We start from the raw sequence: 71,757 nt of genomic DNA on the forward strand, positions 1-71,757 counted from the left end.
TCAACAAAACTAGGAGCTGGTTCTTTGAAAAAATAAACAAAATCGACAAGCCTTTAACCAGGCTCATCAAGAAAAAAAGAGAGAGGATAAAAATGAGCAAAATCAGAAATGAAAAAGGAGAAATCACAACTGATACCACAGAAATACAAAGGATTGTAAAAAATTACTATAAACAACTGTATGGCAAGAAATTTGACAACCTAAAAGAAATAGACAAATTTCTAGAAACATATAACCTTCCAAAACTGAATCAAGAAGAAGTAGAAAGTCTCAACAGACCAATAACAAAGAAGGAAATTGAAACAGTAATCAAAAATCTCCCTGCACACAAAAGCCCTGGACCGAATGGCTTCACAGGCAAATTTTACAAAACATTTAGGGAAGAACTAACTCCTACCCTCCTCAAACTATTCCAAAAAATCTAAGAAGAGGGAAAAATCCCAAACTCTTTCTATGAAGCCAGTATTACCCTAATTCCAAAACCAGGTCAAGATACAACAAAGAAAGAAAACTACAGGCCAATATCACTGATGAACATAGATGCTAAAATCCTCAACAAAACATTGGCAAACAAGATCCAGCAATACATCAAAAAGATCATACACCACGATCAAGTGGGATTCATCCCAGGGATGCAAGGATGGTTTAATATTTGCAAATCAATAAATATAATATATCACCTAAACAAAATAAAAGACAAAAATCACATGATCATATCAATAGATGCAGAAAAAGCATTTGATAAAGTACAACACCTATTAATGATGAAAACACTCAGCAAAATGGGACTAGAGGGAGCATACCTTAACATAATTAAGGCTATATATGAGAAGCCTGAAGCCAACATCATACTCAATGGACAAAAACTGAAAGCATTCCCTCTGAAATCAGGAACAAGACAAGGCTGTCCAGTCTCTCCACTCCTATTCAACATGGTGTTGGAAGTCCTAGCCACAGCAATCAGACAAGAAAAAGAAATAAAAGGCATCCAAATTGGGAAAGAAGAAGAAAAAAGAATATGCAGATGACATGATAGTATACCTAGAAAACCCTATAAACTCCACTAAAAGACTACTCGAATAAATAAGTGAATTTGGCAAAATAGCAGGACACAAAATAAATATACAGAAATCCAAGGCATTTCTGTACACCAACAATAAAATATCAGAGACAGAGGCAAAAAAGAAAATACCATTTACTATAGCAACAAGAAAAATAAAGTACCTAGGAATAAACTTAACCAAAGAGATAAAAGACCTGTACTCTGAAAATTATATAACATTGAAGAAAGAAATTAAGGAAGATACAAATAAATGAAAGCAAATACCGTGTTCTTGGATGGGAAGAATCAACATCATCAAAATGGCCATACTACCCAAAGCAATTTACAGATTCAATGCAATCCCTATTAAAATACCAATGACATATTTCACAGACCTAGAGCAAATACTCCAAAAATTCACATGGAATCGAAAAAGACCCCAAATAGCAAAAGCAATCTTGAAACAGAAGAACACAGCAGGAGGAATCACAATACCAAACTTCAAACTATACTACAAAGCCACTGTGATCAAAACAGTCTGGTACTAGCATAAGAACAGACATATAGATCAGTGGAACAGAATAGAGAGTCCAGAAATAAACCCAGGCCTCTATGGTCAACTAATATTTGATAAAGGAGGAAGGAACATAAAATGGAGTGAGAAGAGCCTCTTCTACAAATGGTGCTGGGAGAACTGGACAGAGACTTGCAAAAAAATGAAACCAGACCACCAACTTGCACCACACACGAGAATAAACTCAAGATGGATCAAAGACTTAAATGTAAGCTGTGACACCGTAAAAGTCATAGAGGAAAACATAGGCAGGAAAACTTCAGATATCCCACGTAACAATATCTTCACAGATACATCTCCTAAGGCAAGAGAAATAAAGGAAAAAAATAAACAAATGGGACTACATCAAACTAAAGAGTTTCTGCTCAGCAAAAGAAAACATCAGCAAGATGAAAAGAAAACCAACCATATGGAAAACCATATTTGCCAATGACATCACAGACAGGGGACTGATCTCCAAAATATATAAAGAGCTTATATGACTCAACATCAAGAAAACAAACAACCCAATTAAAAAATGGGCAAAGGACCTGAACAAACACTTCTCCGAAGAGGACATACAGAAGGTCCATGGACACATGAAAAATGCTCAACATCATTAGCCATCAGGGAGATGCAAATAAAAACCACAATGAGACACCATTTTACACCAGTCAGAATGGCCGTCATCAACAAATCAACAAACAACAAGTGCTGGCGAGGATGTGGAGAAATGGGAACCCTGGTGCACTGTGGTGGGAATGCAGAGTGGTGCAGCCACTATGGAAAACAGTACGGAATTCCCTCAAAATACTAAAAATGGATCTGCCTTTTGAACCAGAGATTCCACTGCTAGGATTATACCCGAAAAATCCTAAAACCCTAATTCAAAAGAACTTATGCACCCCTATGTTCATAGCAGCCCTGTTTACAATAGCTAAGTACTGGAAACAGCCTAAGTGCCCATCTGTAGATGAGTGGATCAAAAAACTGGTACATTTACACAATGGAATACTATGCAGCAGAAAGAAAGAAGGAACTCCTGCCATTTGCAACAACATGGATGGAACTAGAGAGAATTATGCTTAGTGAAATAAGCCAGGCAAAGAAAGCAAAATACCATATGATATCACCTAATACAGGAAACTAAAGAACACCATAAACAAACAAACTAAATAGGACAAAGAGCAGAATAGCAGTCAATAGGGGGGAGGGGGGAGGGAGAGAAGGGGGATAAGTAAGGGAAGAATTTAGTAAAGGAACATGTATAAATGACTCATGGACATGGACAACGGGGAGGGATATGATTGTGGGAGAAGGGGTGGGCTGGGTGGAGTGAGAAATGGGGGGAAAATGGGACAACTGTAATTGAAAAACCAAAAAAATAAAAAATAATAAAAATAAAAAATAAAAAATAAATAAAATAAATTCACCTGGCTTCTAACACGGTCCTTGGGGATCAGAGAATCATTAGGAAAAAATTTCTTCCTGTTTATTCCAAGGCCTAAGGGGAAATCATGTACTTAGATGCTGAAACAACACTAGGGAAATGTATCTGATGAGCAGATAGATGTAGAGAAAACTGTAAATATCTCCCTGTGCAGCCCTTCAGCTTGTGCAGTGTTGGTGGACAGGACGTGGTTGTTGTTGTTGAATCCTAAGTCTGTCTCAGGAACTGATGCTTCAGTCCTTCCTACTGTCTCATGTGGGACAGAGCTTCAGTCTCCATTATCTACCATCTACTTCCACACAGAGACCTTCCTTTCAGAAAACTCATCCAGGTGAGTCTGAGAGCCTTGAAGGTACATAGATAGGGAAAGGGTAAGAGAGGCTGGAACCTGAGAACTTTTACCTGAGATGCTGCATCCCTATCAGCCTAGCGCAGAGACCAGATATATCTGTTTGTAGTCTTGATTAGGTAATTAATTTATACTTAATTTATTTAATGTGTTGATAAGGCTGTGTCTGTTGCAATCTGCACTCCAGGGCCATAGCTGACCATTAAGTGACGGGGCTGGGAGTCCAGTGGGTTGACGCTGTACAATGAGTGAGGTGCATGAAATGGTTGGAGGAAAATGAAAACACACCTGAGGAGTTTTGCTGTTCGGCGAGAAGGAAACAAAGTATTAGGTGTGGAGAACCGTGCAGTGAAGTGAGAGTGTTTGTATTAAACTTCAGAGATGGGATGTATTTGAGCACGTTTGTGTTCTCACTGAAAGATCCAGACCAGTGAGGTAGACAGCACGTTGCAGCAGCAGTTAGTGACGCAGACATTGCAGTACCTTCTCTCGTGCTGGGTGCTCACATGAGAACATATTTAATAAGTCTAAAAAGGACTACTAACCAGTCTTACCTCATTACTGGTGAGGCTGCATGTATTTTGGGGGTTGTGCCCTTTACTTTCTATATTTAACTGTTAGTAGAAATTCCTACCCCACAACAGTCTTTTTCCACAGGTTTCATTTTTCTATGCCTTAAATGAGAAATGCTGTCACGCTCTTGGGGAATATAAATTGAGGACTGACCAACTTCTAGCCAAAGAGTACAGTGTGCTGAGCAACAAGATTCGACACTTCAGTGCTGAAAAAGTTAAAGTCACACATTGTACCTTAAAATTTAATGACGCCAAGGCATCCTAGTTCACAATGTTTACATTTATGCGGTGAAGACTTCACTGTCCCAGCCGTGGGTGAAATATCTCCAAATTGTATTAAAATTTCTTTTCTACTTCCTGTGGGTTTTCAAAGTACAATGCCCTTACCCAAGAAAGCCAATGAATGGACAGACTTAACTCAGTTCCCTCCAAAAAATGTCACTGAACCAATGACTATTATATTGTCATTGCTGCTGTAAAGTGTTCCTACGTTTGTTGGTTGCAGGGAGCACGTATATGCGCTTGCAGTTCTAGGTGTGAGAAGCCTGGAATGAGTCTCACTGCTTGATAGCAAGGTGTCTGAGGGTACAATTCCTTTGAGAAGCTCAGCGGATAATCTGTTTTCTTCCCAATTCCACTTTGAATTGCTGTCCACTTGCACACCTTGGCTCAGGGACCTTCCTCCTTCATCAAAGCCAGTGGGGTAGCATTTTCTTCTGCTCTCCCTCTTCTGCATCTAGGGAGCATTGTGCTTGCTTACCTTAGTGCGCCTGGACGATCCTGCTCATTTTCTGCCTTAGAGTCAGCTGATTAGCAGCCCTGCTCCACCTGCTACCCTAATCTTCTCCTTGCTGTAAAAAATAACATATTCAAAGGTAGTGGGGATTAGGACATGGACATCTTATAGAGGTCCTTATTCTACCTGCTACAAATTGTTTTTCAGAAGTGCATTACTCTGTGTCACTCAGGGCCCTTATATAAAGGAAACTGAGATTTAATCATACATAGCCTCTGGAATGAGTGAACACACTATTCCTTCAAAAGTCCATGCAAAGATCTTATTGGATCATAGGAACTAAAATTACTGTAACTCATTCTAACACAGAACCACAGCCTCTCTTCTCAGTGAGCTGTCCACAGACCAGGACCTGCAGCATCAAAACCACCTGGGCGCCTGTTCGAAACACAGCTTTCTGAGCCTAAAGGACCTGCTGAATCAATTCTGCATTTGAACTAGAATCCTGAGGATTTTATTTGCACATTGATACTGGAGAAGTACTGGTCTAAACTAGGTTCTAATTACTTTCACCATAGATATTTGGGAAAAGATAATGATATGGGGGGGTGATTTGTGTGTGTGTAAATTTAGGGTGTTTAGTGGTATCTCTCCAGGCATTGTTAGGGGCAAAATTATTTCTGGTTGAGACCCAGTGACTAGAAGCAACCTGGAAACATTATAATGAAGGGCCCATATATGCTCTCATATTAACTTTGAGCAAATCACTAAACCCTTTCAGCTCCACCCTAAAGCCTTGGTACTGGCCATTCCCGCTGCTGGGTACACACTTGTTCTCATGACCCTGATCTCTCCCTTCTTCCCTTGACTTCTGTGCTCAAATGCCACCTTGTTTCCAGGTCTTACAAAAATACCTATGGAAAATAGAACAGCCTACTCACTTTCTCCTTTAGATCTGCATTCATTTTCTTTTTAGGATTTTCACTGTCTATAATGTTATATTTATTTCTATTATCTGCTTCTCTATTTTTTCCCCAATATTGGCTTGTAGAGACTTGTGTTTTCAGCACCCTCTACTCACAGCTTAGAGAGTGCCAAAAACACGGTCAGCACTCAATTTATATTCCTGAAATACATGAACAATTTCTCATTAAAACTGTAGTATACCTGAAACCTTAGGAAAAAGCAGATTGGGATAAATTCCTTTTGTAAGATGACACAGAAAACTCATAGAAGGGAACAGGTTCATTCCAAAATACTAAAATTAGTTTCTTGACTTCAAAATATAAACTGTAGCATTAGAGCTATGTGAGTAATACCAATTTGTATGAAAACTACTCCTGTTCTCTTTCTCCTTGAAGGTCACCTCCAGCTCATGGAAGCAAGGAACCTGACAAGAGTGTCAGAATTTCTTCTCCTGGGACTATCAGAGGAACCAGACCTGCAGCCCCTCCAATTCGGGCTGTTCCTCTCCATGTACCTGATCACTGTGTTTGGAAACCTGCTCATCATCCTAGCCGTCAGCTCAGACTCCCACCTCCACATACCCATGTACTTCTTCCTCTCCAACCTGTCCTTGGCTGACATCTGTTTCACCTCCACCACAGTCCCGAAAATGCTGGTGAACATCCAGACACAGAGCAAAGTCATCACCTATGCAGGCTGCATCACACAGATATATTTTTTCATACTCTTTGCGGTATTGGACAACTTCCTCCTTACTGTGATGGCCTATGACTGGTATGTGGCCATCTGTCACCCCCTGTACTACACAGTCATCATGAACCCCCAGCTCTGTGGACTGTTGGTTCTAATGTCCTGGATCATAAGTGCCCTAGATTCCTTGCTACAATGCCTAATGGTGTGGCGACTGTCTTTCTGTCCTGACTTGGAAATCCCCCACTTTTTCTGTGAACTCAATCAGATGACCCAACTTGCATGTTCTGACAGCTTTCTTAATAGCATTGTGATTTATTCTGCAACTGTGCTACTAGGTGGTGGTCCCCTGACTGGGATCCTTTACTCTTATTCTAAGATAGTGACCTCTATACGTAGAATCCCATCAGCTCAGGGGAAGTATAAAGCATTTTCCACCTGTGCCTCTCACTTCTCGGTTGTCTCCTTATTTTATGGTATGAGCCTAGGAGTGTATCTCAGCTCTGCTGGTACCCACAGCTCACAGTCAAGTACAACAGCCTCGGTGATGTACGCTGTGGTCACACCCATGCTGAACCCCTTCATCTACAGTCTCAGGAACAAAGACATAAAGGGGGCCCTCAAAATGTTCTTTGGGGTGGCAGATAAAAACAGGACAACTATCCTGAGTCTGAAAATGTGACCTTGATTTCTTGGCCCCAAGACTGAAAACCAGAAATTGTTTCTTTAATCAGATTATAGTTTTGGAACTTTTTAGTTCTGTCCTGAAATTGCCATTTCTTTGAGTTCAGCTTCTCTCTACAATTTAAGTTATCATTTTAAAGCTTTATGCCAGACGGTTTTTTCCTTTCTTCTTTTTTCTAATCTCAATGTAGTTTTTCCCAACCTTGATCAGAAATATATGTAAATTTCAGTTTATTTCAGGGCAACATGGATTTCTTAAGAATCATTTCTTCTCAAATGACATATATTATTGTAAGTAAGTTGTTCTTTTTTTATAGAGAGAATGGTTATAAGTTGTATTATCATGTGGAAAAAGTTTCACGTGTTTACTCACACCATTTATATAATTTCATTACAGGAAAATCAGAAACCTCAATTTAAACTTTTGTGTCCCTCATTCTTTGTACATCAGTGCCTTAACTGCTCTTCCTGATGTTGTAGACTTGATCATTGCTCCCTGTAAGTCTCAGCCTGTTGATAGTGATGCTATAGGATAGGAAGGTCTGGGCACTGGCATTGGGCCCTGCTACCTGTTCCTCAGACCACGCTCAATGTTGTGGCTGGACGGCCTCTTGTGGTCCTTGTTATAATTGCAACAACCATCACAGAACTGTGAAAACATAAGGTTTATTACTCACTGGTTCTGAAGTGTCAGAGCATCCTGAGGGTCACCAGGATGTCCCAGAATGGGAGATGAGGTGGAGAAGGGAGAGAGAGAGAACAGATTGAGTTGGGTAGGGGGGCTTAGGTGCTTCTCTAGCAGCCTTATCACACAGCTGGCAGTAGGATTATTTGAGATAGATGTCTTTGAAACAGATGCCTTGTACATCAAAAGTGTAAAGCCTGGCATTCACACTAGTAACATGCTACTGGGTCTTATAACAGATCTCCTAGTTTTATAGTTTTACTCAGTTCAGTGTCTAGAATACTTAACACAGTACCTGGAAAAATTTGATTATCAAGTATACCAGAAGGTATTCAGCCATGTAATGTAAAAAATAGAGACATTTATTGAAGAAGATATAAGAAACATTGTACATAGGATATGGAGCCTCAGTCCTTTCAAACTTGGCACCTTGGGACATCACATAGTTCTCCAAATCACCATCAACTGCCTGTGGTATTTTCCTGAATCTCAATGATGGTCTGAAATCTCTTTTGTTTCAAAGGTGATTTTAAGTTTTGAGAAAAACCAGAAGTCACAGGGCACCAAATCTGGGCTGTAGGGGGACTGAGTCACCTGAGTGATTTGTTGTTTTGCCAAAGATGTCTGCACCAGTTGTGATGCACGCGTGGATGTGTTGTCGTGACGAAGCTACCAATCACCAGTTGCCCATAGCTGTGGTCTTCTGAATCATCCCTGTAGTGTCTGTGGAGGAATGTTCAAGCTTAACACAAAATTTGAATCAGATTCGTTGCTCCTCTTGCTCAGTCACTTTGAATGCAATGGCCACACAGTACATACTTTCACTCAATGGCATCTACCACCGCTATTGACTAGTACAGTGAAGTTGTCATTGTTCACACATGCACATTTCAGTCTACTCTGCTTGGTTGCCAGGTTACATTGATATGAGCAAACCCTCCTCATTATATTAACAATGACTGGACATTTTCCAGACAGACCTCGTATATCTCCCAGTGGTTTCTATATGGATATGAGGCAGGATGGAAAGGAGTAAGGGAAAATCCCAACATGTGGAATGAAGAAGTAGGAGCAGACATCCTCTCACCAGAGGCTCTCTCCCCCCACTCAGTCATGATCAGAGAGAAAACATTTTATGGCAGGAAAACCTCTCTGGTGAGTGTGGAAGTCAACAACAACAAGCACTGGCTAGTCCAGATCATTCCAAAATGGAGGAAAAATTGACTGGAGACACACATCAAAGCTCATTATAACATCATTATAATGAAAATTGACATCATAGTAGAAGGGGACCTAGGGGTACTAAGGCCATGATTCTTCCAGAGACCAAGTTAGGAACAAGGCCCTCTCCCAGCCAGATGGCAGAGTCAGAATTTGGTGACCCAAAGCTTGGCAAAACCCCTCCCCCCACCTTGGACGCACATAAAATCTCAAGAACTAACTGAATGTATGAACATCTCACTTGGATGCATGCTCTTCTCTTCTTTCCCCAGGGGTGCCGGTGCTTGGGGCTCTTTCTTTTTCTCTACCTGAATAAAACTTGCTTTATTGTCACCCTGATTTGTCCTTGAAACCTTTCCCAGGCAAGTCAAGGCCCTGGAGGTCACCTGACATGAGGAAGTTCATGGATGCACTGGGTCAGGGCCAGCCTCTGGTGCTGAGGCTGTCTGGTAACAGATACATACATGAGAGGGGCAGAGACAAAGGGACAATGAGGTATATATGACATTCAGAACTAAAGATGAGGTAAGGCACCTGGAGCTTCAGAGGGGAGAAGGGTCATTATCAGGACAGTAAGGTGAGCAGATGTTCAGTAATTATAAGTTCATCCTGTCCTATACTTTGGTCATAAAGAGTTAACTCTGATGATAACATTTATTATGGGCAAGCCCAAAATTTAAAATTGCTTTAATGTTGTAGTGTTGTTTATTTATTAAATGTTTTATTGTTTATGCTTTCACAGTTGTCCCAATTTATCCCTGTCTCCTCCCTACACCCAGCCCATCCCCGACTTCCATAGTCAATCCCCACACCATTGTCCACATTCATGGGCCCTTCATATATGTCCTTTGACTAATGCTTTCACTTTCTTTCAACCAATCTTCACCTCCCCTCTCCCTTCTTACAGCTGTCAGTCCATTCCATGATGTGATGCTTCTGGTTCTATTTTACTCATTATTTTATTTTGTTCATTATATTTCTCTTGTAAGTGAGATCATATGATATTTGTCTTTCACTGATTGGCTTATTTCACTTAACATAAGAATCTCTAGTTCCATCCCTGCTGTCCCAAAAGGTAGAAAATCCTTTTTTTCTCTGCACAGTATTCCATTGTGTAAATGTACCACAGTTTTAAAATCCAGTCATCTACTGATGGACAGGTAGGCTGTGTCCTCCCTTGGCTATTGTAAATAGTGTTGCTTGAACATAGGGGTGCATAAATTCTTTTGAATTGGTGTCTCAGATTTTTAAGGTTTATACCAGCAGTGGAATTGCTGGGTCAAAAGGCAGTTCCATTTTTAATTTTTTGAGGAAATCCATACTGTTTTCCATAGTGGCTCCACCAGTCTGCATTCCCACCAACACTGCACTAGGGTTCCCGTTCTCCATATCCTTGCCAGCACTTGTTATTTGTTGATTCATTAATGCCAGCCATTCTGACCAGTGTAAGGAGGTTATCTCATTGTGGTTTTAATTTGCATCTCTTTGATAGCTGGTGGTGGTGAGCATTCTTTCATATGCCTATGAAACCTCTGTATGTCCTCCATGGAGAACTGCCTATTCAATTTTTTGCCCATTTTTTAATTGGATTGTTTGTTTTCCTGGTGTTGAGTTGTATGAGTTCTTTATATATTTTGGAGATTAAAACCTTGTCCAGAATATATTATTGGCAAATATATCTCCCATTCAGTCGGTGCTCTTTTCATTTTGCTGATGTTTTCTTTAGCCATGCAAAATCTTTTAAATTTGATGTAGACCCATTTATTTATTTTTCCTTTATTTCCCTTGCCTTAGGTGATATATCAGCAACAGTATTGTTACATGAGCTATCTTAAATTTTACTGCCTATGTTTTCCACTAGGATTTTTATGGTGTCCTGACTTATATTTATCATTTATCCATTTTGAGTTTACTCTGACATACGGTGTAAGTAGGTGGTCTAGTTTTTTTTTTTTTCCATGTACCAGTCCAGTTCTCCCAACACCATTTATTGAAGAGACTATCTTTATTCCATTGTGGGTTTGTGCCCCTTTGTCAAATATTAACCATAAATGCATGGTTTTATTTCTGGGATCTCTATTCTGTTCCATTGATCTACGTGTCTGTTCTTATGTCAGCACCAGACTGTTTTGACTACAGTGGCCTTGTAGTACAGTTTTTTATTAGGTATTGTGGTCCCTCTAACTTTGTTCTTCTTTCTCAAGATTGCTGAGGCTCTTTGGGGTATTTTTTGCATCCATATATAATTTTGCAATATTTGTTGTAGATCTGTAAAATATATCACTGGTATTTTTAATAAGAATTGTGTTGAATCTATAGTTTGCTTTGGATAATTGGACATTTAATGATGTTAATTCTTCCAATCCTTGAACACGGTATATGTTTCCACTTACTTGTATCTTCCTTGATTTCTTTCTTCAGTGTTCTATAGTTTTTTTTCTGAGTACATGTCTTTTTCCTCCTTCATTAAATTTATTACTAAGTACTTTTTATATGGCCGTTGCTATGGAAAGTGGGATTATTTTTCTTAGTTTGTCTTTCTGATAGTTCATCGCTGGTGTACAAAAATGCTATTGATTTCTGAATATTGACTTTGTATTCTGCTACTTTGCTGAATCACTTATTAGTTTGAGTAGTTTTTTTCATGGAGCCTATAGTTTTCTATGTACACTATCATGTCATCTGCAAATAATGACATTTTTACTTGTTCCTTTCCAATTTGGATACCTTTCATTTCTTCTTCTTGGCCGATCACTGTGCCTTGAATTTGCAGAACTATGTTGAATAAGGGTGGTGAAAGCTGATACCCTTGTCTTGTCTTGTTCCTGATCCTAAGGAAAACATTTGTAGTTTTTGTACATTGAGTATGATATTGGCTGTCGGTTTTTTGTATATGGCTTTTATCATATTTAGATATGCTCCCTCTATTCCCATTTTACTGTGTGTTTTTATCATAAAAAAGTGCTGAATTTTATCAAATGCTTTTTCTGCATTTATTGATATATCACATAATTTTTATCTTTTATTTTGTTAATGTGATGAGTCATGTCCAAATTTAAAATTTTTAAGAGAGACATAAAGATTTCTATTTGGCTTCCAGAGTCTCCATTGCTTTCAGCAAAAAATAATCTACATACACATCTGTGGCTTTTTGTTCCGAAACCCTACATTAGTGACCATGTTACATTCTTTAGCATGTATCTGTCCAATTTCCCAATTATCATTTATTGGAGACACTATCCTTTTCCCCATTGTATATTCTTGGCTCCGTTCTCTTAAATTAATGACCATATTGTGTGGGTTTATTTATGGGCTCTCTATTCTGTTTCATTGATCTACAGTCTGTTTTTTTTTTTTTTGCCAGTACTGTACTCCTTTAATTACAATAGCTCTGTAATATAGTTTGATATTTGTGAGCATGGTTCCTCCAGCTTTCTTTTACTTTATCAAGATTGCTTTGGCTATTCATGGTCTTTTGTGGTTCCATACAAGTTTAAGGATCGCTATATTTCTGTGAAAAATGCCACTGGAATTTTGATAGAGATGACATTAAACCTGTAGATTGTTTTGAGTATGTTAAAAAAAAATTTAACATAGAAAATTTGAAGATCTAATTGATTTTATTAAGTAATTCATCAACCAGGCAGTATCTCATCTAGCAACTAAGAGGGAGCTCTGAAGGGCTGTACAAAATGTAAGGTTTGTATAGAAAGGAGAGTGGGGCAAGGGAGCTATTAACAACAGAAAGAAAGGATTCTTTGGGGGCTTTGGCATATTTATATGAGGGATGAAAACAAGAAGGTTTTTAAAAAAAATTGTGTTCTTTCAGGCTTATAGCCCTGATTTTTTATGTATTTTTTTATTTGAAGATTTTTTTTATTATGCAAATTTCTTTTTTATTTCTATGAGGGATGGAGAGGACCCATGTGACAGATTACCTTACTGGTTGGTGCTTGACCAGAAAACTCCAACCTGGTTGATTTAATTGAGGTTTTTGTGAGATGTTAAAAATGTGATTAGATCCAGTATTAAATCTTGATTTGGCATCATAGGCTTTTAGCATGAGTGATCCCATTTTGAGCCTGGAGTGTGAATATTTTAACAATACTAATTCTTCCAATCAGTGTGCACAGTATATTTCTCCAATTATTTGTGTCTCTTTCCATGACCTTCAGCAGTATCTTATAGTTTTAACTTCCTAGGTTATGTTTACTCCCGTTTTTATTCTTTCTGATGCAATTGTAAATGAATTGTTTCTTAATTTCTCTCTCTGATAATTTGTTTTTAAGACACTATAGATTCCTGTAAATTGATTTGGTATCCCACATGTTATTGATTCATTTATTAGTTCTAGTAAATATTGATATTTAAAAAAATTTATTGGAGTTAATGAATTAAATAAGCTGAACATATTTAAAATTCAAATTTTGTTGAATTAAAGGAACCATACAGAACTTATGGGTTGCATGGACTTCCAGCCAAGATGGAGGCCTAGACAGACACGCTGTGTCTCCCTGCACACTAAGAAGGAATACAACAACCTCAAAATTATAGACAACCAGAAGTTCCAGAAAATGGAGCTGCATGGAAGTCCAACAAACAAAGATATAAAAAAGAGATACTCATCCAGGCAGGTAGCAGGGGCGGAGCTGGGGTAGAGAGGATGTGGTGTGGTGGTGGCAAAAGCAGCAGCAGTGGGACGCTGGTGGAGAGTACAGTAGGGGGGGACACCTGGGGAGCAATCCCAGCACCAGACCAGACAACACAGCTCACGGTTCCATCACAAGGGAAAATTAAGCTTCATTGTTTCTGACTATGCAAAGCAGTGGGGGGTGGGGTGGAGGAAGAAACTGCCAGACTCTCAGTAGAGGCCACTTGTTTAAAGGGCCTCCACAGTCCTAGAGTGTCTGCAGACCCACCTACTCTGGGAACGACAGCCAGGGCAACAGCTAGAGAGGCACCAGTTCCATATGTAAGTGGGAGAAGTGCCTGGAAAAGGGATGAGTGCTGAGGAATTGGCATTGTTGCCTCTCAGATCCCTCCCCACATACAGTGCCAAAATGTGGTGAATCAGGTCGCCCATTCTGATGAATACCTAAGGTTTTGCCTCTTATAACATAACAGGTGTGACAGCTCTACCTAAGACAGAGGCAAACAAACACAGAAGCCTGTCAAGATGAGGAGACAGAGAAGTATGGCCCAAAAGAGGGAATGGATCAAGGCTCCACTGGGAGAACTAAGCGACAAGGAGATAGCCAGCCTAATAGATGAGGAGAAAGCCAACCTAACAGACGTAGAATTCAAGACACTGGTAAGAAAGATGCTCACAGGCTTGACAGATATGCCTAAGTATGGCAAATGCATAAGGGAAGAAGTGAAGTCTATGCCAAATGAAAAAAAGGAAAATCCACATAAAACTGATGGTGAAGGAAAGGAAACAAGGGTTCAAATCAATGATTTAGAACATAAGGAAGAAAAAAATCAACCAGTACAGAATGAGAAAACAAGAATTGAAAAAAAAGAGAAAAGGCTTAGGATCCTCTTGGACAACTTTAAACGTGCCAAAATCTAAATCATAGGAGTGCCAGAAGGAGAAGAGGAAGAGCAAGAATTTGAAAGCTTATGTGAAAAAATAACGAAGGAAAAATCCCCAAATTTGGTGAAGGAAATAGACATACAAGCCCAGGAAGCACAGAGAGTCCCAAACAAGCTATATCCAAAGAGGACCACACCAAAACATGCCATAATTAAAATGCCAAAGGTCAAGATAAAGAGAGAATCTTACAAGCAGCAAGAGAAAAGCAGAGAGTTACCTACAAAGGGGTGCCTATAAGACTATCAGCTAATTTCTCAAAAGAAACTTTTCAGGCAAGAAGGGACTGGCAAGAAGTATTCAATGTGATGAAAAGCAAGGACCTACAACCAAGACTACTCTATCCAGCAAAGCTATCACTTAGAATGGAACGGCCAATGAAGTGCTTCCCAGATAAGGTAAAGCTAAAGGAGTGCATCATCACCAGCCATTATTATATGAAATGTCAAAGGGACTTACTTAAGAAAAAGAAGATCAAAACTATGAACACTAAAATGAAAACAAAATCACAACTATCAAGAACTGAATCTAAAAAATAAAAACAAAATCCAACTAAGCAGATCAGAATAGGAACAGAATCATAGGTATGGGGATCCTTTGGAGGGTTATCACCTGGGAGGGGGAATGGGGGGAAATGGAAAATGGTGCAAGGATTAAGAAGCATAATTGGTTGGTACAAAACAGACAGGAGGAAGTTAAGAATAATATAGGAAAGGGTGAATCCAAAAAACTTACATGCATGAGCCATGGACATGAACTAAGGGGGGTGGGATTGCTGGCAGGAAGGAGGGTACTGGGCAGAGGGGAGCAAAGGGAAAAAATTAGAACAACTGTAACAACATAATCAATAAAATATTAAAAAAAAAAAAAGAAAGAAATTACGAGTTGCGAGGACTTCCTGCCAAGATGGAGGTGTAGCCAGACATGCTGCGTCTCACTCCACAACTAAGAAGGAATACAACTACCTCAAAACTAGAAACTGTTAGAAATAGTAAAAACTGAAACCAAGGACTCTGAGATGCAAGGTTTATTAAGAGGAACCTGCTGGGCTGTCTCAAAAGAGAGAACAGCAGCTGGTGTACAGGCTGACAAGGTTTTAAAGGGAGGGATAGGGAATGACTCGAATAAGGTATCAGGGTGCCTAGTGATTGGTTGGACCTGGGGGTAACGGCGGGAACAATGGGTTGGGTCTGGGGGTAACGGTGGCACAATGGTGGGAACAACAAGGCACCTGGTGATTTGTTGGGTATGTTGCTGGGGAGAAGAATAGAATAAGGAAGTAAAAAATTTTCTACCCCCTACTGGTGTTTTGCAAGATTTGAGGAACTTTTCACTGGACTCCTCAATAGTCATTGTTTGTGGTTTTTACTTCCTGCTAATCAACTTATTGGGTGGGGATTTTTGAGGCTCTTACTGAACCTAAGAGAAACAACCAGAAGTTCCAGAAAATCAAAGTGCATGGAAATTCAGCAAACAAAGATATAAAGAAGAAATACTCATCCATACAGGTAGGAGGGGTGGAGCCAGGGCAGAGAGCACGTGGTGTAGTAGTGGCAGCAGCAGCAATAGCAGCAGGCCAGTGGAAAGTGCAGTTACACGTTTTTAAAAGTCAGGACGGACACCTGGGGAGCATTCCCAGCTCCTCACCAGACCATGCAACTCATGGTCCCAGCACTGGGGAAAATCAAGCCTCATTGCTTTTGACTGTGCAAACCAGTGGGGGTTGGAACGAAGGCAGAATCTGCCAGTCTCTCAGCAGAGTCTGCTTGTTTAAAGGGCCCCCATGGTCCTAGAACATCTGCAGACCCACCCACTCTGGGAATGATGGCCAGGGCAGCAGCTAGAGGGGCGCCAGTCTGGTGTGGAGGTAGGAGAAGTGCCTGGAAAAGGGGCGAGTGCTGGGCAAGCAACATTGTTCCTTCTCAGACCCCTCCCCTGCATATATTGCCACAAGGTGGTGAAACAGGTCACCTGTTACTGATGAATGCCTAAGGCTCCACCCCTTACAGCGTAGTAGGAGAGACACCTCTCCCTGGGACATGGAAGCAAACAAACACAGGATACTTCTGACCAAGATGGAGGCCTAAACTGACACTCTCTGTCTCCCTCCACTACAACTACCGCAAAACTAGAACTAACCAGAATTTCCAGAAAATAAATGGAAGTCCAATGTATGAAGTTATAAAGAAGTGGTGCTCATCTGGACAGGTAGGAGGGGTGAAGCAGGGGAGGAGAGTTCAAGCTGCACTTTCTGCAGCAGCAGCAGTGATGGAGGCAGGACAGCGATAAGCACAGACACCCGTATGTAGGGGGAGGCTAGAAGTGCCTGGAGAGCATCCCCAACTTCAGACCAGACCCGTCAGCTTGCAGTTCCAAAGCTGGGGAAGGCAGACCTCCATTGCCTTGGACTGTGAGGCCCGGTGGGGGTGGGGACAACGGAGGAGGCTCCTGGTCTCTCAGCCGAGAGTGAATGACAGGAATCCATCTTGGACCCTCACCGCTGCAGAAAACGGCACATCGCAGTGAGACGGGTTACCTGGTTGTGACAACTGCACGGGACTCTGCCCCCTATAGTATAGGAGGTGTGACAGTCCTGCCCAGGAAGCAAAAGTAAACACAAAACAATCAGGATGGCACAGATTATGATAGAGATCCCAGTGACACAGCTAACCAGACAGCAAATATCTAATCTAATGGCTCAGCAGATAAGAAAGCTTTCTGAGGCACAGTTCAGAGCTTTGGTTATAAAAATGCTTACAGACCTAACAGCAGATCTTAAACAAGACAGGGAAGGAATGAAGGCTAGTCCTGCTGAAATGAACAAAAACACATACGAAACTAGTGGTGAGGCCAAGAAAACCAGGGATCAAATCAACAAATTGGAACACAGGGAAGGAACAAACAGTTAACCAGTGCAGAAAAAGAAAACAAGAAGTGAGGAAAATGAGGAGAGGCTCAGAAATCTATGGGACAGCTATAAGCGAGCCAACATCCGAATCATAGGGCTGCCAGAAAGTGAAGAAGAAGAACTAGAAATTGAAAAATTATGTGAAAAAATAATGAAGCAGAACTTCCCAAACTTGGGGGAGGAAATAGATTTACAGGTCGAGGAAGCACAGAGAGTTCCAAAAAAACTGGACCCAGGGAGAACCACTCCAAGACACATTATAAGCAAAATGTCAAAAATTAAGGATAAAGAGAGAATTTTAAAAGCAGCAAGAGAGAAGAAGAGAATTATGTACAAAGGGGTCCCAATTAGAATATCATCTGATTTCTCAAAAGAAACTGCAGGCAAGAAGGGACTGGCAAGAAATATGCAAAGTAATGAAAAGCGAAAACCTACAACCATGATTACTCTATCCAGCGAAGCTGTCATTCAGAATAGAAGGGCAGAGAAAGTGCTTCCAGGACAAAGTAAAACTGAAGGAGTTCATCAGATCCAAACCACTGTTATATGAAATGTTTAAGGGACTTGTTTAGTAGAAGGAAAATCAAAACTATGAACATTAAAATGAAAGTTGTATCACAACAACCAACAACAGAAGCTAGGGAATTGAAACAAAGGCAGACTAAGTAGGCAATGAGAGTGGGAAAAGAACTATAGGTATGGGGAACATTTTGAGGGAGGTCAGTGGGGAGGGGGAAGGGGGAAAAGGGAGGGAGATGGTACAGGAATTAAGAAGCATAGTAGGAGGGAGTGGAGTAGACAGGAAGATGTTGAGAAGAACTATATGCACAACCAATGGTCATGGACTAAGGTGCGGGACAACTGGAGGGAACAGTGTCACTAGGTAGAGGGGAACAAAGGGAAAAGAAATTGGGACAACTGTAATAGCATAAACAATAAACCATATTTTTTAAAAAATTTAAAAATTATGGGTTGCAATGCTTTCTTTTTCCTCAATAAATCCCTTTTGCTGATGAAACACCCAGTCAATACTAGTTTGCCCTTTTAAGTTGGAGAAGGCTGGTCTAGACTAAGTAGTTTTACCTCCTAAATTTGACATAATTATTTGTTTTGGGTATTGTAGGTACAAAGCAGCCTCCTCTCAGACATTGCCACATAGCTGGAGGGGGAAAGCCATCTCCAGCTGGGAACCTCTACAGTGTGTGAGCACTGGAAGCATCCTGACATCCAATCAAGCCTGACTCCTTACTCTGATTACAACTTTGGACCAATCACTGAACTCCTTTCAGCCCCATTTCTGCAATGGGGAATGGAGTCATAATTGTTCCACTTTGCAAAAGAAACTTTTCTAAAAATTAAATTAAGCAATGCTAATAATAAGGCACTACATTCAGATTATATAGCATAAAATATTATAAATATGTCTCATAATTAACAAAGGTTTTATAATGAGGGCCTAAATGACAGCTCTTAATTTCTAAGTATGCGATGTCTCATTGATTTGACCAATGAAGCCACGGGGTGTAGTGCCCAAAGCTTTACATCAAAGTTACACAGTTGTCCCCCTCTCTGAAGAGAGAAAGAGCAATTTCTTGGAGGTATCATGGGTTGTGTCCCACCACAAGTCAGTGCGTTGAAGGTTAAAGGGTCCTACTGAAGGCAGTGTCCTCAGTCTTAGACTTTTGAGGAACTTTAACTCAAAGTTGGGTAAGGTCCTGGAAGGTGACAGGATTCACTTGACTTCTAACCTTGGTCCCTTTGAAACAAGAATCAGCAGGAAAATTTTCCATTTGGTCCAGACAAGTATCCCAAAGGGAGATGAGGTGCTCAGAGGTGGGAATAACATTGAAAATAGTATCTAATGAGGAGATAAAGGGAGAAGTAAATTTCTCCTCTGTCAACTGGGCAACCTTAGCCAGACAGAATGTATTTGTTTTTTCAGGAAACCTAAATCTAGTCCAGAGACTAGTGTTTGACTACTCCCTGCTCTTTTGTCCGAGGACAGAGCTTCAGCCTTAATCATTAACTGTCCAATACAGAATTTGAACTTCTGCAAGGAGCCCTTCCTTTCAGATACCCCATCCAGGTGAGTCCAAGAGTGCAGCAGATGCTGCAGAAAAGATTAAAAGATAATGGATCTTAGAATTTCTACCCGTGGTAACCCGAGAGATGAACTAAGGCTAGCTCAAGGCTGAGAGCTTATCGTATCTATTTGCTAGGTAGACTAATTAATATATAATTAATTTAGTATATTAAATTAGGTTTTTCCTAAAAATATTGCCATTTGGCATAGAATTCCTTTATACACATATAAATGATTTATGGAAATGTGTGAAAATTATCTAATTTTGTGTGGTCAGTTCTCTCAGGCTGTCATGTTGTGTCTCTTCCCATTACTCTTAAAAGTAAAAAGTTCTCCATCTTCTTTCATCTTGGCAAGGACATTCTTTTGCATTCAGTTAATAATCAATTGATGTGTTTGGACTATTGTATTTTATAACTTTTCTTTTGGAAGTAGTTTTACAATTTTATTAAAACCATTACTAAAATCCTGCAATTTTTTATATTGTGAATATTCCATACCTTAACTTTTTTTTATATAAAAGCACATATTTATAAAACCAAATAAGTGAACAAAATCAGTGAACTCCCTGTTCATTTATACAAAGAAGGCCCTGTACAGTAGAAAATAAGTGTGCTATGACATATCCTCAGGGAGAATATGTGAAGAAAGGGGATCAATAATTGCAGCATAAGCAGGATTTTATAAAACTTGTTCAGGGAGGACTTTGCATGTTGACAAGGTATGGAACCAGGACTAGCATGCACCTGTCAGATGTGTCACAAAAGAGATCAAAACCCAAAGCCAAGAACAACAAAGGAAAGATGCCACAAAGATAATGAGAGAAGGGCCCACCTCATCCACTGGTGGGCCATATAAAAACAAGGGTGGGCTAATAAACATGGAAGAGGTGCAGGAATGACATTAGATCAGAGGCCAGTGAGGCAGTAATGGCCCAGTCAGTGTGTGGTCCCTGAGTCCGAGGTGACTTCAGCACCCACACTGGCTGCCTCTGTACCTGGCTCTCTGCTGGGCTCTACACTCTTATGCTTTTCTTCATCAACAGGAATCGGTCCTTTAAACTGTTCCTGCATTTATTGCATTGAATTCCAGATTTTGTTGACTGTATTCCAAAGTAAGACATGTTTTTTACATTGTGATCTGGCATTTTTGCACACAGATACAGAACTACACACATGCACACACTCACACACACGTGAACAAAGGGAACCATGAAACAATTATGCATGCATACTCATGTATGACACTAATATTTTTTTGTACACTCTTGATTCTATCCTGTTTCATTCTTACAAAACATAGTCTGACACCTAGTAGGTGTTGATCTCAGAATATGGAAAAATATTCCTCCAGCATGTCCTCCACAACTAGTTCAGTAGAAAGCATGTTCTCTCATTCCTACATGTTTATTCAGCTGCACTACATTAAGTCTGGTGGGGGAGGAGGTATTTTTATAACATGCTTCATGCTTCAAGTCACTCACTGTCTGGCCAGAAACAAAGACATGGAATTAAATAAAAATTACACCTAAAATATGGGCATGAGAAGCATCCTTTCCTGTGCCAATGTTAGGTAAAAGAAAAGCCTCATGAAGGAGAGAATCCAGTCTCTCTGAAAGAGGACATGGAGTTTGGAGGATGGAGAGGGGATGAGAAGTTCCAAAAAGACCAGAGGGGAGACTCCAAGCAGAGGAAAGAGAGTGTATAAAGACCCTGATCCCAAGGCTTTATAGTGTCATGTGAAGCGGGGAGTCAAGTTCAATGTTTAGGGGATCAGTGTGAGTGAGCACAGGGCCCTTTGAATGTGACACTGGCGGAAAGGTCACAGAAACTTGAGTCTCATGTTTGAAGCTACAAAACTTGGACTTCTGTCTTCACTGAGCAGTCATAGGGGAGGAATTTAAATCAGAGAGTTCCATGTCCACCTTGTAATATAGAAAGTTCTCTCCAAGTCACTGTGAGTATTTGGCTGGAGGGGTGCCAGCCTGTTTGATGGGAGAGACGACAGGGAACTGAAATATGGCTGTGGAATTGGGGACCGAGATGTTGGGAAGCAATGGAGACATCTGAGATGTAGAAGGAAATAATCAGCTGCATCTCATCACAGTGGTACCACTCATTTACCAATGGGAAGGAGCTAAACCAATCTCTTCATGTATAGTGTATTGATTATCTGTCTATCTAGGTAGGCTGAGGGCAGGCAGATGCCACAATCCCCTCTATTCAGGTGAGATTATAACATTTATTATGTTGTACACCTGAAACTTGTTTAATGTCATAAACCAATATTTCCTCACCTTTTTAAAAAGGGAGCATATAAAAGACCATGTAGGCTGTACCAAAAAACACAATTATATTAAAGAAATAAAGTGGTTCCATGGCCTGCAAATTTCAACAGCTGATATGTGATAGATAAACTGAAATCAATCATCTAATTCCAAAAGCTTGGCATATACTATCATTGAGAAGCTGGTTTCCACTTTGTCTTTAATAACCTCCACTATCGTACGTTGTATTTGCTGATGTAGATTGTGTTTTTGTTTCCTTTGATCATTTTTCTAGTGGGATGTTCCATCTGCACAGCATCTTGACAATGTAAATTATCACTCCCTTCTCTTTGATAAATTGCTTTTTGCTGATTTATCTGCTATTCTGAGCATCCAGGGGATAACACTGGGGTTGAAATGCTGCCAGAACCAACGAGCTTTGCCTCATCTCAGTCGCTCAGGGACCACCTAAACAATTAGATCTTATCCCTCTTATTTGCACATTTTCCTCTCTGCTTTTTAACCAATTTGTTTTAAGTTTCTTTAAGTAAGGGACTCAAAATGGCCTTATAAAAATGGACTCCCATGTTTATGGGTTCATGGGAGGCTTATCAACTAGAATTTGGATACTATTTCTATATTAATCAGGGTAAAGATAGTCTCATGCACAAAGCCCCAGGAAGTCACTGTGTGTGTGTGTGTGTGTGTGTGTGTGTGTGTGTGTGTGTGTGTTATTGGGCAGCTTGACTCGAGCCCATATCTTCCAAAAGGTGTCCCTTAAAATACTGATGCCAAAATATTAACCAGCCCATGAAAATAAAAAGGGGACCTGTTACTACTTACAAAGTATTTTGGAAACAAAGTTAATCAAGTACAGGGAACAACATCTGAACAAAGGATTCTTGTGTCTCCAAGTTTCAGCAGAACAGGGAGGTGATCTCATTCCCCCATGTTCTTCTGACATCATCTCTCACCGCTCTGCTCTTGCTCATGACCCACACCGTGCTGGAATACCTGAGGTTGAATATCTGAAACAAGCATCATCTCTGGGCCTTTGCACTGATTCTTTCCCCCAACACACCCAAATTTCCTCATGTCTCCTACAGTGTCTTCCTGGTGGTATCTCTTCAAATGTCACATTGTTTGCAGGGCTTCCTGAATGCCCAGTTTAAAAATAAAAATACCCCCATTACTCTTTTATACCTAATTTCTTTTTCTTCACCTGACACCATGTAACATGGTGTATGATGTATATATATTTTGTATAATCTTTCACTTTCATTATATTCTAAGAATTTTGTCTCTTAGCTTCCTATACCCTTTCTCTGATGTGGAATTTCAATAAATATTCCTCAAGTGCATGAAAGCAGTTCTCATTAAAATGTGTAATTCATGATATTCTTGGGCAAAAGAACTGAGGAGGGTAGAAATCCTTAATCAGAGATGTCATGGAAGGGTGGATGCCTTAAAGGGCATGATACATACAAAAATTGATATTATTTTACAGCAAAATATAGTGGTAGCATTTCAACCATGCTAGTATAATTGTCATTTGTCTAAAAACTAATCATGTCATTTTGCTTTCCTACTAGTCACCTCCAGCACATGGAAGCTGGGAACCTGACAAGAGTGTCAGAATTTCTTCTCCTAGGATTGTCAGAGGAACCAGAACTGCAGCCCCTCCTATTTGGGCTGTTCCTCTCCATGTACCTGATCACTGTGTTTGGAAACATACTCATCATCTTGGCTGTCAGCTCAGACTCCCACCTCCACACACCCATGTACTTCTTCCTCTCCAACCTGTCCTTGGTAGACATCTGTTTCACCTCCACCACCGTCCCGAAGATGTTGGTGAACATTCAGACACAGAACAAAGCCATCACCTATGCAGACTGCATCACACAGATATATTTTCTCATAGTCTTTGCAGGGTTGGACAACTTCCTTCTGACCGTGATGGCCTATGACCGGTATGTGGCCGTCTGCCACCCCCTGCACTACACTGTCATCATGAAACCCTCATTTTGTGGACTGCTGGTTCTGGTGTCCTGGATGATAAGTGCCCTCAATTCCTTGTTACAATGCTTGATGGTGTTGCAGCTGTCCTTCTGTGCAATCTTGGAAATCCCCCACTTTTTCTGTGACCTCAATCAGATGACCCAACTTGCCTGTTCTGACACCTTTCCAAATAACATTGTGATGTATTTTGTGACTGTGTTACTTGGTGGTGTTTCACCCACTGCAATTCTTTACTCTTACTCTAAGATAGTGTCCTCCATATGTACAATCCCATCAGCTCAGGGTAAGTATAAGGCTTTTTCCACCTGTGCCTCTCACCTTTCAGTTGTCTCCTTATTTTATGGTACAGGTCTAGGAGTGTATCTCAGCTCTGCCGGTACCCACAGCCCACAGTCAAGTGCAACAGCCTCAGTGATGTACGCTGTGGTCACACCCATGCTGAACCCCTTCATCTACAGTCTCAGGAACAAAGACATAAAGGGGGCTCTCATAAGATTATTTGGGATGGCAGGTAAACAGGGGACAATCATCAGGTGTTTGATAAAGGGAGCTTGCTTTCTAGGCCCCAAGACTCAGACCCAGAAATTGTAATTCTTTAATCATATTTTGGTTTTTGAACTTGCTCCTTTTGTTTCTGCCTTGGAATTTCCTTTGTTTCAACTTCTATATACAATTTAAGTCACCATTTTATTAAGCTTCCCTCTTTGTCTATTATATATAGTTTTTTGCTTTATCCCTTTTTTTACTATAAGAAAATTCTTACCATGCTTGATCAGAAATATTTGGAAGTTTTTATTTACCTCTGTGGCAACATCGATGTCTGTAGAATAAATTTTCTCAAGACTTCTGACCAAGGTGGAGGCATAGGTAGACATGCATTCCCTCCTTCCGCAATCATAAGAAAGATTATATCTATCTCAAAACAAAAGACACCAGAACTACCAGAAAGTTGCACTGCATAGAAGTCCAACAAACAAAGATATAAGGAAGTAATACTCATCCAGTCAACTAAGAAAGGCAGAGCAGGGAAGCCAGGGCAGAAAGGACATGGTGTGGTGGCAGGAGCAGCAAGGCAGTGGCTGGAGCTGGCTGGCAGAAAGAGCAGTCACACATTATAAAACCCAGGAAGGACACCTAGGCAGTGATCAGCCCCAGGCCAGACCATGCATTTCACAGTTCCAATGCTGGGAAAATGAAGCCTCATTACTTTTGGCTGTGAAAACCAGTAGAGGTGCGGTTTGGGGCAGCTGAAGAAACTGCCAGTCTCTCAGGAGAGTCCATTTAGAGGGTACCCAAGGTCCTAAAACATGGAAACCCACCCTCTCTGGGAACCATCACGCAGACAACAGCTAGAGGGGCAAAGCAGATGAACTGACTGGAAAAAGGGAGAGTGCTGAGCAAGCTGTATTGTTCCCTCTCTGACCCCTCCCCCATATACAGTGCCACAAAGCGGTGAAACTGTTCACCCAGCACTGATGAATACCTAAGGCTTCGCCCCTTACAACGTAACATGTGCAACAGCTCTGCCTAATACACAGATGCAAACACAGGAGCCTGTCAAGTTGAGGAGACAGAAATATATGGCCCAAAGGAGGGAGCAGATCAAGATTCCAAATGAACTTTGCTTCTGGGATAGATCCATTGTCTAACTTACTCCCTCTGCTTTTATTGAAATTGTTTCTAATTAAAACTAAAACAGCATATCTTTCAAAGACTTCCAGCCAAGATGGAAGCCTAGACAGACATGCTGCAACTCCCTCCACAACTAACAAGGAATACAACTACCTCAAAACTAGAGACAACCAGAAGTTCCAGAAAATCGAGCTGCATGGAAGTACAACAATCAAAGCTATAAAGAAGAAATACTCATCCAGACAGGTAGGAGGGGCAGAGTTGGGACAAAGAGGACGTGGTTTGGCGGTGGCAGCGGTGGCGGCGGCATGCCGGTGGAAACGCACATTTTAAAAAGTCAGGAGGGACACCTGGGAAGCACTCCCAGCACCAGACCAGACCAAACAGCTCACAGTCCCAGCACTGAGGAAAATCAAGCCTCATTGCTTCTGACTGTGAAAACCAGTGGGGGTTGGGGCAGAGGGAGAAACTACCAGTCTCTCAGCAGAGTCAGCTTGTTTAAAGGGCCCCCATGGTCCTAGAACATCCTCAGACCCACCCACACTGGGAATGACAACCAGGGAAACAGCTAGAGAGCACCAGTCCCATAGGAAGTGGGAGAAGTCCCTGGAAAAGGGGCAAGTGCTGAGCAAGTGGTATTGTTCCCTCTCACACCCCTCCCCCACATACGGCGCCACAACGTGGTGAAACGGGTCACCTTGTACTGATGAATCCCTAAGGCTCCACCCCTTACAACGTAACAGGAGCAACAACTCTACCTGAGACACAGAGGCAAACAAACACAGAAAACTCTCAAGATGAGGAGACAGAGAAGTACGGACCAAAAGGGGGAATGACTCAAGGTTCCAGTGGGAGAACTAAGCGATGAGGAGATAGCCAACCTAACAGATGCAGAGTTCAAAACACCAGGGATAAAGATGCTCACAGAGTTGACAGATATGCTTAAGTATGGTAAACACATAAGGGAAGAAGTGAAGGCTATGCTAAATGAAACGAAGGAAAATCCACATGAAACCAATGTGAAGGGAAGGAAACAAGGGTTCAAATCGATTATTTGAAACATAAGGAAGATGAAAACAGTCAACTAGTACAGAATGAGAAAACAAGAATTGAAAAAAATAAGGAGAGGCTTGGGAACCTCTTGGACAACTTTAAACATGCCAGCATCTGAACCATAGCAGTGCCAGCAGGAGAAGAGGAAGAACAAGAATTTGAAAGCTTATGTGAGAAAATAATGAAAAAAAATCTCCCCAAATTTGGTGAAGGAAGTAGACATACAAGCCCAGGAATCACAGAGAGTCCCATACAAGCTAGACCCAAAGAGGACCACACCAAGACACATCATAATTAAAAATGTCAAAAGTTAGAGATAGAGAATCTTACAAGCAGCAAGAGCAAAGCAGCGAGTTACCTACAAAGGGATGTCTATAAGACTATCAGCTGGTTTCTCAAAAGAAACTTTGCAGGCAAGATGGGACTGGCAAGCAGTATTCAATGTGATGAAAAGCAAGGACCTACAACCAAGATTACTCTATCCAGCAAAGCTATCACTTAAAATGGAAGGGCAAATGTGCTTCCCAAACAAGGTGAAGCTAAAGGAGTGCATCATCACCAAGCCATTATTATATGAAATGTCAAAGGGACTTACTTAAGAAAAAGAAGATCAAAACTATGAACACTAAAATGAAAACAAAATCACAACTATCAAGAACTGAATCTAAAAAATAAAAACAAAATCCAACTAAGCAGATCAGAATAGGAACAGAATCATAGGTATGGGGATTCTTTGGAGGGTTATCAGCTGGGAAGGAGAAGGGAAAGAAATAGGGAAATTTTGCAGGGACTAAGAAGCATAATTTGTTGGCACAAAATAGGCAGGAGAAAGTTAAGATAATATAGAAAAGGGTGAAGCCAAAGAAATTATATGCACAACCCATGGACATGAACTAAGTAGGGTGGGATTGCTGGAGGGAAGGGGGTACTGGGCAGAGGGGAGCAAAGGGAAAACAATTGGGACTACTGTAACAACATAATCAATAAAATATCCTTTTAAAAAAGTGCATATCTTTCAAGTTCCAAACAAAATAAATAAATTACTAAGTGCTGGAAACAACCTAAGTGCCCATCTGTAGATGAGTGGATCAAAAAACTGTGATACATTTACACAATGGAATACTATGTAGCAGAAAGAAAGAAGGAACTCCTGCCATTTGCAACAACATAGATGGAACTAGAGAGAATTATGCTTAGTGAAATAAGCCAGGCAAAGAAAGAAAAATACCATATGATATCACCTAATACAGGAATCTAAAGAACAACACAAACAAAGGAACTAAATAGAACGAAGAGCAGAATAGCAGTCAATAGGGGGGAGGGGAGGGGGAGAGAAGGGGATAAGTAAGGGAAGGGTTTAGTCAAAGAACCTGTATAAATGACTCATGGACATGGACAACGGGGAGGGATATGATTGTGGGAGAGGGGGTGGGTTGGGTGGGGGAGAGAAATTGGGGGAAAAGGGGACAACTTTAATTGAAAAACCAAAAATAAAAAATATATTAAAAAAAATAAATTAAAAATAAAAAGGGAACTCCATGGTGCAACTAACATTGTGCTTTGTAGCAGCTGTGTCATACACCTGGCACTATGATGATTTGAGATGAATTGGCTTTGAAACAAAAGCTCAGTCAGTTACTTCATCACAAACATACTACTGTGTTTTACACCTAATTTCCAGGTTTTATGGTCTTCTTCAACTGAGGGTCCGGAATACCTACCATACTTACTGACAACAACTGATTATCAAATATACATCTCCCAGTGGAGTCTATTTGGAAACATATGTGAGAGGTTCAGAGACAGAAAGAAAATGAAGTATATATGACATTCTGAGCTAAAGATGAGGTAAGGCACCTGGGGCTTCAAAGAAGAGGAAGGGCATTGTAGGACAATAAGAAGAGCAGCTTTCAGTAATTAGAAATTTGTCCACCCTATGCAAAGGTCATAAAAATTTATCTCTGATGAAAACTCATTCTGGGCAAGACCCCAAACTTAAGTTTTTTCAAAGAGAGGTGTAAGTTTCTCTTGGACCCCCAAGGTCTTGATTGCATTCAGTTCAAGAATAATCCATGCACATGTCTTGGGGTGACTCATTCTGGACCCTTACAAAGTGACCCAGTGTCATTCTTTGCGTGTGGCTGTCCAGTTTTCCCAGCACCATTTACTGAAGACTCTTTTTTAAAAAATATGCTTTATTGATTATGCTGTTACAGTTTCCCTATTTCTTTTCCCTTTGTTCCCTTCCACCCAATGACCTGCCTCCCTCCAGTTGTCCCCTCCCTTAGTCCATGCCCATTGGTTGTGCATAGAGTTCTTCTCAATATCTTCCTGTCTACTCCATTCACTCCTACTATGCTTCTTAATTCCTATACCATCTCCCTCCTTTTCCCCCCTTTCCCCTTCCCGCTGACCTCCCCCCATAATGTTCCCCGTACACATAATTCTTTTCCGACTCTTATTGCCTACTTAGCTTGCCTTTGTTTTGGTTCCCTAGCTTCTGTTGTTGGTTGTTGTGATACAGTTTTCATTTTAATGTTCATATTTTTGACCCTCTTTCTCCTAAACAAGTCCCTTTAACATTTCATGTAACAGTGGTTTGGATTTGATGAACTCTTTCAGTTTTACTTTGTCCTGGAAGCACTTTCTCTGTCCTCCTATTCTGCATGACAGCTTTGCTGGAAAGAGTAATCGTGGTTGTAGGTTTTTGCTTTTCATTACTTTGCATATTTCTTGCCAGTCTTTTCTTGCCTGCAGAGTTTCTTTCGAGAAATCAGCTGATATTCTTATTGGGACACTTTTGTATGTAATTCTCTTCTCTCTTGCTGCTTTTTGTTTTTTGTTTTTGTTTTTTTTTTTTTTGGTATATTTTATTGATTATGTTGTTACAGTAGTTCCAATTTTTTTCCCTTTTGCTCCCCTCTGCCCAGTACTGCCCTTTCCTCCAGCAATCCCGCCCCCCTTAGTTCATGTCCACGGATCATGCATATAAGTTCTTTTGGCTTCACCCTCTCCTATACTATTCTTAACATCACACTATTTTGTACCAATCGCTTATGCTTCTTAGTCCCTGCACCATATCCCCACTTCTCCTCCCTCCTCCCAGCTGATACCCCTCCAAAGGATCCCCATACCTATGATTCTGTTCCTATTGTGATCTGCTTAGTTGGATTTTGTTTTTATTTTTTAGATTCAGTTATTGATAGTTGTGAGTTTGTTGTCATTTTAGTGTTCATAGTTTTGATCTTCTTTTTCTTAAGTAAGTCCCTTTGACATTTCATATAACAATGGCTTAGTGATGATGAAGTCCTTTAGCTTCACCTTGTCTGGGAAACACTTCATCTGCCCTTCCATTCCAAATTATAGCTTTGCTGGATAGAGTAATCTTGGTTGTAGGTCCCCGCTTTTCATCACATTGAATACTGCTTGCCAGTCCCTTCCTGCCTGCAAAGTGTCCTCTGAAAATTCAGCTGATAATCCTATAGGCACCCCCCTGAAGGCAACTCTCCGCCTCTCTCTTGCTGTCCACAGGACTCTGTCTTTATCTTTCATCTTTGGCATCTCAATCATGATGTGTCCTGGTGTGGTCCCCTCTGGGTCCAGCTCGTCCGGGATCCTTCATGCTTCCCGGACCTGTATGTTCATCTCCTTCACAAAATTTGGGAAGTTTTTCTCTTTTTTTTCAATTCTTGCTTACTCACTCTGTACTGGTTGACTGTTTTTTCTTTCTTATGTTCCAATCATTGATTTGAACCTTTGTTTCCTTCCCTTCACCATTCGTTTTGTGTGTATTTTTCTTCATTTCACTTAGCATAGACTTCACTTCTTCTCTTATGCATTTGCCATACTCAAGCATATCTGTCAAGCCTGTGAGCATCTTTATCCCCAGTGTTTTGAATTCTGAATCTGTTAGGTTGACTACCTCCTCATCTGTTAGTTGGCTATCTCCTCGTTGCTTAGTTCTCCCACTGGAACTTTGATCAGTTTCCTCTTTTGGGCTATACTTCTCTGTCTCCTCATTCTGACAGGCTTCTGTGTTTGTTTACCTCCAGGTCCCAGGTAGAGCTGTCTTTCCTGTAACTTGTAAGGGGCAGGGCCTTATGGATTCGTCAGTACAGGGCGACCTGTTTCACCACTTTGTGGGGCTGTATGTGGGGGAGGGGTCCGAGAGGGAACAATGCTGACTGCCCAGCACTCGTCCTTTTTCCAGGCACCTCTCCCACTTCCGCACCGGACTGGCACCCCTCTAGCTGCTGCCCTGGCCATCGTTCCCAGAATGGGTGGGTCTGAGGACATTCTAGGACTGTGGGGACCCTTTAAACAAGCGGTCTCTGCTGAGAGACTGGAAGTTTCTGCCTTCTCCCCAACCCCCACTGGTCTGCATAGTCAGAAGCAATGAGGCTTGATTTTCTCTGGTGCTGGGACCATGAGCTGCTAGGTCTGGTGAGAAGCTGGGAATGCTCCCCAGGTGTCCCTCCAGACTTTAAAACATGTGACTGCACTTTCTACTGGCCTGCTGCCGCCGCCACTGCTGCTCTACAGTTTAAGCGACCATTTTATTAAGCTTCCTGCTGTGTCTATAATCTAAACAAGTTTTTCCTTTGTTCTTTTTCCTACTTTCACAAGGTTTTTTCCAACCTCGATTAGAAACATTTGGAAGTTTTGGCTCTTTGAGGAGGATGGTCAGCCAGAACAAGCACTTTACAAAACAGCAGCAAAAAGGGGACCATGAAGAAAGTAGTCGATCCATTTTCTAAGAAGATTGGTGTGATGTGAAAGGCCCTACTATGTTCAATATAAGATACATTGGATAAAATGAGTCACGAGAACCCAAGGAACCATAATAGCATCTAATGGTGTCAAGGGTCACGTTTAAAGTGAGGCTAGCTGGTCTACAGAATGATGAAATTGCATTTAGCAAACTCAAGCTACATGAGGATGTTCAGGGCAAAAACTGCCTGACTAATTTCCAAGCATGGATATTACCTGTACAAAATATGCTCCATAAGATGGCAGCCTAGGTAAACACAGCTCACCTCCTCACAAAACCACATCAAGTATTACAACTAAAATATACAGCAACCATTACTCAGAACCATCACAAATCCAGCTGAATGGAAGCCTGACAACTATGGAATTAAAGAAACCACATCCATCCAGACTGGTAAGAGAGGGAGAGACATGGATTGGGCTGGTCTCATCCACATGTGGTGAATAAATATTTGGGAGGGATATCTCAGGAGTGAGGAGTCCCAGATCCATACCAGGCTTCTCAGCCATGGGTTCCAGAGTCCAGAAGATAAGTCCCCATAACATCTGGCTGCAAAAACCAGCAGGGATTGAGTCAGTGGAAGAAATTTCTGGAATCCCAAGCAGTTCCTCTGACAGAACCCACACACAAACTTATTCAGACTCTCTCCCTCTGAGCTCCAGCACTGAGGTAACAGATTGAAAAACACCAGTGGCATATAGGGAGGAACTAAAGTGTCAGGCATCAAGGTGAGAGCTGGGGGGCAATTTCTTCTCAGACAGACAGGTGGGGAGAGCCACAGAACCTGCAGGCGGGTACTGTATCTGGGACTCCATCAACCTGGCTAACACTGTTTGCCCTACCCTAGAGATCCCCTGAGCTCCCGCCACCCAACTTACAGCTTAACAGTGGCTTTTCCATATGAATAACTGGTCTTGGCTCATGCTTCACAACTTCCTAAATCCTTTCAAACAAACAACAGCTGGCCTCACTGATCCCCCAGCCTCCCATACCTGCTGCTAGGTGGCCCCAGGCCCAGCACTAGCAGCAGCCAGCCTAGATTCACAGCTTGGCATCGCCTGTGACTCTCCAAGCCCAGTCCAAGTAGCAGCCATTTTATATTGCTCTATAGCTCAGGCAGGGTGGCCCCAGACAAAACACAGGTGGGGCCTGACCTTGACTGCACCACCCAGGAAACCTCAGGGCCAGTGCACCAGTGGACAGCTACAGACCATGTTGGAGCACCATGACCCTGCCTACATACAACTAAACCTACACAGATGGCAGAGGTGGTGGTCAGTGGTCTCAGCTAATCCTTACAATTAACTGGCCTGGATAAATCCCTCCCATTGACCTGCCAACAGAAACCAAGACTCAACTATAAGAGGAGGGTGTACTTAGCCCATATAAAGGGCACACCTCAAGTACCCAGCTTGGGTGATAGTGGAGGTTGTGTCACTAGACCCTACAGGACACCTACTACATTAGGCCATGCTACCAAGACAGGGAGTTGTAGTAGCTCTAACTAATACACAGAAAAACACAGAGAGGCAGCCAAAATGAGCAGACAAAGAAACATGGGTCAAATGAAGGAACAGATTAACACTTCAGAAACAGAACTAAGCCAAAAGGAGATAAGCTATCTACTAGCTGCAGAGTTCAAAACACTGGTTATAAGGATGCTCAAGGAACTTATGAGGACCTCAACAGCAAAAAAAAAAAAAAAGTCAGAAAAGAAGTACAGAGCCCTGGCTGCTGTGGCTCAGTGGATTGAGTGTCAGCCTGTGAGTCAAGTGTCACTGGTTCGATTCCCAGTCAGGGCACATGACTAGGTTGCATGTCAGGTCCCCAGTTGGGGGCATGAGTGAGAGGCAACCACACAGTGATGTTTCTCTCCCTCTCTTTCTCCTTTCCCCTCTCTCTAAAAATAAATAAATAAACAAACAAACAAAAATTTTATTTTTAAAAAAAGAAGTACACACTAATTGAAATAACAACAATTTAAAGGAAACAACAGTAGAGTGGATGAAACTGAGAATCAAATCAATGATTTGGAACATAAGGAAGCAAAAAACAACCAATCAGAACAAGAAGAAAAAAGAATTTAAAAAGAACAAGGATAGCATAAGCAGCCTCTGGGACAACTTCAAGCATTACAACATTCGCATGATAGGGGTGCCAGAGGAGAAGAGAAAGAGCAAGAAATAGGAGATCTGGTTGAAAAAACAATGAAAGAAAACTTCCCTAATTTGTTGAAGGAAATAGACATGCAAGTCCAGGAAGCACAGAGAGTCCCAAACAAGATGGATGCAAAGAGGCCCACTGAAAGACACATTATAATTGAAATGCCAAAGGTTAAAGATAAAGAGAATCTTAAAAGTAGCAAGAGAATTTAGTTACCTACCCGGGAGCTCCAAGAAGTCTGTCAGCTGATTTCTCAAAAGAAACTTTGCAGGTTAGAAGGGACTGGCAAGAAATATTCAAGTCATGAAAGCAGGGAGATATAGCCAAAATTGCTGTACCCAGCAAAGCTATCATTTAGGGTTGAAGGGCAGATGAAGAGCTTCCAAGACAAGAGGAAACTAAAGGAGTTTATCATCACCAAACCATTACTATATGAAATGTTAAAGGGAGTTATATAAGAAAAAGAAGATCAAAACTATGAACAATAATGGCAATAAATACATATCTAGCATCAATTGAATCTAAAAAACAAACTAAGCAAACAAGAAGAACAGAGACAGAATCATAGATGGTTGCCAGATGGGAGGGGATGTGGGGGAGTGAGTGAAGAGGTGAGGAGATTAACAAGTACAACAGGTAGTTACAGAATAGCCACAGGGATGTAAAATACAGCATAGAAAATAGAGTAGCCAAAGAACTTATATGCATGACTCATGGGCATGAACAATGATGTGGGGATTCCCTCAGGGTGTGCAGGGTGCTGGAGGGGGGACAATGGTTGAAAAATTGGGAAATGGTAATAGCATAATCAATAAAATATTAAAAAGAAGAGATGGTACATATAAAAAAGAAAGTAATTGTTGATAGTGTGTGGTTATTGCCACTTTATTAATTTTTTATGATGGTTTTGTAGTTCTCTGTTCCTTTCTCATTCTCTTGCTCTCTTCTCTTGTTATGCAAACCTCCTTATTTGAAGATCAGCTGATTAACAGCATTATTTCATCTACTAGCTTAATCTACTCCTTAGTGTAAAAATAACATATTCAAAGTTTCTGGGGCATAGAATGTGTATATCTTTTCAAGGTTTTTATTCCACCTACTATAGTATTTTTCAGAAATATATTAGTCAGAGTCTTGGCCTGGTAGCTCAGTTAATTAGAGCATTACCCCAATACAGCAAGGTTGTGGGTTTGATCCCTGGTCAAGGCACATACAAAATGCAACCAGTGAATGCATCAAAGAGTGGAAAATAAATCATTATTTCTCTCTCTCTCTCCCCCCAACTCCCCCCCTTCAATTTCTCTTTCCATCTTCCTCTCTCTGAATCAATAAATTTAAAAAATATTTTTAAACGATATATTTTATTTGGGACTCCAATAAACCACAGACTTACTAGTCAAAGTATTGTCCACAGACCAGCACCTGCAGCATCAACATGGCCTGGGAACTTGTCTGATTCAAAGACTCTGGACTCACTAGGACCTGCAGTTGAACTATAATCCTGGGTGACTTACACACACATTGAAGTTAGAGAAGTGCTGGTCTAGACTGGACTTTCTCACTTTCTCATGTTGACAATAAGGAAAGATAATTATTGTGTTGGGTATTGCAAGTGTTCCACAGTCTCCCTCCACATATAGCCAAGTATCTCCAGAGGCAAAATCATTCCAGGTCAAGAACCACTGAAAGCAACCTGACAGATTCCTATCAAGGCCCATCCCTCACTTAGTTCATAACTTTGAGAAAATCACTAAAACCCTTCGAGCCTCATTTCTGGAGTTCATAAGAGTAACACCTCATAGAATGACTTTTCAAAAACTTAAACCAGACAGAGACTATAAGATACTAAGCTCTGGTTATATGGCATAAAGCTATCAAAGTGTATCTCTCATAATTAACAAATATTTTATAATGAGGCATTAACTAATAGCTCTTACTCTGTGAAATAGGTACAAAATCTCTATTTTTAACAAATGTGTCAAGAAGCCCAGGAGTGTTGAGGCCAGGATCTGTACCAAAGGAACATGGCTCTTCTGTCATTGAAGAGGGGATAGCAATTCTCTAGAGACATCAGGGCTATGTCCCCTCCACAAAACAGTGCTATAAGGATCAGAAGGACTTGGTCCTGATGGATTCCTGGAGAAGAAGTTAACTCAGTGTTGGAATAAGGTAGTAGGAGGTTAGACCTCTGGGAAGCAGGTGAGATCCAAGACAACAAATCATAAAATCCAAATTCGCCTGGCTTCTAACACGGTCCTTGGGGATCAGAGAATCATTAGGAAATTTTTTCTTTCTGTTTATTCCAGAGGCTCAGGTGAAAATCATGTACTTAGATGCTGGACTAACACAAGGGAAATGTGGCTGATGAGCAGATATAGACAGAGCTGTAAATATCTCTCTCCCCTGTGCAGCCCTTCAGCTTGTGCAACATTGGTGGACAGGACATGGTTGTTGCTGTTGAATCCTAAGTCTGTCACAGGAACTGATGCTTCAGTCCTTCCTACTGTCTCATGTGGGACAGAGCTTCAGTCTCCATTATCTACCATCCAGGGAGCAATTCTACTTCCACACAGAGTGTGGAAAACCCATCCAGGTGAGACTGAGAGCCTGGTAGGTACATAGGGAAAGGGTCAGAGAGGCTGGAACCTGAGAACTTTTACCTGAGATGCTGTGACCTTAATGAGCCTAGTGCAGAGACCAGAGATCTCGGTTTGTATTCTTGATTAGGTAATTAATTTATACTTAATTTACTTAATGTGTTGATAAGGCTGTGTCTGTTGCAATCTGCACTCCAGGGCCATAGCTGACCATTAAGTGACGGGACTGGGAGTCCAGTGGGTTGACGCTGTACAATGAGTGAGGTGCATGAAATGGTTGGAGGAAAATGAAAACACACCTGAGGAGTTTTGCTGTTCGGCGAGAAGGAAACAAAGTATTAAGTGTGGAGAACAGTGCAGTGAAGTGAGAGTGTTTGTATTAAACTTCAGAGATGGGGTGTATTTGAGTACGTTTGTGTTCTCACTGAAAGATCCAGACCAGTGAGGTAGACAGCACGTTGCAGCAGCAGTTAGTGACGCAGACATTGCAGTACCTTCTCTCGTGCTGGGTGCTCACATGAGAACATATTTAATAAGTCTAAAAAGGACTACTAACCAGTCTTACCTCATTACTGGTGAGGCTGCATGTATTTTGGGGGTTGTGCCCTTTACTTTCTATATTTAACAGTTAGTAGAAATTCTTCCCCACAACAGTCTTTTTCCACAGTGTTCATTTTTCTATGCTTTGAATGAGAAATTCTGTCACGCTTTCGGGGAATATAAATTGAGGACTGACCAACTTCTAGCCAAAGAGTACACTGTGCTGAGCAACAATATTTGACAATTTATTGGTGAAAAATTAAAGTCACACATTGTACCTTAAATCTTAATGACACCAAAGCGTGTTAGTTCACAATGTTTACATTTATGCGATGAAGATTTCACTGTCTCATCCACGGGGTGGAATATCTCCAAATTGTATTAAAATTTCTTTTCTACTTCCTGTGGGTTTTCAAAGTACAATGCTTTTACCCAAGAAAGCCAGTGAATGGACAGACTTAACTCAGTTCCCTCCAAAAAATGTCACTGAACCAATGACTATTATATTGTCATTGCTGCTGTAAAGTGTTCCTACGTTTGTTGGTTGCAGGGAGCACGTATATGCGCTTGCAGTTCTAGGTGTGAGAAGCCTGGAATGAGTCTCACTGCTTGATAGCAAGGTGTCTGAGGGTACAATTCCTTTGAGAAGCTCAGCGGATAATCTGTTTTCTTCCCAATTCCACTTTGAATTGCTGTCCACTTGCACACCTTGGCTCAGGGACCTTCCTCCTTCATCAAAGTCAGTGGGGTAGCATTTTCTTCTGCTCTCCCTCTTCTGCATCTAGGGAGCATTGTGCTTGCTTACCTTAGTGCGCCTGGACGATCCTGCTCATTTTCTGCCTTAGAGTCAGCTGATTAGCAGCCCTGCTCCACCTGCTACCCTAATCTTCTCCTTGCTGTAAAAAATAACATATTCAAAGGTAGTGGGGATTAGGACATGGACATCTTATAGAGGTCCTTATTCTACCTGCTACAAATTGTTTTTCAGAAGTGCATTACTCTGTGTCACTCAGGGCCCTTATATAAAGGAAACTGAGATTTAATCATAGCCTCTGGAATGAGTGAACACATTATTCCTTCAAAAGTCCATGCAAAGATCTTATTGGATCATAGGAACTAAAATTACTGTAACTCATTCTGACACAGAACCACAGCCTCTCTTCTCAGTGAGCTGTCCACAGACCAGGACCTGCAGCATCAACACCACCTGCAATTGTGAGAAATGCAGAGTCCCTGAGCCAGGATGACTTCTGAATCAGATTCTGCATTTGAAGTAGAAACCTGAGAAATTCACTTGCATTTGAAACTGAAGAAGTGCTGGTCTAAACTCGATTTTATCACCTTTTACTATTGACATTTGGGCAGGCTTGATAATTGGGGGGGGGGGGGCGGGGGTTAAGGTTGTTTTATTTATTTATTTTTTAATAACTTTTTTTTTAGAATTTATTTATTTATTTTTTTTTTAGAGAGAGGAGAAGGGAGGGAGAAAGAAAGGGAGAGAAATATCAATGTGTGATTGCCTCTCGCACAGCCTCAGCTGGGGACCTGGCCTGCAACCCAGGCATGTGCCCTGACTGGGAATCAAACCAGTGACACTTTAGTTCACAGGTCAGCACTCAATCCACTGAGCCACACCAGCCAGGTGGAGGAAATTTTTGTGTGTGCATGAATTGTAGGTGTTTAGTGGTATCCCTTTAGACATTGTCAGATACCCTATGGGAAAATCATTTCTGGTTGAGACCCTCTGACTTGAAGCAACCTGAAAAAATTATAACTAAGGCCCATCCCATCCTCTGATATTAACTTTGAACAAATCACTAAACCCTTTCAGCTCCACCCTAAAGCCTTGGTACTGGCCATTCTCGCTGCTGGGTATACACTTGTTCTCATGACCTTGATCTCTCCCTTTTTCCCTTGATTTTTGTGCTCAAATGCCACCTTGCTTGCAGGTCTTGCCTAAATACCCATGGAAAATAGAATGGCCTACTCACTTTCTCCTTTAGACCTGCTTTCATTTTCTACACAGGATTTGTCACCATTGATAATGTTGTATTTATTTCTATATTTGCTTCTATATTCTTTCCAAAACATGGACTTGTAGGGACTTGTGTTCTTCAGCACCCTCTGCTCGCAGCTTAAAGAATTCCAAAACATGATGGGCAGTCAATTTATATTCCTGAAATACATGAACTATTTCTCATCAATACTGTAGTATACCTGACACCTTAGGGAAAAAGTAGGTTGGAACAAAAATTCCTACTCTGAGATGACACGGAAAACTCCTAGAAGGGAACAGATTCATCCCAAAACACTAAAATAAATTCTTGACTCCAAAATATGAACTGTAGCATTAGAGCTATGCAAGCAATACCAGTTTGTATGAAAATTACTCCTGTTTTTTTCTCTTTCTTGAAAGTCACCTCCACCTCATGGAAGAAGGGAACCTTACAAGAGTGTCAGAATTTCTTCTCCTGGGACTATCAGAGGAATCAGACCTGCAGCCCCTTCTATTTGGGCTGTTCCTCTCCATGTACCTGATCACTGTGTTTGGAAACCTGCTCATCATCCTGGCCGTCAGCTCAGACTCCCACCTCCACATACCCATGTACTTCTTCCTCTCCAACCTGTCCTTGGTAGACATCTGTTTCACCTCCACCACCGTCCCAAAGATGCTGGTGAACATCCAGACACAGAGCAAAGCCATCACCTATGCAGGCTGCATCACACAGATGTATTTTTTCATACATTTTGTAGGGCTGGATGTCTTTCTCTTGACTGTGATGGCCTATGACCGCTTTGTGGCCATCTGTCACCCCCTGCACTACATGATCATCATGAACCCCTGGCTCTGTGGACTGCTAATTCTGGTGTCCTGGGTCATAAGTGCCCTGAACTCTTTGTTACATAGCTTAATGGTGTTGCAACTGTCATTCTGTGCAGTCTTGGAAATCCCCCACTTCTTCTGTGAACTCAATCAGATGACCCAACTTGCCTGTTCTGACACCTTTCTTAATGACATGGTGATGTATTTTTCAGCTCTCCTGCTTGCTGGTGGCTCCCTTGCTGGGATTCTTTACTCTTACTCTAAGATAGTATCCTCCATATGTGCAATCCCATCAGCTCAGGGGAAGTATAAAGCATTTTCCACCTGTGCCTCTCACCTCTCAGTTGTCTCCTTATTTTATGGTACGAGCCTAGGAGTGTATCTCAGCTCTGCCGGTACCCACAGCTCACAGTCAAGTGCAACAGCCTCAGTGATGTACACTGTGGTCACACCCATGCTGAACCCCTTCATCTACAGTCTCAGGAACAAAGACATAAAGTGGGCTCTCAAAAGGTTCTTTGGGGTGGCAGATAAACAAGGGGCAATTATCCTGAGGCAGAAAATGTGACCTTGATTTCTAAGCCCCAAAACTCAAAACCACAAATTATGGAATTTTAATCATACTGTGGTTTTGGAACTTGCTCCTTTTATTTTTGTCCCGGAATTTCCATTTCTTTTGAGTTCATTTTCTCTATACAATTTAAGTAACAATTTTATTAAGCTTTCTGCTACATCTATTATCTAAACATTTTCTTCTTCTTTTTCCTAGCCTGACATAGTTTTTGTCAACGTTGATCAGAAATATTTGAAAATTACAGTTTATTTCATGACAATATGAATTTTTAAAGAATTATTTCTTCTCAAAAACATATCATTATAAGTAAATTATTCTTGTTTTATAGCTAGAATAGTAATGTAATAAGTGGCGTGACTCATGTAGAAAATATTTCACTTGGCTACTAAGTTCATTATATAATTTTATTTCATATATAACTTCATTTTTTACCATGTGTCCCTCATTCTTTTCACTTAAGTACCTTAGTAGCTCTTCCTGAGATGTAGACTTGATCATTGCTCCCTGGAAGTCTCAGCCTGTTGATAGTGATGCTATAGGATAGGAAGGTCTGGCTCTGGCATTGGGCCCTGCTACCTGTTCCTCAGACCGTGCTCAATGTTGTGGCTGGATGTGCCCATGTGGTCCTTGTTATAATTGCAACAACCATCATGAAAACTATGCAAACATAAGGCTTAGCACTCATAGGTCCAGCACCCCTGAAAGTCACACAAGAAGGTGTGTGTGTCGCTCTATGTGTATGAAAAAATATATATAGATAGATAGAGAGAGAGAGAGAGAGAGAGAGAGAGAGAGAGAGAGAGAGAGAGAGAGAAAGAGAGAGAGAGAGAATGGACTTGAACTGAAGGGCTCTGCCTCTACAGGGGTCCAAGGGAAGGATGGCTAGAGTTTTGAAGATTATCTTTTTGTTGGCAAACTTAAAACATAAGAGTGGGAATCAGGGCCAGGGAGTGAAAAGCAGGGTCACTCATGTGGTCAGTTATTTAAGTTACTCAGGGTTTTCTAAAAGGGGAATTTTACAACATGTTAATTATTGTATAAATATCACAAAAATTCTGTGTATATTCTTTTGTGTAATTCCAAATGAACTGTGCTCACTGGATAGATCCATTGTCCAACTTACTCCCTTTGCTTTTATTGATATTGCTTCCAATTAAAAATAAAAGTGCATATCTTTCAAGCACCAGAACAAAATAAATAAATTAAATTAAAATAAAAAGGGAACTCCATGGTGGCAACAACATGAGTGCTTGTGTAGCAGCTGTGTCATGCACCTGACACTTTGATGATTTGAGATGAATTGGCTTTAAACAAAAGCTCAGTCAGTTACTTCACCACAACTATACTACTGTGTTTCACACCTAATTTCCAGGTTTCACGGTCTTTTTCAGCTGAGGGTCCAGAATACCTACCATACTTACTGACAACAACTGATTATCAAATATACATCTCCCAGTGGAGTCTATTTGAAAACATATGTGAGAATTTCAGAGACAGAAAGAGAAAATGAAGTATATATGACATTCTGAGCTAAAGATGAGATAAGGCACTGGGGTCATTGTAGGACAATAAGAAGAGCAGATGTTTAGTAATTAGAAATTTGTCCTGCCCTGTGCAGAGGTCATAAAAAGTTATCTCTGCTCAAGGCCCCAAATTTAAATTATTTAAAGGAACAGTATAAGTTTCTCTTGGACCCCCAAGGTCTCGATTGCATTCAGTTCAGGAATAATCCACGTACACATCTTGGGGTGACTCATTCTGGGCCCTTACAATAGTGACCCAGTGTCATTCTTTGCATGTGGCTGTCCAGTTTTCTCAGCACCATTTATTGAAGAGACTTTCTTTTCCTCATTGTATATTAGTGGCTCCTTGCTCTTGGATTAATGACCTTATGTGTGTGTGTTTATTTCTAGCCTCTATTCAGCTTCATTGATCTCTGTGTCTATTTCTATGCCAGTAGCATACTGCTTCAACTGCTATAGCTTCGTAACAGTTTGAAATCAAGAAATGTGTTGCCTCCAGCTTTGTTTTGCTTTCTCAAGGTTGCTTTGGCTATTAAGGGTGTTATATGGTTCCACACAGATTTTAGAACTGTTTGTTTTATTTCTGCAAAAAAAAAAAAATGACATTGGAATTTTGTTAGAAATTGAATTACATCTGTTGATCACTTTGGATATGTTGCAAAAATCAAGCAAGTAATATTGATGATCTAATTGGCTTTATTAAATGATTCATGGGTCAGACAGCATCCTATGTATTTTGGATATCAAACCATTGTCTAAGGAATCATTGGCAAATATGTTTTTCTATACTGTTGGTTCCCTTTTCATTTTGCTGATTTTTTTTTTTTTTTTTTTTTTAGCCATACTGAACCTTTTTAATTTGATGGAGCAAAAACTAAAAGCTTTCCCCTTAAGACCAGGAACAAGACAAGGATGCCTGCTTTCATCACTTCTATTCAACATAGTTTTGGAAGTTTTAACCACAGCAATTAGTCAAGAAAAAGAAATTAAAGGCATCCAAATTGGAAAGGAGGAAGTAAAACTATCATTGTTTGCAGATGACATGATAGTGTACATAGAAAACTCTATAGGCTGCACCAAAAAACTACTCAACGAAATAAGTGAATTTTGCAAACAGCAGGATACAAAGTAAGTATTCAGAACAAAGACATTTTGTACACCAACAATGAAATATCAAAAACAAAAATTAGTGGGGGAAATCCCACTTACTATAGCAACAAGAAAAATAAAGTACTTAGGAATAAACTTAACCAAGGAGGTAAAAGACCTGTACTCAGAAAACTACAGAACACTGAAGAAATAAATTAAGGAAGACACAAATAAATGGAAGCATATACCATAGTCATGGATTGGAATAATTAACATCATTAAAATGTAAATACTACCCAAAATAATTTATAGATATAATGCAATTCCTATTAAAATACCAATGATATATTTCACAGATATAGAACAAATATCCCAAAAATTTATATGAAACCATAAATGATACTGAGTAGCCTCAGCAATCTTGAGGAAGAAGAACAAAGTAGGAGGGATCACAATACCTGATATCAAACTGTATTATAAGGCCACTGTAGTCAAAACAATCTGGTTCTGGCATAAGAACAGACACATAGATCAATGGAACAGAATAGAGAGCCCAGAAACAAACCCAAGTCTCTATAGTCAATTAATATTTGACAAAGGAGGTGGAGCATAAAACGGAGTAAAAATAGCCTCTTCAATAAATGGTGTTGGGAGACCTGGACAGGTATACACACACACACACAAAAAAAAAAAGAAAAATAAAAGAAACTAGACCAGTAACTTACACCATACACTAGAATAAACTCAAGATGGATAAAAAGACTACCTGTAAGCCGTGACACCATAAAGGTCCTAAAGGAAAAGATTGGCAGTAAATGCCACGCAGCAATATTTTCACTGATATATCTCTTAGGGCAAGGGAAATAAAGGATAGAATAAACTAATGGAACTACATCAAACTAAAAATCTTCTTCTCGGCTAAAGAAAACATCAGCAAAATGAAAAGAGAAGCAACTGTATGGGAAAACATATTTGTCAATGAGACCTCAGACAAGGGTTTGGTCTCCAAAGTATATAAAGAACTCATACTACTCAACATCAGGAAGACAAACAATCCAATTTAAAAATAGGAAAAAGACTTGAACAGACACTTCTCCAAGGAGGACAGAGAGAGGGCCCACAGGCATATAAAAGGATGCTCAACTTCACTAGTCATAAGAGATGTAAATTAAAGTCACAATGAGATACCACCTCACATGGTCTGAATGGCCAACATCAACAAATCAACAAACAACAAGTGCTGGCAAGGATGGGGAGAAAAGGGAATCCTAGTGCACTGTTGGTGGGAATGCAGCCACTGTGGAAAACAGTATGGAATTTCCTCAAAAAAACTAAAAACGGAACTGCCTTTTGATCCAGTGATCCCACTTCTGGGATTATACCCTTAGAGTCCTGAAGACCAATTCAAAAGAACCCATGCACCCCAATGTTCATAGCAACATTATTTACAATAGCCAAGTGCTGGACACAGCCTAAGTGCCTATCAGTAGATGAATGGATTAAAAAACTCTGGCACATTTACACAATGGAATACTATGCAGCAAAAAGAAAGAAGGAACTCCTACCCTTGGAGACAGCATGGATAGAAATGGAGAGTATTATGCTAAGTGAAATAAGCCAGGCGGTGAAAGACAAGTACCATATGATCTCACCTATAAGAGGAACCTAGTGAACAAAGCAAACAAATGAGCAAAATAGAACCAGAGTCATGGAAATAAGGAACAAATCGACAAGCACTAGAGGGGAGGAGAGAGGCAGATAATGGGGGAAAGAAGGGGAACGGCCTAGTCAAGGAACGTGTATAAATGACCAATGGACATGGACAACAGGGTGCAAATTGACTTGGTGGGGGGATGGGTAGGGCAGAGCAATGGGGGAAAATTTGGACAACTGTAATTGAACAACAATAAAATATAATACATATTTAAAAAATAAAATGTCAAAAGGCTAGATCATGTGTTCTTACCATACACACACAGGAATACAATAAAATTTTTGAAGGTGACAATTACATTTATTACTTTGATTGTGGTGATGGTATCATGGGTACATGCATGTGTTTAAACTTATCAAGATACATACAATAAATAGATGCAACTTTTGTAAATATATTATACATCAATAAAGCTAAAAAGATAAACTCATGTGAAAAGACAAGCTTGATATTTAGAAACATTAGGACATTACATTTAGAAATTCAATTTTTTAAGTTTTATTTAGAATCATGAGTAATATAAATGAAATGTAAACAATGATTAATAATAACATTGGTTATTATTTTTAACAGAAGTAGAATCCAGGACCCAGCTAATCTAATATACAGAAACTACAGCACAATAAAAGAACCTTTCAATTATTAGGTCTGCCTAGAGTTAGGAAAATCCCCTTTCCCACAAGTACTGAGCAAAAAGTACAGGAGCAGCCATCAGGGATGCTGGGAAAGGAATAACTGCTTAGGGATGCAGGAAACCACTACCCAAGAAGTAGTCCTCACCTGTAAGCATCAGAGTTCCTGAGAAGGCATGCTAAAGCACAGACACTGGCTTCACACAGAGTATCTGATTCAAGAGTTCAGGTGGGCTCAAAATGTGTATTGCTAACAGCTTCCCAAAGGGTGCTGGTCAGAGACCACAAATTGAGAACCACTGAATCATTTTCCCAGCTAACAACAGGAACCACAATTTGTCAGCAAAGACAGCCAATCATTACCCAAATGATTTTCCTGGGTTTGGAGTAAGAATATTTCTACCATTCCAAGGATTTCTTACTTGAAGGGAAACTTGTGTTGCTTTTTTTTCTCCTTCTGGGCAAACCCAGCAGCCCCATAAAAAGAGGAAACTAAACAAGTCATAAAATTTCTCCTGGGGTTTGCAGAGAAGCTGGACTTGTAGCCTCTCTTTTAGGGGCTGTTTCTGTCCATGTACCTGGTCACATTCACCAGGAATCTACTCATCACTCTGGCCATTGTCTCTGACCCCTGCCTCCACATGGCCAGGTACTTCTTCCTCTCCAGCCTGTCCTGGATGGACATCTGCTTCATCTCCATCACCATCTTGAAGATGCTGGTGAACGTCCAGACATAGAGCAAAGCCATCACCTATGCAGGCTGCCCCAGCCAGATAATTTTTTTCATTGTGTTTGGATATTTGGACAATTTGCTCCTGACCGTGATGGCCTATGACTGCTTTGTGGCTATCTGTCACCCCCGCACTACATGGTCATTATGAACGCTCAGTTGTGTGAGCTGCTGGTTCTTGGGTCCTGGTGCATCAGTGTAATTGATGTGAAAGTAACTTCACACAGATGGCAGCAAAAACATAATTACTGAGCTCTTATATTTGGCTACATGTTCAGTAATGAGGTTTGAGGGAAGGTGTAGAGGAAAATAAAAGTAAGGAGAGAAAAAACTGAAGGGTTAGAAGCCATAGTTGTTCTAGACCAACAATACCCAAACACTAATATACGAGTAAACTCCTGGTGATCTTGTTCAAGTATAGATTCTGGAGCAGCAGGTGTGAGCGTGGCCTGGGATTCTGCATTGAAAGCTCATGGGTAATGCTGATCCCGCTGGTCCATGAGTAGCCGGACTATAAAAGACACAACTGCTTTGGAACTAAGAATACATTTCCAGAGAGTGGTGGTGGCAAAGGAAAGGATGGAAGCCTTTCAAATTACCTAACTGAAGGCAATTATGAAAAGGGTGTACTTTATTAATTCATTAACTGGGAATTAAAGGCAACCACATTTCTAGGCTTTCAATGTCATGATAATTGGATGTTGCTTTTTCTCTTTCCTGGCAGTTATTTCGTCCTCATGGAATCAGGAAATCAAACATGTGCTCCAGAATTTCTCCTTCTGGGCTTTTCAGCAAAGTCAGAGATTCAGTTCCTTCTCTTTGGGCTGTTTCTGTCCATGTACCTAGTTACATTCACTGGAAACCTGCTCATCGTGCTGGCCATTGCCTCTGACTCCCACCTCCACATGCCCATGTACTTCTTCCTCTCCAACCTGTCCTTGGCGGACATCTGCTTCACCTCCACCACCATCCCGAAGATGCTGGTGAACATCCAGACACAGAACAAAGCCATCAGCTATGCAGGCTGCCTCAGCCAGATTTTTTTTTTTTTCATTGTGTTTGGATGCTTGGACAATTTACTCCTGACCGTGATGGCCTATGACCGCTTTGTGGCCATCTGTCACCCCCTGCACTACGCGGTCATTATGAACCCTCGGCTGTGTGGGCTGCTGTCTCTGGGGTCCTGGTGCATCAGTGTCATGGGCTCCCTGCTTGAAACATTGACCATCTTGAGGCTGTCCTTCTGCACAAACATGGAAATCCCACACTTTTTTTGTGATCTTCTGAAGTCCTGAAACTTGCCTGTTCAGACACTCTCATCAGCACGATACTGATTTTTATGACTATTGTCATGGGTGTTTTCCCTCTCTCTGGGATCTTCTTTTTTATGTTTTATTTTATTTTATTTTTATTACATTTTATAGATTATGTTGTCACAATAGTTCCAGTTTTTTTCCCCTTTGCTCACCCCCGCCCAGCACCCCCCTCCCCCAGCAATCCCTTCCTTTCCCAGTCCATGTCCATGGTTCCTGCATGCAATCTCTCCAGTTTCTCCCTTTCCTATGTTACCATTATTATAGAATTACTTCATTAATTGATTTTTTATAACAATAAAAAAAGTAACACACACCCCCGCTCAGACTTTAGACCCTTTGTAATCTTATAGAGGACAGTGGGCGACGGTCTCCTGCTCTTCTAACTGCTTCAACCTGGGCGTGGTCATCGTCCTACCTATCCTTGGGTCCAGAAATCCCTAATAAGAGTGGGGGTGTGGATTCGTATGTACTACCCATGGGCATGGACTTGGGGAGATTGCTGGGGGGTATGCTGGGTGGAGGGGAGCAAAGGGGAAAAAATTGGAACTATTGTAACAATATAATCAATAAAATATACTTAAAAAAGAAAGAGTCGGGGTGTGGAGGGGATGGTGGCCTTCCCACATGGGGACGGATCTTGCAGACTCCAGGTCAGCTGGCTGTCCCCAGACAACGGCGTGCTCGGTTTAACAGGCTGGTGTCCTTGTTGTATTTCAGTTACTCCTCTCCGCGTTCGCTCCTGAAGTCCCTCGGTAACAAGAGCGAGCAGAGAACACTGCCCTTACTCCGCTGCCATCTTTTTTTCATCTCTGGGATCTTCTTTTTTAATACTCAGATTTTCTCCTCCATGCTGAGGATCTCCTCAGCTTGGGGCAAGTGCAAAGTCTTCTCCACCTCTGGGTCTTATCTGTCGGTGGTCTCCTTGTTCTGTGGCACCGGCCTTGGGGTCTACCTCAGTTCTGCAGCAACTTCATCCTCTAGGAAAAGTCTGGTGGCTTTAGCGATGTACACTCTGGTCACTCCCATGCTGAACCCCTTCACCTACAGTCTGAGGAGCAGGGACATGGAGAGGACCCCAGGCGGGCTCCTCATCAGGGTGGTAGCTGCCAGGGATAAAGCAGTTACAGAACTGTCATGAATAGCTGGGCACATAACACTGGGGACCAGAAATCTTGGTTTCCTTTGTCCAATATTTTTCATAGTCCTAATTTTATGTTTTAAAGCAAAAGCTTCCTCATTTTCTCATCATTTTTCTTTGGGTCATAGCTCAGGTTCCTTTTTTTTTTTTTTTTTTTTCACTTTATAACCAGTCATTTTAATTTTAAATGAATAGAACCTGGCATTTTCTCAATTATCTTCAATAATGGTTTGGATTTTTTTAAAAAATAAGTCTTGTGAATTATAAATGTACCTCCTAGATGGAGACTTTGTGGTCTGGCTTTGTAGGGGACCACTCTGTCTGGTTTCGAGAACTGTAGCCCAAGCTATGAGCCAGGCCCCCGGCCTGTAAGATTCAACTGGATAACTGCAAAGTTCAGAGTCAGGCATGACTCGAAGGCCACTCAGAGGATTCCCATGGGAATTGGATTTAAAGAATGCATATTATGCTTTAAAGCTTGCTCTGCTTTTCTTATCTCTTAGTTAACTATAAACAGTGTGTAGCAAAAAATTTATGAAGCCTTACACCTGATGTCAGTATGGTGCCAGGATATTTAATAGACCCTGAGACAGAGTGGTCACTGTGTTCTTTGCACTGATATCTATAATCAATAACTGTTGACTGCAACCCAAGCATCTAGACTAATTGATGATTTGTGAGTCTTGAGCTTGTATCTCCCAAATCTCCTCCTCAATAAAAGGGACTAGGAAGTGCTCTTCTCCACTAGAGAGATTTGCCACCTCTCCTCTCCCCAGACAAAAGACAGTGTCTGGGTAACTTTTTTTTCCTTATCCATGATCCTGAAACCTCTGTTGGACAGGGAGTTTCTACCCAGCCAGTGCATTGGAGGCAGCCCACCTTATGCCTGGATCATGGTGGTTCAGGATTATGGAAGTGGAGACAGAACCTGACTTGTCCCCAGGCTCCTGCCATTGAGCCAGGCTCACTCCTAGGGCAGCTTCCTGAATCTCCTACTGTGATGTCTAGGTACCCTTAGTTCCCAGGTGACTCATTAAGAAAGCCTCATTTCATTCCATGTATCACGTGTCCACATGTTTCTTTGCAGCCTACCATTTGGATTTTCCAAAGAGAAATGTAAGATTACATTTTTTAAACTTATCAACTTTTAAGATTTTTTTTCTTGAAAGATTGAACAAGACAATGGTAAAACTTTTCCCTCTGACATTACTTTTGACAGGAGTTTGTCAGTGTTATTAGAGTTAAATAAGAATTGATGTCCCCTGAGCGATAAAGGCAAAATAGAGCTCTCAAAAAAAAAAAAAAAAAAAAAAAAGTCTCATGCTTTTAAAATATATCCTCAGAAGTGATGGGATGTGTACCTACCTATTTTGGAAGTGTTGCCCTGCAAACTCATTTAGAGATGATTTCTGAGGTTATGCAAAATTCAATAAAGTTGCAGAACACAGAATCAATATATAAGAATTCATTTACCATATGCAGACACAGGGAGAAGACAGTTATCTACCAGCCAAGGAGAGAAGCCTCGGGAGAAACCAGCCCTGCTGACAACACCTTGATCTTGGACTTCCAGCTCCAAAACTATGAGAAAATTAATTTCTGTTGTTTAAACCACCCAGTCATGCAGCTCTAGCAAGTAAAATATTTTGCTCTCATCAGGAGCACACTGCGGACACAGACCACTGACCATGGGGTGCGGAGAGGCCAGAGGCTGAAATTCTGGTTTGCAACTGAGATCCCAGGCAAAGTTTCTGAGGATCAAATGCAGAGTAGGATGTTTTACAATGTTAACTGGGCACAGATTCATAACCAGAGTCTACAGCCATTGCTGACAGAGGCCTCTTGTGCATTCTGCATTTCAGGGAAAAGCCACAGACTGAGCTGCCAGCCTTCCCTACTGTGTTACTGCCATTTGAATCATCCTTTATGAGGGAGTTCCTGGTATCTTCTTTCAATCAATGGGCTGAGGCCTGCCCCATCTTGGAACTGCACAGTTATATCCTCATTGGCATCTAAGATTTTATTTATTTATTTTTAGAGATAGGGGAGGGAGGGAGAAAGAGAGGGAGAGAAACATTGATGTGAGAGAGAAACATTGATTGGTTGCCTCTCACATGTGCCCCAACCAGGGCAAACCCACAACCCAGACATCTGTCCTGACCAGGAATTGAACTGGCAAACTTTTGGTGTGCAATACGATGCCCAGCCACCTGAGCCACACCAGTCAGGGCTCATTTGCATCTATACTAACCAATAAGAGCAGCTTCATAATGACCAATCAGAACATGTGATGCTTCACTATCAGGATAGTGCTATTTGAACCCATCAGATTGTGCACACTTGGATTCCTCATTCACATAAAAATGGACCAGAAACCAGGGCAGGAACTTTCTATATAAAAGACAGACTCCCTTTGTCTCAGCAGAGCACACTTTCAATTTCCAGGAGAGGCTGTGTCTCCCCAGTTTGCAAACTGTTCACCCGATTAAAGTCTCTCCTTTTTTCGTACTTTAGATTGGGGACTTTTGTTAACAATAAACAGAGGAGGCTCTTGCCTTTGCATGGATTATTTCTAGTCTCTGGCCATAAATGTCTCCATGGTAACCACAAATAAAGAGTTCTAGAGCCCTCTTCCAAGTTCTCTCAATTGTTTATGCTCCATGGCTCTCTTAGGATCCTAAAGAATGGGGCAGGAGGTGCCTAAACGTTCCTTGTCTTTGGGAGGTGTAGGGGCTCAAGTGAAGCTTAATTTGACTTAGAAAAATATTAATGTCATGTTTCCTGGACAAAGGGGTCATGGAGTTGAGTTACATGATAGCTAGAAGCATGTTACTCTCTGTTTATTTGTGTTTTCCCCAAGCCTTTATTAAGGTCCCATTTAATGTACCACCTGGTTCACTACACTGCAGGAAAATAATGCTGAGACCAATGTCCACCCTTGTATGGTAAGGAGACACAGGGCCTCCTGAGACTGGCATGAGGGCGGGGTGTCTGGGCCAATTGGTATCAGGAGTCAAGAGTCGGGGCTACAAGTTGCAGCTGCTCTTTGCCATTAGAAGTTTCTTCCTCTATCCAGAGGGCTAGGGGTGCTCAAAGGCTGCATACCCCAAAGAAAGGACTGTACCTGATTGGTTCCTGAAAAGTGATTGTTAAACCCTTGGGATATCTTGCCTGATAAAAGTATCAGTATACTTGAGGTCTGGAGCCATGCCAGGTAACCTATGCTGACAGTGTAAGTTATAGTGAATGACATTTTTTTTTGTTTGCTGGGGCCCTGGGCAGTACTGTATTAGTCTGACCTCTGGGGACACTGAAGAATAAGTAATCAAGGTCAGCAGGCACTCTATGGCTACACAACCAGCCCCCAGTAAAAGCCCTGGACCCCACGGTTCAGGTGTGATTCCCTAACTGGCAATGCTTCACGTATTGTCGTGTGTGGTCAGTGGGAGCATTAAGTGCCAGCCATGCAATTCTACTAAGAAGGGACGATTGGAAGCTCACATCTGATGTCCCCTGGACCCTGCCCCATGTGCTTCTTGCCTTTGATTTTAATCTGTGTCCTTTCACTGCAATAAATCATAAATGTGAGCACCACAGTTTTTCTGGGTTCTGTGAGTCCTTCTAGCCAATCATGAACCTGAAGGTGGTCTTGGAGACCTCCCAACACAGAGGCCATAATTATTGTTTGATTATGAGAAATAGTGGTTCTCCTTTTACTTCCTTCATTTACACTGCTCCTTCAGAGAATAAGGACCAGGAGATGAGCCCTCACCTTGTTGAACCTTAAGCTTCCTGTACCCATAAGCCCAGGTTAAATATTTCCACACTGCCTTACCGCTGCGCCCCACCCCACCCCAAGTTCTCAGCATAGGCCCAGAGAGAAACGAAGACCGTGGCCATCCTTTCATTACTGCTCCTTTATCTCCATTTCCCCAACCACACAGGACAGAACATGTGTTCAGTGCAGTCATTCGGGCAGTGGGTCTTTCCCTGGACACCCCTCACATAGCACTCTCATTGCCACCCCGTCCCCTGGATGCCCCCTTCTCTTGTGCCATGAGTGACTTGTAGGGCTTTCCCAGGCTGGGGAGGGTGAGCTCAGCTTCCTGCAACTCCAGCTCCCGCTGAGACAGATGCTCAATGACGGCTGCTCCGATGGAGTCCCCCAGCACGTTGGTCATTGTGCGAAGTCGGTCACTGGAAAAGGGAGAGGAAAGAAAGTCAACCATTAACCTCCACTAACCAGGGCTTGAAGAGCACCACATGGGAGAGGATGGAGCTGAGGGGGTTTCCCATGTCTGAGAATTGGGGGTTCACATTCTAGTCCAATCCCTGACCCAGTGGGTCCCCTCCTCTTTCTGCCCTCAGTTTCTCCTCCTAACAGATGTAGAATGGACCAGCTCTATATGCTTACATTTGATGTCAGCAATGCAAAGTTTTAAAGGATGTAAATATCCAATATAGAAAATTAGGGGTTGTGAGATGAACAACATACAGAATGAGGAAGTCCAGACTCATTTTATTATTTTTTAATTTTTTAATTTAAATTATGTTTATTGATTTTAGAGAGAGAGAGAGAGAGAGAGAGAGAGAGAGAGAGAGAGAGATCAATGTGAGGGAGAAGCATCGATCAGCTGCTTCCTGTATCTGCACCAATTGGGGACCAAACTTGCAACCTAGGTACATGCTATGACCAGGAATTGAACCCCCAACCTTTTGGTGTATAGAATGATGATCCAACCAACTACACCACACCAGCCAGGGCTAAACTTCCTGTTTCAAAGTTGAAGACTTTCAAAATATATATTTGCAAGCCAGCTCTGTCCCCTATATCATCTTTTTGTGACTTTTACATAAAACAGGTATAAGGGAGGCCTTTCTGGTTAATGGGTAAAGCCTCCATCACTTGTCTCCTCTCTGCCCTACTTCCCAAAGTTAATTCTATGGAAGTTGGGGTTCACTGGTCATGATCTGGAGCATTTTTCAAGGCCCTCTTTTACTCTAAAATTCTAGAACTGTCCTTGCTGGAATGAGAGCCCACAGGTTGGGGGTCCTGAAGGGAAAGCAGGGGCTGAGGAGAGATAGGAGCAGGGGCTAGAGGACACTCACAGGAACCAGTCCACAGCTATGATCAGCGTGATGTCTTCCGTGGGCAGGCCGACTGATGTGAGCACAATGACCATGGTGACCAGACCTGCCTGGGGAATGCCAGCAGCCCCAACACTGGCTGCTGTCGCTGTGATACTGCAAATGGAGAGAGAACGCAGGGAGGCAGGAGGAGGAAAGGGAGAAATGAGAAAGAGAGTGAGGAAGGTGCACAGAAGGGAAGGATTCAGTTCCCCAGGGCATCTTAAATTAAATCCTCCAAATAAAAGCAAATCTAACATGCCAGTGCAGATAGGTCTTCTTTGCCGGAATCTGGTTGGAAGTCCATCTACAATGGATGTTTGAACATTTAGACAAATCATATTGTAGGCACAAGAGTAGGTATTTAACTAAGCCACCTTGTGAGCTGGAAGAGGGCAGAAGAGTTACCCTGGGCAGCACCATGAACCAGGAGATTGAGGCCCTTGTGTGCACATACAGTGGAAGTAAGTAGGTTGGTACAGCCAGGTCCAGCTGCCAGGGATGGAACTCTGGAAGAGGGGCCAAGTTTAGAACCAAAAGAAGAAATTGATACTAAGCAAATAAAAAATTATATATGGTTTTGAAAAACTGAAAGATAGAACCCACGGAAAATGAAAGAGATAGTGGTCCAACCTCAAGTACAGGTCCAACTGGATCAGGAGTAAGCTAGATTTTGGCTCCTGCATGAACTATAATTGCCTGGCATGGTGTGCTAAGAAGTTTTTAAAGCCACCGAGCTTACCAGGAAAGACATTAGTACCCTGAAGTGGACACTCCTTTTCCTGGCAGCCTCTGAAGACCTTTCCCAAATTTTGTAATTATGAACATGGAGCCACTCAGGACACTTAGCCCAGATGATGCCCTATCGTAACAGTGATTGAGCAAACACTGGGGTTGGGGAACAGAAAATGGACTTTGGGGTCCAGCAGGCTCCATTCATTAGCCATATGGCATTTTACATAAACTCAGAGCCCCTAGTTCCTCATTTGAAGAATGGGAGACATCTACCTACCTTGGGGGCTTATTGTGAGCAGTAAAAGAGCACAGTGCTTCATGAATGGGGCTTCAAGAAGGGCCATTATTACCATTATCTTAAGTAAGAGAGACTATCTATTTCCCCTAGACACCAGCCCTGGCATGTGTATGCCCTTGGGAGGCACAGAGCATACTCTCAATGGGATGAGCTAATTCCAGCTGGATCCAAGAAGCCAACTCCAACTTCTTTGGGTTAAGTTCATATCAGGTATAAAGTAGGAATTCCCAACCAGCCAAGAAACTGGCCTTTGGGCCTCTTTCAACACAAGAGTTCCACAGAGTGTCCTCTTCCTCCAAAAAGAATCCCTGAATAAGAGCAGAGCCTTGGAGAACTGTGTCTGGCACATTCCAGCCAGCCTGACCTGGGAGTCCATGCAGAGTCCTTCCTGCCAGAAGCTCAAGCCAGGATGAAAATCCTCAATGACACCTTCCCAGGACCCTGAGTCAGATGTGTTATCTGATTTCCAAAAGACCCAGGGCAGAACCATGCGTGTATTGCTCACAGCCATATTCCAAGCTCCTGGAACCAAGTCAGAACTGCTACAATAATTATTTGCTGACTGATAAAACAAGAGGCTATTCCCTACTATTGAATACTATCAGACCTGTTATAGGGGCCACAGGAAATAGAAAATCCCTGCCCCATAAGCTCCAGGTACTTCCTCTGCAACCCTGTGAAGGCAGCATGGGGTTGCTGAGTGTGGGACAGAAGAAGGCAGGGTCTATTGACTTAGACCCTTCCTTTGGGCAAGAGAATCTCAAACCACTGCCCACATATATACCTCTGCTTCCTAACCCAGCTTCCTTGAGTGCATGCTTCTTCCTCCCTCCCACCCATCCATCCCCCCTTGCACCCTACGCTCTGCACTTATCAGACTCCTGGTTCCCACTATGTGATCCTGGGCAAGCAGTTTAACCTGCCTTAATTTGCATTTCTTTATCTTCAAAAAAATAATGTTACCCATCTCAGCAGGTGTTGTGAGGATCAAGCAAATGGGCACAAGACTTTAGAGAGCCTTCAATAAATTAACTCTCTCAACTCATATTCATTGAGCATCTGCCATGTGCTCGACACCTAATAGAAATTCCCATAGAAGAAAATCCCTGCCCAAACTGAGCTTACAATCTAGGGAGGAGGCAGGCAAGAAGCAAGATGAATAAGTAAAACATATACTAAGGCAGGTGGCGCTATGGAGAAATTGTTCAGCCTAAGAAAGCCCAAAGGCACAATTTTAAATAAGGTATTCAGGGAATGCTTCCCTGAAAAGGTGCAATTAGAGCAGAGGCCCAAAGGAGCTGATAACATTTGCTGTTAGTTTTATAATGACTAAGTTAGAACCTCTGGGTGAGGGGGCCCAGAATCCCTGTTTATAACAAAACCTCAAGTGATTAGGATGCACCAGCCATACTTTGGAAAATACTGGACAAAGAAATCTCCCATAATAGGGGAGATTTGACTGGAATACCCTGCCAGCTTCCGACAGCCTCAGGGTGCAAAGTTTTACCTTGGGCCTCATCTGACCTGGGTCACTGGCCTCTGCCCACAACTCCCTTCTAATATCCAAGGCTCCCCTTGACCTTGAGCTGAGGTTGCCCCCTCCCCAGACAAGCTAATGATTTCTTAGGTCTCACCTGCTGGCAGGTCCCACCAAGACCATCGCACCTGATAGTTGTGATCTGGCCCAGGTTGAGCTCATAGTTGTTGACTTGAGCAATGAAGATAGCAGCCAGGGCCTCATAGAGGGCAGTGCCGTCCATGTTGACAGTGGCCCCCACAGGCAGCACGAACCTGGTGATGCGGCGGTCCACACCCAGGCCCTCCTCCAGGCAGCGGAAGGTAATAGGCAGTGTTGCTGAGCTGGGAAAGAGAGCCCCAGGGGCTGAGAGCAGGGCGTGGTAGTGCAGGGCTGGTGCAGCAATGGGCCAAAGGAGGGTTCCCCTCGAGAACATTGGGTGGTCAGATGGGAGCCCGAGCCAGGGGCAGAGGGTAGGTGTCTAACATTTCAGAGGCTGATAAATGCATGAGAAAGAGGGACTCCTCACAACACACGGAGCACACAGCAACGGTGTCCCCCAGGCTGAAGGTCCCTTGTCCCCATAAAACCAATAACTTAAGGCTAATGACTACACTTGTTCATGCCACTAGTTCACTCTTTGTATCCACCCCCAGAAAGGAGAGCACTAGGTGTCTGCTGACTTCCCTCCTCTCGGGGCTGAGAGGGTTATTTCAGAAGACCACTGTTCCTCATTCCCCTGTTTGGTCAGGGAGTGACCTCAGCCACATTGACACTCTTAGTCTCTCTCCCCATTCTCCCACCCCCAGAGGAGCAGCAGTGACTTAACTGATTGGTGAGTTTCATCAAAAAAGTGGGCACCTTATTTGGGATCAGCTTGTCCACAAAACAAAACATGGGCTCTGTCTGATCAGCTTTATGTCATGCAGTGAGAAACCTGAACCCACAGAGAGGGTGTCCAGCCCTGTGGTGACCAGGGAGGTTTAATTCTGCGGTATAGTGGCATCAATCCTACCTGGCCACAGATCAAAAGACACATTCTCCAATCAGCACTGTTATGGGCAATTTAAACAATGATATTTGGATGGGGCAAAGGGGAGCTCTTTATTAACCACATGAAAACCCCCCAAAAGGAGAAGGAAACTAAGAGAGCTTCCAGACACCACCTCAAAGAGAGTGAGACCCTCTGAATCAGAAAATGACTGAGAACATGGGGCATGTTGGAACCCTCATCCTAACCTCAAAAATGGTAGCTAGTTCTCCTCCACATAAAATAGAGACATGGGAAAGGAGAAAAGAGGGTCAGGAGAGTCAGCCAGGACAAAGATCAGTGCCCAGAAGAGCCAATTTCAGGAACCCCTGACATTACTGAGTAACTCCGGGGAGGTTCTATAGTTGGGGGAGGGCAAGTATCCCAGAAGAGCTTGTGAAAGATGAAGAATGAAACCAGGAAGGGTACCAGTGGTGGGTGACAAGGTCATACCTGGAAGATGTGCCCATGGCAGTAATGAGAGCCTGCAGCATGCCCCCGATGAAGGGGAAGGGGTTCCGATGCGTGATGAGGAAGTAGATCAGGGGCAGGACAACACCGGCATGGAGAAACAAGCCCACGATTACAGTCAGGGTGTACATGCCCAACTGACCCCCTAGAACGGCCATGTCTTCCATCTCTAGGATCTTCCCAGCAATCAGGAACAGGATGCCCACAGGTGCATACCTGGGCCAAACCAGACACCTGTCAGGGCTTCCTTGTGACTTCCACTATAAGCCCGGAGTCAGCATCCCCAAGGCTTTGCCTATATAAGACCCTAGAGCCAGGCAGCCCCCTACTTCACCTCAGACCTTCCCCACACATTAACAAATGGGGCCAGGACCCACAAACATATACCACCTCCTCTCCCCGCTCACCCACAGCTCAACCCCAGGCAGTAGAAAAGTTCCTACAACTCCAGGGCATGAAATCTTGTAAGGTCTCTCCTTCATCCACACCCACATTCAAGTCCTCCCAAAATTACTGTCTTCAGGTCTCTTTCCCTAGACATTGCCCAGGAAACCCCTAGCTCTGGTCCTCTGACTCTCCTTATTCACTGCCCCCAACTCTTTGTTCTACATTTGCCACTTTTGTGCCCCTATTCTCTTTCTTACAAGTGCATATTCTCACTCATTTATCAGCCCTACGTTACCTGGATTTCCCACAGACATCTCAAGCAACCTATGTTATCAATCATCTATTTATTTATTCATTCACTCAACAAATATCTACTGAACATCTACTATGTTCCACCACATGGTCCCTGCCCTCGTGGCGCTTACATTCACATAGAAACATGTAATTAAAAGCTTCAGGTGGTGATCACTGCAAAAGAGTCATTGAGGGGAGCTGCTTACATGTGAGTGGTCAGAAAGGGCTTCTCTGAAAAGGTGACATTTAAGCTGAGCCCTGAGTGCTGAGAAGGAATCATATGTCTCTGAGGGGAAGACTGTGGGCACAGGTCAAAGATCCTGAGATGAGCGTGAACTGGGCATATTGGAGGAGCAGAAAGAAGACCAGTGTGGCTGGAGCAGTGAGTAAAAAGGAGGCTGGAGGAGACAGAATAAACGAGCTTTTCAAGGGTTCACCTGCTTTCCCCACAAACCAGCCCACTGCTTAGTCTTGTGAGTTTCTGCCAGCGATGCCATCATTCACCCATCACTGGGCTTCAATTGTTATTCCTCTCTCTTTAGAAACTGAAGTCTGTGCTTGGTCACTGTCTTGGGGGATGTACTGGAGGAGACTGGGACATCAGGGGAAGTTGATGCAATAGCGTGGGTCAGAAAGGATGAAACTCAAACTAAGTCTGTGGGAATGAGGATGTGGCATCTTTTCCAGACACAGGGTTCCCCAAACTGGGCTTAGGGTTAGCCCTGGTCAGTGGTTGTTGATTTATCTCCAAGTCTTCAACTACCTCTGTGATTACGCTGTACACCCCTTTCCCAACTCTCTCGCTTCCATCCTTCCAGCTCATCCTCTGTAAAATTCCTCAACCCTGAGTCAATTGCATATGACTTCTCTCCTTCTATATTCAGCCCCTTGGCACATATGGGTATTTGCACTAACCATGCCAATGATACCACTATAAACTCAGGGTTCCCAATTCAGTTGAGCCTTCAATACCCCTTGTCAATCTTCTTGCTTATCCTTGATAAGCTCCCCCCCCCCTTTTCCCTCAGCTGCTTTTCTAAGCTCATAACTTGGCCTCTAGCCCTCTACACAACTTTCAAATTATTTGGGATAATGTACAAAGTCTTCCTCAATTTGGAACCAGTCTTGTTAACATCTTCCACCACCACTCCCAAGTTATCCTATGCTCCCACCTTCCTGAACTCCTCACCATGCTCCAAACAACTCAGGAGCTTTGCATGGTTCTCTTTCCTCTGCTTGAAGTGCCTCTCCCCTCCTTCCTTCCTGCTGGATTACTACTCACCCTCAAGGTCCAGCTAATAGGTGACCTTCTCCATTGCTCTCTCCTCACCTTCCCAGGCATAGTCCACTGCATATTCCTCCACTGGCTCCCTTCTCCATGTTCACACTTTTTAATGCCCTTTTACTATAGAACCTTCCCCCTTGTATTATATTGATCTAGTATGTGTCTGTCTCCCCCAAGGTTTTGTGAGCTCCTTGTGGGCAAGAAGTAATGCATCTCCATATTCCAGAGTTCAAGATAGTCAATCTGGAAAAATGTTTGCTAAATAAGTGAAGAAATTAGTGAAGGTGTGAAGGAACTTTAAAAATGAACGAATGCATGCATCAATTAAAGAATAATTAGTGAGTGCATAAGTGCATAAGAAAATGAGCAAATGAGACATAAATGAAGGGGTGAGTGAACAAATGAGTGTGTTAAGCAAATGGATGAATGAACACAGGAAATATCTGAGGAAGTGAATAAATGCAGAGATGAATAAGTAGGCCAATGGATTAGTCCAAATGAATAAATGACTGGGTATATAAATTAATCAATGAATGGCTTAACTCATGAGTGAGTTTATGAGTGAATGAATGTATGAATGAGTGAATTAACCAATGCACAGAAGAATGAATAAGTGAATGAGAAAAACAAATGAACCAATGCATGAAAGAATGAGTACAGATGAATAAATGAGTGAATGGATGAGTTGGCCAATCCATAGAATACTGAGTAGAATGCACAGACAAACAAAGGAGTGAATGAACAATGCATGGAAAAATGAGTATAATAAATGAGTGAATGAATAGATGAGCAAGGAAGTAAATGAGTAAGTAAGTCATTGCAGAAAAGAATGAATAAATAAGTGATCAAATGAGTACAGTAGTCCCTCTCTATATCACGGTTCACTTATTGCGGCCTCACTGTATCGCGGGATTTTTAAAAATGTTATATTTCATTATTTATCGTGGAGTTTTCGCTATATCGCAGGATTTTGCGGTACTATACAGTAAGTACTAAAATAAATGTAAGGTTCCTACTTCGCAGATTTTCAGCTATCGCGGGGGGTCTTGAATGCAGTGCCCGCAATAAATGAGGGATCACTGTATATGAGTGAATGAATGAGTGAATTAACCAATACATATATAAATGACTTTGGCCCCAATAACCCCCTCAGCAGCTACCCCACTGCCTGTCTTCCCATCCCTGGCTCCATCCTTCCTTGTGCCATTACCACTCATCCTATCACAGTCCAACACTTACCAGATAATGATGCCCACCAGCCTCATAATAGCCTCATTGAGGCTGTCGAAGAAGTCCCGCAGGACTCGGCCCTTGTGTTTCATGCCACCGATGACCAGCCCAAAGGCCACAGAGAAGACCACAAGGCCCAGGGCATTGATGCCATTGGCTGAGCCAGACACAGGCACAGTCTCCTCGAAGGTCAGCACTTCCTGCAGGGTGCCCAAGGCCCGTGTGACATTTTCCAGGAGGCTGGTTCCATTCTCCCCTGAAGATGGAGGAGGCATGGAGGCGCTCTGCTCAGATCCATTCTCTGTCCTCACCACGGTTCTGGTTACCAACCTCGTGCTGTACTGCGTCTTGAACTGAAATATGAAGAGATTGGGGCCAAACTTGATTCAGTGGACACATCAGAGTCGCCTGGAGAAATGTCTTTCAAACACCAATTCCTGGTTTCCACACCCTGGAGAGTCTTATTCAGTAGATCTGAATTAGTGATTTGACCAATGCATGGAAGAGTAAGTGAATGAGTAGATGAATGAGTGAACAACAAAAACATAGAAGAATGAGTGAACAACAAAAACATAGAAGAATGAGTATAGTGTCTGCATTTTTCACAAGTTCCCTGGGCAATGCTCAGATTTGGAGACTGTTTTTTCAACCATCTACAGTCATAAGCCTTGGTTCCTCCTCTAATACCATCCCCAGGAAGCCCTTGGCCAACGACCTTCTCTCTAACCCTCCCTCGAACATCATGCCAATGGCCATTGCTCTGTCAGGCCCTTCTTCCCATCCTTTACCCCTGGACCACTCACTCAGCAGCAAGCTCCCCCCACCCTCCAAGCCTCCTTGATCAAACTGTGTACTTCTGCCTGACCTGTTTGAAGCAGGCCTCCACAAGGTTGGGTGGAAACATATTTCTGCAAAAAAACATCAGATGAAGGGAAGGGGTTAGATGTTGGAAAGTCACCTAGGATGATGATAGTATTAATACTAGCAAGGGCAACAGCAATAATGGCAGCCAACATTTGAACACTTACTCTAGTCCAGGCTAAGTAAGCTAAGTGCCTTACCTATATGATCTGATTTAAACACTAAAATAATCCTAAAATTGAGTGCTATTGCTCTCCCCATTTTACAAACACACACACAAAAAGAGCAAAATATTTATGTAAGTTACCCAGCCACACCCAGCTGCCACGAGGTGCAGATGGACCTCAAATCCAGGTCTGTCTGAACCCTTTAGTAGGACCCTATGCCACTGCAGGGACTTCAATTCATACACATGTGTCAGTGAAGCCTCAAAAAAAATAAAATAAACCAGACAGCTTCTGCACTCCACCAATCCCCCACCCACCCAAGTCAGTGGCTAGGGTAGAACTATGGCTAGCCATGATCTGGCTGGAAAATCTTGCTGTTTCAACAGATCTTGGGAAAACCAAATGTCATCTGTCCTGCGCCTATCCCAAGACATAGCTTTCCTAGGCTAAGGATAAAAATATCCTATCCTAAGAGTCAACTGCTCTCAGAGGAATTGCACAAGGCTCCAAGCTAGAAAATGGACACCAATAAAGCTAGGCTCAACTTGAGTGTTGCATTTCCAGGTTGAATCAGCCTGCCCCTTTTTCTCTCCTTGAGTATAGGTTGTTGCACATAGGGCCAGAATTCCCATCAAAATTAGAAAGGACGTCACCTGACCAGGTCCATGAAGGCATCAGCTGTAGGGATGGTCTCGATCCTGCCCTCACGGTGCAGCCCCTCCTTGGAGCCCTTCCCAGGATGGATGATGGTGACCATAAGGATGCCGATGAAGACTGCGATGACTGTAGTCACCATGTAGTACACAGCTGCCCGCATCCCCATCCGCCCTGTCGCCTTGTTATCCAGGGATGCCATACCTGGAGGACAGGTGGTGCAGCCACAAGCATCTCCATCCACACCCCACCACCCACTTTCCCATCCATCCACTCCTCCCTCCCCACATCACCAGCTCAACAACTTCACCCTTGACCCCTATCATTATTCTTCAACTCCATTCTATTTTCCATCTACATCTTCCACTCCATCCTATGTCCCAACCACTACTTCACCAAGTTTCCCTTTACCTCAAGGCAACTTTTTCAAACCCTTCCCGTCCTTCATTTACACCTAATTTGTACTATAACCTCACTTTTGTTCCATTCTTCATCCCACCATTCATCCCATAATGACACCTCCCTTCCACTCAGCTCACTGTACACTATCTGTAGTGGATGCTTTTGATGTCCTGTCCAGACACCTTTTACCAGGCTTATACACCTATCCTTCAGCTGCAGAGTGTGTTGGCTGCTAACAGTTCATGCTGTCCCCTTCCCCTGAGAACTGCGCTCAGCAAAAACAGGAACTGCCTGATCCAGAAAGGCCCCATGGGAGACCTACAGCCAGTGACTGACTGGTACAAGGATTCAAAAATCCAGCTCCTTTGACTCCAATAGGATCAGAGTTAGGAAGAACGATTCAATGGTGTGGCTCATGCTCCAGAGCTCCACATGGGATCAGGCCAATAGGCCAGTCTTCTTCAGAACCCACATTTCTGCTTAGCTTTTTTCCCCACCCAACCTGCTCTTCTCACTTCCTCACAGGTTTCTTTTCAGAGCTGTACTCAAGAAATTGATTGTGCAATTATCCCTATCTCAGGCCCTGCTTTCAGGAAACCCAACCCAAGAAAGCATTCTTTCATGCCTTTATCTTCATGCCTATCTCAAAATATAGATATCAGCAATCAAGCACTCAGGGGCCAAATCTTGCTTGCTTTTGTAAATAAAATTTATTGGAACATAACCACACCCTTTGTTTACATATTAATCTGCATCTGGCAGAACTGAGGAGTCACAAAGGAGACCCTATGGCCTCTAAAGTGGAAATATTTACTATCTGGCCCTTTACAGAAAAGTGTGCTGACCCCTGCATAGTCCATCCATGCTTCTATCCCACCTCAACCCACCTCCATTTCAAACACCTTCATCCACGTTACTCCCTGATCATCCATGCCATATCCCAGCTACCTTCACTGGCTTCCCCACCACAGCTTTCCTTTCACTAAGTTCCTGGCAGGCTAGTATTTCATCTTCAGTGGAAAGGATAGGAAAATTACTGCGATAATGGTGTAGGTCATACGGGGTCTGGAACCTGGGTCTGGTCAGGATCTGGGCTTTGGCCATGGACTCTGGGCTAGGTGTACGCTCTGTGTTTGAGGTCCTGAGTTGAGGAGATGGTCCCATGCTTGGGACCATGTTGGCTCCAGGTTTGAGCTTGGGCTCTGGGTGGGTCTTGGAGGCCAACACTAGCCTGGACTCTCTCACCTGTGACCAGGCTGGAGACAATGAGCGGCAGCACCAGCATTTGCAACATCCTCATGAGAAGCTCTCCAGGGAAAGAAAAGTACTTGATCTGGCGGTAGGTGAGCTGGTATGGGCGCAGGGCAAAGGCCAGGCTGACCCCTAGGGCCAAAAAGATCCATGCAGTGGGTCACTAAGCCCCAAATAGGGACCATCCACCCCAAGAAGGGTGTGTTATGATGGGGGTGAGAGAAAAAGAGAAATATTCTATGTGTGTGCATGTGTGGACATTGTAGAAATGTATGGATTTATATGTTACTATGTTAATGCTGTATAAATTTGTATGTAAAGGTCTGCACACATGTGACAGCAGACACTTATTTCTTGCATGTGTCTGTGATTGTTTATGCGGATCCATGCACATGAGATGCACGCAGTTTTCCCATGTATGTATATAGGTGTGACTATATGTATATAGTTTTCAAACATGCAAGTGTGTGTCTATTTAAGCTCATAAGTGTGCCAGTATGTGTGCAGAGGAATGCATGTGCTTGTGTGGGTGTCTTTGTAAGTTCCAGTACGTGTGCAACTGTGTGAGTTTATGTCTTTGCAACTGTAAGTTCTGTGCATGCATAAAAATAATGTGTTCATGTTTGCATGCTCATGAGCAGAAAGTGTGTTTGTATAGTGTGCACATGTGTGTATGTACGCATACGTATCCATATCACATTGTGTGCACTGCGTGGGTGTCCTACTCTGGGAGGTGGGGGGGAGGTGCTGGTAGGACAAGACACGTGCATGTGTGCAGGTGAGAATGAATTGGTGGAATGAAGAGAGTGCATGCAAGGAATTTTCCTGCCATTCCCGCCCTCCCAGCCCACTCACCTATGATCACCGCGCTGACGGTCAGCAGGATGAAGGCGTTCCTGCGCAGGAAGCGCAGCACATGCTCACGGGTCATGGTCTGCAGGCGCAGGCGCGTGCGTAGCGCTCTTTGTTGCATGCTCTCCTGCAGCCGCTGCAGCCAGCCCACCCTGCCCAGCCGTTGGCCACTTTCCCGCAGAAAAAGGCTGTTGCCGTGGCTACTCATCGTCTATCTGCTGGGGACAGAGGGCCAAAGGGCCCAGGCCTGGTGAGGGACAGGACAGAGGACAGATGTGGGCGGAGGGGTGGTCGACAGAGGAAGCTGGTGAGAAGCTCAGAGAGGATCCCGACAGCAGGGGAGGGGTGACATCTTTTGGCTGGGATGGCCGAGATGTCCTGGGGATGGACAGCTAGAACACTGCCTGGGGATCATAGGTCACATACTGGAAAGGGTGAAGATCTCAGAATTGCTTCCCGGCTTGGCTAGGAGAGGCAGGAAAGGAGACCACAATGTAATAAATAGGCTCTTTTGCCATTCCCTGACTCCAGCCCTCCCTTAATTCTGTAAGATCATCACAAGCAATTGGGGACTGCCCCAGCTCACAAGTCAACCTAACAAGGCTTTGCTGAGCGCCAACTGCATGCAGAACCCTGGACATAGTACCTTGGGGCTAGCCCCACCCCCACCCCCTGCAAATTAATATGGTTTGGTGTCTGGCCTTGATGTGCTGACAAGTGGGCTTTCAACAACAAAGTCAAAGCCAGCGAGTGCCTGGCAAACAGCGGGTGCCCAATAAACACAGCTGCTCTGCCGAAGTGCCTGGGCGAGCAACAGGAAGAAGAAAATGGTGACAGTCCTTGACCCCAGTGGCTCTTTAGGATCCACTTTTGAAGGGAAATGTGATGCTCCCTGCAGAGTCTCTCTGGGGTGCCAGGCACTGTTTCTCCAACTTCAGGCTTTTGTGTCTCTTTAAATTTGTCCATATCCTTATAATCTTACTTATGTTCTAAATAAATGTATCTAAAATGGAAACTTCAGATACATTAGGTCTTTAAGTCATTATTTGAAATGCTAATTATTTTTAATACATGTTAAATAAAATGCATATAAAAATAAACACCTGCCTATTCTTTTTCCAACTAAACACCTTACATGTATAGGGTAGCTTAGCAATTATGACTTTCATTGGGCCTGAGGAATTTTACCTCTGTGGACTCCTTCCTCCATTAAAAATATAGTAAAATTATATTTTACAGCTTCATTGGTATAAAGATGAATATATTCTCTTGGAACTAGGCAGAGGTAATGGTTCTACAACACTGCAAATGTACTGAATGCCACTGAATGCCACTTTGAAATGGCTGGTTTTCTGTTATGTGAATTTCACCTCATTATATATTAAAACATTTTCTTAAACTTGAAAGTTTAATTCTTCCTCCTGATTTTAAAAGAAGTGAAAACATTTCTGTGGGCCCTGGGCACTGGGCCTCCAATTCCTGAAGGATAGGCAGCCTTGCCTATACTGATCTCCCAGCAAAAATGTGACAGTTCCCCTATTCCATGGGTACTGGGAATTCTCTTAGTCATCTAGATTCACTCCCAGGTAAAAGGCTGACCACTAGAGATGACACTGCCCAGGCTCTCTTGCCCACCAGCTACCCTCTGAGTCAGGCTGGTGGAAGACAACAGGAGAGTGGTGGATGGGAGATGGAACATGGATTCTCCCAGTTTCCCCAGCCACACCCTTGCTTGGCTGGGGCTGTGTTCCTTTACCTAAGGCCACAGCTCCCATCAGACAGTCCTCTGTACCTGTTGGTCACATGATGTCTTCCTTGGAAAAATGTCTATTCAGGTTCTCTGCCCATTTTAATCAGATCAGGAGGGGGCATTTGTATTTGAGTTATATAAGCTCCTTATATATTTTGAATATGAACCCCTTTTCCAATATATGGTTTGCAAAAATTTTCTCCCATCTGTAGGCTGCCTTTTTGTTTTATTAACAATTCCTTCTTTTGCTGTGCAGAAGCTCTTAAGCCTGACTGTTGTCCCACTTGTTGATTTTTGTTTTTGTTACCAGTGCTTTTGGTGTCAGGTCCAAAAATCATTGCCCCTTATCAAGGAGAGTCTTTCCTTTGTTTTCTACTAGGAACTTTATTTTATGGCATCAGGTCTTATGTCTAAGTCTTTGGTCCAATTTGAGTTAATTTTGGTGAGTTGTGTGAGACTGGGGTCCAGTTTCATCATTCTGCATGTGATTATTCATTTTCCCAACACCATTTGTTGAAGAGACTGTCCTTTCCCCATTGTGTGTTCTTGAATCTCTTGACGCTACAGGTTGTGACCCTCACAATAATGGCCATATTATAATATATACGTGTATCAAAACAACATGCTGTACACCTTAAATTTTCTCAATGTTACATGTCAAATATATTCCAGTTTTAAAAAGTGGTAATTCTGTTACAGCCATCAATCTCCTTGGGTCCCTCTCCTGCTCCCTCCCTGAGAATCCCCACTCATGATACACCAGCCATACTGGTTTCCCTTAACCCTGGTCACACCTTTGTAAATAGTCCTTATCTTAAATGCTTTTCAATCCCCCCTTTTGAGTGTGATGTTTCCTGACTAATACACCAGATTCACCTCACTGTTAGAAAAAACTCTCCAAGTCAAAGGCAGGCAGTAAATACTGTATCCTGTGTGGAACTCTGTGCGTATTTGGTTTGCCTGGGATTGCTGCACAGGTAAGAAGAACTTGGCCTTGCCCAGCTAGTCTCTGAGGGACCACAGCTTAGGATACCTCGCCTTGCCCCACCCCCACTGCCTGAATTCATCCAGGCCAGAACTGGGAGTCTGTTGGAAGTCTCAGTTCCACCAGCAGGTAGGTCCCTGGACTTTCTGTTTTTTTCCTGCTACTGGCTGAGCAGCTACTTTTCTGAGGTCACTCTTTCCCACCCTCCTTTGCTCTCCCCATATCTGAGGGATGAGTCATCTGCCTCAACTTTCTAGGTCTAAGTTCCAGGTCCCCAGTGCCAAACCTCAGCTGGGGTCCTGCTCCAAATGAATCCATCAATGCTGCTTCTCACCTTGCTATAAAAAATCCCAGACATGGGACCACACACAACACAGGAAACTTGCAGTTTCTCCCTTTCCTCTAGGATGTATGTTTCCAGTCACTGAGTGGTAGCTCGAAGCTGCCCATGGGTCCCACAGGACTGTTCAGCTGAGATCTAAACTAGTCACAACAACTCCAGAGCTAGTTTTGTCCCTTTCCTTTCTCTTCCTTACGAAAAGTAGTGTGGTATAAAGCAGGGATGGACAAACTATAGTCTGGGGGCCAAATCCAGCCCACTGCTTGTTGTTGTAAATAAAGTTTTATTGGAAGACAGCCACACTCATTCCTTATGTATTGCCTATGTGCTATCATGGCTGAGTAGAGTTGTTGGCACAGACATTATACGGGCTGCAATAGTTTCTCTGGCCCTTCAGTGAAAAAAATTGCTGACCCCTGACATAATAGGAGAAAATACCTGAGCTCTTATTTCAAACCCCATAGAAGGTCAACTTCTATGTGAATTAGATGGCCCAGTTCAGGTGATGCTTAGAACAGCACCTGGTGAGCATGAATAGATGCCAATTGTGGTGCATAAAAAGTGGAAACCCAACAGACTCATTACAGGACAGAAAAAAATGCTGAAGCTGGAGGACGTCTTTCTATCAATTTTTCTCAGTCCTATCTACATCACTTGTTATGCAATACTTGACTTGTAATTTTTTTCCCAGGATCCTGGCTTCCACTTGGCCCTTTCTCAGTCTCTCTTGGACCCACGGGGGCTTTTCCCCTCACCCTGAGTTCTCTCTTTTCTAGTCTTTCCTAGGCATTCTCCTGACCCTTTTTCTTAGGCGTCCTGCTCAGGAAATGGCCTTTCTAGCACACACACCCCACCCCCAAGTCTCTGCAGAGATTCAAGGATTGGTCTCCTACCTGGTTTTCCCAACCTTCAGATTCAAATGAGATGTGCTGGCAGGCCCTTTGAGACAAGGAGGGAAAAGAAGCCTCTTATGTTCTAAAGCAGAAAACAAACTATGGGGGACAAAGCGAGGTTGCTTTCCATACATTTTATCTGAACACTCTGCTAGCCTAGCTGGAGGGGTCAGTGAAGGGGAAAGAAACAGAGGAAGGAAATCACACACATCACACACGCTCCTCTTGTGTGCAGGTGGAACATACACAGCCACACAGAGGCACACACTCACACAGGGAGAACTGTTCAGACATATAGCCCTATGCACACCTTCAGAAATGCAACAGCACACATGCAGCGTTAGACATACAATTCCTAAACACACAAATGCACACACACTTGCCACATTCATGCACACCATCCAACACAAACCCCACACACAACTTTGCAGCCCTACACAGCTGCCCTTTGTAAATGAAACTGAAGACTTGCAGTGACAGTCAAACAATTCCTACACACACACACACACACACACACACACACACACACAACTTGGACACAAGACCAAAAACTTCAGACACTCAAATTCATTCCCACATTTCAATATTCAGCCACACACACCTCTTTCTTTCTTTCTTTTTTTTTTTTTACATCCTCACCAGAGTATATGTTTCTATTAATTTAGAGACAGAGGAAGGGGGAGAGCGAGAGAGAAACACTGGTGCGAGAGAGAAACATTGATGGGCTGCCTCCCTCACCAGCCGGTCAAAGGGTCCAACCTGCAACCTAGGTACCTACCGTGACCGGGATAGAACCCGCAGTTCTTTGGTGCACGGGGTGACACTCCCAACAACCTAGCCACTGGGACAGGGCAGCACACACCTCGTTCTTTGGGAAGGCAGTCCCACTCATAAATTGTCGCAAACACGCACACATCAGCACCACTTCCCACACATCTTTGGACCCAGACGCCTTGCAGAGGTGAGCAAAGTCTCAGTCACAACCATGTCTGTCCGAGTTGGGGGGATAAACCCTCTGATAGATAAGGGGCCGAACACTGGAAAGGGTCGAGGCATCAGGCACAGAGTTGAAACTTGCCCAGGAGTGGAGTCTACAGATAAAGGAATGGAATGGGGGGCTAGGAAGATGGGCAGAGAGACCCTGGGATAGGTACCTAACGGTAGGAAGCGAACAGGGCTATCGGGAGGTGAGTGGCGGCAACAACTCTAATGGACAATGAGGAGCTGGCTGAATCAAAGAGCGGCCAGAGGTGGCGCCCCACTCACCTGACCCCAGGGTGAGCCAAACCCACCTGGGATCCTGCCTCAAGCCTCAGGGCCCCTGCGCGTGCCGGGCTGCGGTGTCCCTACTCACCCGTGTCCGGAGCGGCGGAGACGGCTGCCTGCGCCACGGCCTGTACGCTGCGTCCGAATGCAGGAGCCGGAGCCCCGCAAAGCGCCCGGCTCGGGCAGCGGGGATCCGCCAGGGACAGTGCAGGGATCAGACGGCCGAGGTACCGGCGCGGAGCCGGAACGCGCTGTGCAGCTGGGGGATCTTCGCAGGCCGTGCGTTCACGTGGGTGCGGGGGCGCCGGGTGGCCGGGGGAGGGGGAGGGATCCCCTCCGGGATGTCCCCCGCCCCCTGCCCCCCCAGCGCCCAGACTCCGCAGCAGCACAGGAGAAAGGGCACCGCTTGTTCGCCGAAGGAGGGGATCCTAGGGTGGGCGGGGTGGGTGGCCTCTCCCGCATCCAGCCCCTGCCCCCAGCTCAGAGCCGCGCCTCCAAGCCCCCGCCTCCTGCCGCCTCCCGAGCCCTTCTGAGGCCTGACTATCCCTGGAGAGCGCGGGCCCAGCCCCTGGCACCACTGGACTGGGCCCGTGCCTGCATCCTGGGTGGAGGTCTGGGGAAAGCGCTGGTGCTAGCGACCCAGAGACCACAGCCACCGCGTGGGCTCCTCGGCCCCGCTTCTCCCTTTGGACGCACTTTCTGGCCTTGGCCACTGTGTGCCCTTGGGGCAGCCCCTCTCCCTCTCTGAGTCTGGCCTCCTTATCTAAACAATGGATATGACTCTGCTGACCCAACAGAAAATTAAAGAGCACCAGTGTGGAAACGGGTCGTGCAACCACTGTGCAAAAGGGAGCTAAATAATTCCTGTTGCTATTGTAATTAATATTATTCTCGTGCCATGTTGGCCCTGCTTTTCTTCTCAAATTGTACTGATTTATCGCTTCCAACATCTCCCGCCTCTCTGAAAGCTAACTGCTATTTTTAAAAGGTGAATACAACCGTAGCTGGTGTGGCTCAGTGGATTGAGCACCGCCCTGTGAACAGAAAAGTCGCCTGTTTGATTCCCAGTCAAGGCACATCCTGGATTGTGGGCCAGGGATCTGGTTAGGGGGGAGTGAGAGGCAACCACACATTGATGTTTCTTTCTCTCTCTTTCTCCCTCCCTTCCCCTCTCTCTAAAAATAAATAAATAAAATATTTTTTAAAAAAAGATGAGCACAGAGCCATGCACCTGATTTAAAAGTCAGTACATATTTGTTATTATAATGTTATGGACCAGTTGTTGATGGCAACTTCCTAGTCTATCAGGCTTTTTCACTTACATTTAAACCGCACATCCCTGTGAAGAAGATATCACAGAGAGGTTCAGTAACTTGCCCAAGAGAGAGTCAGAGAGCAACCATCTCAATTCTAACTCTTTGTATATACAGCCCAGACTCTCCTCTTTGACAAAATCTCAATAGGTGGTTCTCAAACAGCAGTACCATAAAATCACCAGGGTAGCTTTTAAAAACTCTGATTCCCCAAGTGCACCCCAGACCAATCTCATCAGCGTGCGGCGGCACACGGCTCAGTGCTCAAGCATGGATAATTTAATGCTCCACAAGTGATTTCACTGTGTGGCTAAGATTGAACCCCTGTACTAGATGTCAGGTTCTCCTGCAACTTCTCCCAAGTCCTCTCACTCCCTCCACTTCAGTCACAGATGATTCTGCATCCTTTTCTGAGCCTAGAGAGGCCTCTGAGCTCCTGTGTCTTGCAGTCACTCCGTCCACAAATGTTTCTCCTGCCTCTGCTCTGCACCAGGCTCTCCTAGATGCTGGAGACTGAGCAGGGAAGGAGACAGA

The 71,757-nt window shown here is 42.9% G+C and overlaps 5 protein-coding genes across 8 annotated transcripts; 4 read left to right on the forward strand and 1 right to left on the reverse strand.

Annotated features, from left to right (window-relative positions):
* The first annotated feature begins 6,080 nt into the window (after positions 1-6,080).
* LOC150000005 (olfactory receptor 7A10-like) lies at positions 6,081-7,043 on the forward strand. The gene has a single exon (XM_090290203.1). The coding sequence runs from the start codon at positions 6,081-6,083 to the stop codon at positions 7,041-7,043; it is 963 nt and encodes a 320-aa protein (XP_090146329.1).
* Positions 7,044-20,680: 13,637 nt separating this feature from the next.
* LOC150000006 (olfactory receptor 7A10-like) lies at positions 20,681-24,411 on the forward strand. Its single transcript, XM_090290204.1, has 2 exons — positions 20,681-20,699; positions 23,399-24,411. The coding sequence occupies exon 2, from the start codon at positions 23,407-23,409 to the stop codon at positions 24,409-24,411; it is 1,005 nt and encodes a 334-aa protein (XP_090146330.1). The 5' UTR covers positions 20,681-20,699; positions 23,399-23,406.
* A 14,523-nt stretch (positions 24,412-38,934) lies between these two features.
* On the forward strand, positions 38,935-39,968 carry LOC150000007 (olfactory receptor 7A10-like). Its single transcript, XM_090288861.1, has one exon. It carries the CDS (start codon positions 39,006-39,008, stop codon positions 39,966-39,968), a length of 963 nt encoding a protein of 320 aa, XP_090144987.1. The 5' UTR covers positions 38,935-39,005.
* Positions 39,969-46,399: 6,431 nt separating this feature from the next.
* LOC150000008 (olfactory receptor 7C1-like) lies at positions 46,400-48,116 on the forward strand. The gene is given in 4 exon segments (XM_090290205.1): positions 46,400-46,943; positions 46,946-47,051; positions 47,622-47,628; positions 47,814-48,116. Coding segments are annotated over 4 exon segments (960 nt in total).
* A 3,899-nt stretch (positions 48,117-52,015) lies between these two features.
* On the reverse strand, positions 52,016-70,329 carry SLC1A6 (solute carrier family 1 member 6). Of its 4 annotated transcripts, none has more exons than XM_090289800.1 (10): positions 69,999-70,255; positions 64,680-64,923; positions 63,819-63,956; positions 62,171-62,375; positions 61,355-61,397; positions 60,499-60,842; positions 57,276-57,509; positions 55,942-56,136; positions 53,226-53,360; positions 52,016-52,313 (listed from the first exon to the last, which is right to left on the reverse strand). In XM_090289800.1, exons 2-10 carry the CDS (start codon positions 64,882-64,884, stop codon positions 52,118-52,120), a joined length of 1,695 nt encoding a protein of 564 aa, XP_090145926.1. In that variant the 5' UTR covers positions 64,885-64,923; positions 69,999-70,255; the 3' UTR covers positions 52,016-52,117. The 4 variants fall into 4 exon arrangements, with proteins under 4 accessions (XP_090145926.1, XP_090145925.1, XP_090145928.1 ...); XM_090289799.1 differs by having other exon boundaries at positions 64,680-64,891; positions 69,999-70,254; XM_090289801.1 differs by having other exon boundaries at positions 52,250-52,313; positions 55,911-56,136; positions 64,680-64,891; positions 69,999-70,329.
* Positions 70,330-71,757: the final 1,428 nt, after the last annotated feature.

Source organism: Furipterus horrens, unplaced genomic scaffold, assembly GCF_987537825.1.
Source record: "Furipterus horrens unplaced genomic scaffold, mFurHor1.1.pri manual_scaffold_10, whole genome shotgun sequence".
NCBI lineage: Eukaryota > Metazoa > Chordata > Mammalia > Chiroptera > Furipteridae > Furipterus > Furipterus horrens.

Bases quoted from the DNA above. Each gene is read 5' to 3' on its own strand.
- LOC150000005 (XM_090290203.1), top strand. From the start codon at position 6,081: ATGGAAGCAAGGAACCTGACAAGAGTGTCAGAATTTCTTCTCCTGGGA.
- LOC150000006 (XM_090290204.1), top strand. From the start codon at position 23,407: ATGGAAGCTGGGAACCTGACAAGAGTGTCAGAATTTCTTCTCCTAGGA.
- LOC150000007 (XM_090288861.1), top strand. From the start codon at position 39,006: ATGGAAGAAGGGAACCTTACAAGAGTGTCAGAATTTCTTCTCCTGGGA.
- SLC1A6 (XM_090289800.1), bottom strand. From the start codon at position 64,884: ATGAGTAGCCACGGCAACAGCCTTTTTCTGCGGGAAAGTGGCCAACGG. The intron at 62,376-63,818 runs GTGAGAGAGTCC...CCTGTCCTCCAG, and splicing joins TGTCTCCAGCCTGGTCACAG to GTATGGCATCCCTGGATAAC. The intron at 61,398-62,170 runs GTGACGTCCTTT...GTTTTTTTGCAG, and splicing joins GCCTTCATGGACCTGGTCAG to AAATATGTTTCCACCCAACC.